Here is a 72,089-nt window from a genome sequence, read left to right on the forward strand (position 1 = left end):
TCCATCCCTCTCCCCCCAATTTACTTACTGGAGTTAAAACTTTCTTAATTATGGTTTCTGGTTTGCTCTGTGGGCCTGGGCCCACTTGTAAGGAGCCCTCTCTGTACTGAAACCCTTTTCGTCACTGCTTGTCTCATCTAAGAGGACTAGTAATGAATAGATGCAAATTGGGGCCAAGAGAGTGATTACAGAGGTTGGAGACAACATGGCATGGAGGTTGGAATTCTGAAATTATCTCAGAGGCAGGCTTATGGCCAAGATGGCAGAGTAGGTGGACGTGGTACTTGCATCCTCCCACAACCACACCAAAATTACAACTAAGCTACAGAACAACCGTCATTGAGAATTGCCTGAAATCTAGCTGAATAGAAGCCCTGTAACTAAGGACATAGAGAAGAAGCCATGTCAAGACTGAGTCCTATTGAGTAAGAATTCAATTATGAGGATTTGTTTCCTACCCAAAATGGTTAATTTGAGGATCTATGAAGTACTTATCCTTCCCTGTGGAGAAATTGTTATCAAGAGCTTCTACCTTCATGGGAATCAAATGGGGCTGGAATTACAATTTTGCTAATAACCAAATGCTTGTTTATTGATTGCTTCCTGGACCAAAAATAAGAGCTATGAAAACCAGTTTTGTGACAATTGGGAAAATTTGAAGATGGATTATGGCAGTATTTTCTAATATTCTTGGATAAAATAATGACATTGCACTTTCCTCTTTGGAGATGAATGCTGAAATATCCAGGGTGAAGCGTCAGAGCATCTATATTTTTTCAAATGGTTCAATCGGAAAAAAAAAAAAAGTCTGAAGATAAACCATATGTAATACAATGATGACAATAGGGGAATCTAGGTCAAGAATGAACAGATGTTGCTCCCCCTGCCAAACAAAAATAACTCTCTCAGAGGCCCAGGGTGGAGCAGTCTGACATTCACCAGAGTGGCAGGGCTCGGACAGGCCCAGGGCTGGGAAATGCTGGGAGATTCACAGAGGAATCAATGGAAGTAACACTGTGGCCGCCTTTGGGTCTCTAAACTGGTTCATGTAGCTTTTTGTTTAAATAGTCACATTGTATCTGCCAATGCACATTTAATGCCTGATTTTGTCAACTTTGCAGAACTTTACACTTTTCATTGTTCTTTTCTGACCACTCTTCACTTTTTAAAACTTTTCCTCCCCTAACTTCTGTGACTATCCTCCCTCCTGGTTTCGTTTTGTTTGTTTTGACTACTTGTTGTATTTGCCCCTTGTAATGTTACCCACTGCACTTCTGCTTCATGTGTGCCTGGAACAGCTATATCTACCCTCAAGCTTAAATCACATACTGTCTTAGTTTAGACAGTTTCCCAACATTTCTTTTCCAGCACTTGTCCATAATGGATCTCAGTAGTTTCTGCACCTTCCTCACAAAGCTGCTCTTCTTACTTTTGGTCCTAAATTATGGCACTATTACACAGTCCCCCAGGCCAGAAACATACATTCTTCCTCCTGCTTTATCAACAGTAGTTTACTAAATTTACTAAGTACTGCTTTTAGAACCAGTGGTTCTAAAAGTGGGGTTCTCAGGTCACCAGCAGCAGCAGCACCTGGGAACTTGTTAAAAATTAAAATTCCTGAGCCCCACTCCAAACCTAATAAAAAAACAACCCTGGGGATGGATACAGCAATCTGTGTTAACAGGCTCTCTGGTGATTTTGACGCAAAGTATGAGGACCAGTATTCTAAACTCGTAGTTGTTAATTCTAGAAATTCATTTAGGAGGAACAAAAAACACTTGTAGTTGTGTCTAAAACTGAATGTATGTCCATATATACTTCTCTGAGAGGATAGCTCTTACTCCTTTTATTTCCAAATGGGTTCAAGGAATCCATATTTAAAACTGCTCCTTGCTTTCCGTTACCACCACCACTTAACCTGCGACCCAGTCCCTTTGCCTCTGGTTCGCACCCTTTTCAACATATCCTTATGCTGTAGAGACAGTAACTCTAAAATGTGAGCCTGACTGTGGTCACTCTGCTGCTCCAAGGTTTTCAGTGGCTCCGGAAAGCTTACGATTAAACGACCTCTTAGTACGACAAACACCACCTTTTACCAAGGCTTGTTCTTTTGTATGCGTCTCTAGTCATTGCCAGCCTTTGGTCTAGCAATAGTAAATCTGAGTATTCTGGACATACCTCTCTGCCTGTGTATGTTGTGCATGCTTACTCTGGAAGGCCCTTCACCACTCCTCCCTCCTTCCTTGCCTGGCTAATTCCTATTTATTCAAGATTCAGTGCAACATCTCTCCTGGGCAGTCTTCCATTAGGACTAGGTTTAAGTGGCTCTCCTAGATGCTCCCACTCCCTGTGCTTATCCCTCTGGTAGTAGTTCTCAAACATTTTGGTCTTAGGACCCCTTTACACTTAAAAATTATTGAGGACCCTAAGAGATTTATAGGATACCTATCCATATTTACCATATTAGAAGTTAAAGCTGTGAAATTTAATATTTAATAGCTCATTTAAAAATAATTATAAATCCACTGTGTTAATAATAAATGATGTATTTATGATTAAATGGTATTTTCAAAAAAAATTGAGAAGAGTGGCATTGTTATACATTTTTCAAATCTCTTTAATGTCTTTTAATAGAAGACGGCTGGACTTTCATATCTGTTTGTGCGTTCAGTCTGGTGTGGTCTTTGATAAGATACCAACATTGATACATGGCAGTTTCTTAAGAGTGGAATTGCAATGTGGACTGAATCTGAAATCATACCAATTAACTTTGTGTATTCTGCTGTATTAAAATCCATAGGTCTTACACTTTGAAGACTTTTTTATTTTGTAATTGCATGCACTGGTTATTTTGAAAACAGTTCACTGAGTTGCAGAGATCTTCTCAATATTCACATATTTCCTTATAATGTCAAAAGCACGCTTGTTAACATCAGTGGTATTTACAGCGGAAAAGACTTTAGGTACTGGAAAACTCTCAGGCTCAAGGTGGTGGATGTAAGTTTAACAAAATTTGGATTTTTGCGTGAACACTCAAACTTACAGGAGCTTTTTCTGGAGACAACCATTTTCTTTGGGCATGCGGCAGAAGTACCACTTCTTTACACATATATTTTTAAAGGGATATATATATATATATATGTCTTTATTGATTTCAGAGAGGAAGGCAGAGGGAGAGAGAGAAACGTCAATGATGAGAGAATCCCTGATCGGCCGCCTCCTGCACGCCGCCTGCGGGGATCGATCCCCCACGCGGGCGTGCGCACCCACCCACCGGGAATCCAACTGTGATCTCTTGGATCAGGTCGACGCTCAACCTCTGAGCCACGCGGGCCGGGCTCTTTTCACATATTAAAGTGACATGTATGCTAGGGCGAAGACGCAATACAATTTCACTCCTTTGTCAGGGTCATTCTTTAGACTAGCTTATTTTTAAAATCTTGTTTTGTATGAGTGTGAGGGGGCGAAGAATACAAAGCCCTGCTATTAGTGCGTTTGGCGCCGCTGTCATTATCCCTGCCAGGGTGCCAGCGGTTAAATCCACTGCTTTTACGCCGTCAGTGCCAGGGCTAACGTGAAAAAGCCAGCGTCGTCGTCTTACAGCAGTTGTTTGACCTCGTGGACCCACTGAAGTTGCCCCTAGGACCCTCAGGGTTCCGCGGACGGCGCTTTGGGAACAGCTGCCCTAGTTTCCGGACTGCGGTTCCTGGTCCCTCGCGAGGCTGCAGGCCCCGCGCGGACCGTCTGTCACTGTTTCCCACGCGCCCCGGCCTAACGGCGTCTGGTGTGTAAAACAACAAACGGTAATGCCCGCGGAATGAGTGAAGAAATGGCGGGTTGTCAACCACCACGCAGCCTTCATCTTACCACCTGTCCTTCATTTGCACAGCTTGTAAAATTTTCCAAGTTCCCCTCCACAATTATGACGCCGGCCACTTTTTTAATAGTTGGTGCGGGGGAGACGCATGTGCATTACAATGACGCCTCACGGTTGGTTAACTACGATCTGTGATGTCAGAGCCATTCCTTCCCCGCGACGCGGGCCGGGCTTTCCGCTCCCAGCCCTGCCCGCCCGGGAGAGCCGGGCTCCTACGCGCCCAGGAGCCGGGCACCTGGCCGAGCGCGGCCGGGTGAGAAAGCCCTCAAGGACCGTAGAGCGGAGGCGAGCGGCCAGAGCAACAGCCTCAAGGACCGACGAGCCCCAGGCGGCGGCCTCGCGAGATCCGCCGGGGACCCCGGGCTCGGCTTCCGCCGGCGCGCGCACCCGGGGAGCAGGCGAGTTGGGAAATGGGCGGCTAGACCTGCCCGCCGCCGTGAACTCGACCGCGGGAGCGCGCTCGCGGCCGCGCGTGCTCCGCTCTCCCGGCTCCGTCGCTGACGCGTCGTAGACGTTGGGGAGCTGGAGGGAGCAGCAGCGGGAGCGGGATGAACAGCGGCGGCGGCTTCGGGTTGGGCTTAGGCTTCGGCCTCAGCCCTACGACGGTGATTCAGGTGACCAATCTGTCGTCGGCGGTGACCAGCGAGCAGATGCGGACGCTTTTTTCCTTCCTAGGAGAAATCGAGGAGCTGCGGCTCTATCCCCCGGAGTAAGTGCTCCAGCTCGGCTGGGGGAGGGGCGCGGGCGCCACAGAGACGCGGGGAACCCCGGCGCGGGGGAGGGCGCGGGCGGGGGCGCGCGGTGCCCGTCACGTGACCGCCCCGTCTTACCTTGGTGCCCACGTTTGATTAGGGCGCCGCGGCCTCTCGGTCCCACCCTTTTCGTAGTCGGACTTTGGGGGCTTTAACCTCTGCGCCGAGCCCTTACGAAGGTTGCCTTTTTGGTGCCTGCAGGACTTGTGCTCGCCGCCGCGACTTCCAGTTCGGGGTCTCCCCCTCCCCTTTTTTTTCCCGAACTTAAGATGGCCGCAGGTGGGCCCCGAATTGCCCTCCCGGCGGACGCCTGGTGTGCGCTGTGGAAATCGCGGGGACTGCGCCCGAGAAGCTGCCGGGTTCTCAGGGCCTAGCGTCGCCCGTTATCGCTGACGGGGAGCCTGGAATTAGGATGGAATTAGGGCTGTGTTTGTCCTCGGGGCGGTGCTCACAAATTTAGCATCTGCTTGGTCAGTCTCATCGAACCCATCCATGTTGTTAAACATCCTGTGTATTCCCCCTCTTGGCAACAGATTAAAATTTCCTCCTGGAAGGTCACAGTGACCTAAACCTTCCAGAAAAAGTACTAGTTGGTATAGGATTATCTCCGCTGTGTACGCTTAAAAGTCCAGGTATGCCTGGCATCCACAGGTCGCCGGCACTTCCTAAGGAGTGTATTTTGAGATAAAATTTCCCTTGCACAATACTCTCTACGCACAAAATTTGTAATGGGTTTGTGGGTTAAATTTAAACTTTTTTTTTTTTTTTTTTAAAGCTAGAGCTTAGAGTTTTATAATTGACCAAGATTTTTGTTATTTGCTACGATATAGATATTGATAAAAGTTGGCATTTGGATTTTTAAACTTTTAAAGATTTTTGCCCTCTACTTTTTGTTTTGAAGTAATTCATGCATACAAGAAAGTCGAAAGAACACCCATATTCCTGTCACCTGCGCTCGCCACAGTTGATTTCTTTCTGTCTCCCCCCTTCCCGTCTCTGCCTCTACTCTCCCTCCTTCCCATCCTTTTGAAAGTATGCACAGTAGTCAGACACTATGACTCTTCATCCCTCAGCACTTATGTATCTCTTAAGTACATTCTCTCCAATACCACAACACTGTTAACATGTCCAAGAAATTTAACATTGATAAAGTAATATGTTTCTATTTAAATTTCCCCAAATATTCTAATAGTGTTTCTTCTTTTTAATCTAGAATATAATCAGAGACAACCCGTTGCATTTGGTTATCTCCTTTAATCCAGAACGACCCCCTGTCACCTTTTTAAAAGTTACACATTGATATTGTATTTTGTAGTTTGTTTTGTAAAATGTCTCATAATCTGGGTTTATATAGATTACTTCAACATGAGTAGATTCAAGTAATACATTTTTATCAAGAGTACTTCATAAGTGTACATACGTACATCTTTGTTGACTAACCATGGCATATATAGCTTTGAACATCTTATTTAACTTGAAAATGCTTTCCACTATCTCTTCATTTAAGCACTGGAAACTTCTTTATTGAGAAGTGCTTGGAGGAGTGCTGTAACCTGCAAGTATTAGAATCAGGCAGTAAAATATTTTGTACATAAACCTTTGTGAACTAACCTTGCTTTTAAGGTCCTGGTAATAAGGTATCTTGTAGATAGAACTACATCACAGAATAGTCCTCATTGGCAACATAGTACCACTTACATAGTTGAAACCTGGGCTTGGGTGGCAGCATGTTGCCAGTAATTATCTGACACTTAGTAATGAACTGTTTTTTGAAATCAAGTGTTAGTTACTTGCAGTTGATCAAAGAGAATAAAGAGCTCTTAAAGTTGGTACCTTAATATGAAGTGAGTGTGTCACAAACTATAATGTTTTGCAAAATCGTAACACGTACAGCACACACATGGCCGGCTTGGCTCAGCAGTTGAGCATCGACCTAGGATCCAAGAGACTGCAGTTTGATTCCCGTTCAGGGCACGTGTCAGGGTTGCTGGCTCAGTCCCCAGTAAGGGGCATGCAGGAGGCAGCCGATCAATGACTCACTCATCATTGATGTTTCTGTCTCTTCTCCTCACCTTTCCTCTCTCTGAAATCAGTAAAGACATATTTTAAAAATATATATAGCCCATATGGGCCAGGCAAAATCCTTAATCAGTTTTTCCATAAGTGCAATCCCTTATTCCTGTTTTCAGAAAATATTGACATGCTTTGCTGATAGCATGTGTTCTGCCCTGTAATGAAGTTGTTGTAATCTGGTCAGTATGTTAAAGATTTGTTTGCAGATTTGGGCTGAAATGGATAAAAATGCAATAGTAGTAGTTGTATTGAAGTTGTAGTTGTTTTGCAGTGTCACAGAAACAGTATTTTGTGATTAATCCTTGGAAGCTGAGTAGAAATTAATTTGTTTTAAATTTGGAAATTATTTCTGGAATGTGAAAGTAGTTTGTCATTAACATTTTAGTGTTACAGTAAGAAATCTTTGCAGCAAGCTTTTTATTGAGGTATAATGTGCATACAGAAAAAGTGCACTTACCGAAGTGAACATATCTGTGTAACCAGCACCCAGATCAGAATTGTCTACACCCTAGAGATTTCACTGTGCCTCCCTTCAAAGGGTAATCCTATCCTCATTTCTAACACCATTTCTAACATCAACACTTGATTGATTGCCTGCTGTTTTCTTTTCTTCTCTGGTCTTCAAAAGTACTAGTAAGAAAGGCAAAATCTGTCATCTACTTATGTTTATTTAGTTAAATAATGTAACCAATATAGTCACTTTATGAAAAATAGAGAAAAAGAAACACCACCTGTGATCCTACCACCCTGTCAAAACCTCTTTCCATTTCCATGTGTTTTCCTTCAAGTCCTTTTGATGTGTCTATTTTATTATAATGTGGTCAAAGGATTTATACACCATGATTGTAAAGTTTTACACTCAACCTATAAACATTTTTCATATTGTTATGTTTTATTTATAGTAATATTTACAGACTAATGTGTCCTAAGTGTTTGTGTCACTGAAATTCTATCATCGGAGATATATTGGCTGCTTTTTTGGTTTTGGTGTGTGTGTGTAAGTCAGTGGGTTTATGTAGAAGCAAGATTTGAGATGTGTACTTTTGATTGTCTACAATGATTGGAGGGCCTTCTGGCATTTATTGGATAGTGTCAGTCATTCATATTAGAAAGTCTTATACAAGGAAGAGTTGTGCCATACAGAGTACCACTGGAACCCTACTGAGTAACGTGTCAGTATTTTCATACATAATGTTTTGGATTATGTCTTTGGTGATATATCCTCAAAGGGTATGTATTAATATAATAAAATATTGGATATATTATTACCACATTGCTTTTTAAAAAAAAATGTTCAGTGTCGTCACCATATTTAATGAAAAACAAAATAACCAGTTAGGGCCCAGGAAGTTTAAATTATGGTCAGAAAGTTGGTTTTGTGATTTCTGCATTAAACTCAGAAATTCTGACTTTAAAAAACAAAACAATTCAACAAACGAAGTAAGATGCTATCTGGATACTTGCTACTTTCTTTAGAGGCATACATTTAGACTAAATAGAATATGTAACCTTTCAGAAATTAAAACTGTAGGTCAAAATTACATTATAAAGTGATAATCCTATTCAATTTAAAAAATTGAATCTATTTGATAGCTTAGATATACTAGAGAGAAAGCTTAATTATTTTATTTTATTTTTTAATCATCATTTACCCCCTGTTTCACCTAGAGAGAAAGCTTCAAATATAAGATTTGGAAATATACTAACTTATAAATAAATAAATACACTTGTTTACTGAGATACTAATCATCTGTATTTGCGCTTGCCACTGTATCGTAAGCCTGTAGTGTTCAAAGTAAAAGTGTCACTACCTCTCGAAAAGCTCAGGTGTTTACCTTTGTAGGTGAAGAAAATTGCTTACAGCAGTGGTGTAGCCCTGTCCACGACCCATGCTTCTAGGATAGTGCAGTTCAGAGTAGACCAGAGGTTTTAAAGCCATTCCTGGGCTTCTCAAATCTTGGTGGCAGGTCTTAACATGTAGTTGCTTTACTAACCAAGCTCACATTTTCTAATTTGGAGTGATAAGGGTTTCAAACAGAGTATTTGGAAATGTGTTTTAGTTTTTAACAGTGATTATTTAGATTTTCATTCTTTCTCGAAAAGATCTGTCAATTTGGGAAATGCAGTTTCAGTGGTGGTTTGTCAGGTTTTAGATTTCAGTCCTAAAAGAGAGTATACGTGTTGCAGTTGCTAGGGCTTTAGTAGCTGATTGTAATCAGATTTTTAAATATATTTTTTTGGTTGCAAAAGACAGAAACAGTACTGTGCAACCTAGCTCAAGAAGAGACATTGAAAAGAGGGAGATTTCACTAAATTGGAGAATTAGGACTATAGTACAGCCAGGCCTCATGGGACCAGGGACTGAACCAAAAGGGTTTCAGCGTCCAAGGTACAAAGCCTCTTCTTAGAGGCCTTGTCAGCCTGTTGGTTTCTGTGTATCTGCTCAATTTCTTTACTGACCAATTCTCTACTCACTCATTTGGCACCTGGCCCAGGCCCTGACTCTTAAGTGACTTTCCAGGCAAAAGAAAGAGAATCTGTTGCCGGTTAATTTGTTCAAGGCGCCCAAATTACAGGTTGCCCGTTAGCCAGTGGAATGGGCCCTGGTACCGTGAGGCTAACCAGTTGTGGCTAGAAGCTTACATCTGCTGAGGGTTTCACTGAGGAAACTGACAAGTCCTTTGGGAAAGTACGTAGAAAGTTTTGGTACCACATATGGATAGGATGGGTACCTAATTGCTTGGATATCTTAAAATGGCTTTCCAGGATACTTGAGCCTTGAAGAAAAATGAGTTACTATTCAAAAAGGGAGTTATCATGAGCAAATGGGACAACGTACACAGCGATGGCCCAGATGTTCTGGATGTGTTCTGGGAACCACAGTATTTTTATGCCTGGATTTTGGGGTGCATTTAGATGATAAAGCAAGAACAGAGGGTGTCTTTGAGGAAATTTAAGCAGTGGAATGACATAAACTTAGGGTTTAGAAAGATCACTCTGGCAGCTTTTGTGGAAGACCATTAGTAAGGAGTTGAGATTGGAGCAGTGTGATGGGTGAGGAGTCATTGTGGTAATACAGATGAGAAACGAGGGGCCTGAATCAATGCGACACGTACGTGGGGGGCAGTCTTCATAGGATTTAATGAACAATTGTATGAAGAAGAGGGACAGGTGAAGGAGGGAAACAACCCCCAAATCTCAGGAGCTTGATTTTAAAAAGATGATTTCTTATACTAAACTGGTAGGGTGGGGAACTCGACTCACTGTGGCCGCTCACTCTGAGATGAAGCTGATGTATCAGGCACCCATCTTTCGAGTGTTGCTGGTCACTGTGGCACAGGAAAAGAGCTGAGCAATGACCCTTAAAGCTACCAGATAGTATATGACAGCAGTTCTGCATGGCTACACTTCAAGGAAAAAGAAATGGAATTTTACCATGTAGCCAGAAGGAGATTTGTAAATATTTGGTGAATAGTGCTAATGGTGTTCACATTAGTGACGCCCAGATTTCTCACTTGGGTAATGTGGTATCTTTAACTGAGATATGACGTATAGGACAATGGCAGGACTTCTGATGGAGAATGATGAATTTTAGGACTTAATAAGTTGAGTGTAAATCTGGTGACGATAAAGGGGTAAATTCCAGCAGGCGCTTGGAACTGGGAGTGTAGAGCTAGGAGAGGCCTAAGTTGGAGACTTGGTAATATAATAGAAAGGTGAGTTAACTCTGAATGTGAAGGCTATTACCTCAGTGACAAATACATGAAGCGATTGCCTTAGACGTCGAGTGGTGGTGGCCGTGGCAGGGTGGGGGTGGGCTGGCCTGACCTGGAGCCTGAATTTGGATGGCGTTGGGCAGGGGTGAGTCGAGTTGGGTTGGGTGAGAAAGAGGCTTTATTTATTTACTTATTGCAACTTTAATTAGCCTAGTAATGTTAATAATAATATAAATAATTTCAAGTTCTAAGTGAAAACGTTTTATCGGAGTTTTTTGTTAATAGCATAAATATATATGTTTAACCATTATCAAGTGGATTTGCTGGTATATGTGAAAGATTTTTTTATTTTAAAAGTTATGAATATTTGTGAAATTACTAATTAAATAGTACATTAAGATTGCTTTAAAATTCTTGATTAGTTGTATGGTAAAGGTTGTTTGAAATTTGGAATTAGGTGATTAGACTTTCAAGTTCCATATTTGCCATTTACTAGATCTAGGATTATGGTCAACTTCCTTGACCTGTTTTGTGAGCTAAATTGCTGTCATTGCACAGGCATATATGATGTTTTTCAAATAACCTTTTCTTTTTTGGTGTGGAAAATCTTAATATTTTTAAAGTATTGTGCATTTATGTTGTGTATTAGCTATATATTTTGTTTGGGTCTTTTTTCCCTTGTTAAAGATAATTAAAGACTTCAATTGAAAATAATTATGGACAGGCTGACGAAATGATCATCCTTGAGGATAGTGTATTTTTCAATCTAACAAGATGGATTCATATTATGGAAAAATTGCTTCAATGTGTGCTTTGTCTGGTTCTTTTTTACTATAGGCCTGTCTATACTGAACTAAACCTAGTAGGACTTGTAAGAGTCTTTGCACTTCTGCATATAATATGTAAAATTTTGTTTGTGGAATCTTTTGTCTGGAAAATCATAATGCTGCTGCTTAGCCTGAAATAGTCTAGTATATGCACAATACGTCAATTTTAATTCAGTGTTACGAAGTTTTGAAACAAATGTGCCAGGGAGGGGTTAGAAGTGGTTACAAAATTTTAAGTCTTGAGGATAAACAGATTTTGCCTATTTATACACTGGTTCAGCATCTTTGGGTTAAGCAGCTGTTTTCACATTTTGCCCAGATTAAGAATTTAAATGTAAAGTTTTAAAATTCAAATTTAAAGTTTTTACAAATAACCCTAAAGGGCTGCTTAGATTGCCACCAGTCTTTGCAGACAGATCACCATTAAAAGAGTACGTTTTGCTATTTCATGTCTTAATGATCTTTAACAACAAACTTTGTAAATCTTGATTATGTAAAGACCTAAGAAAAATTTTTAGCGAACACGACAAAAACAGCCAGATGTGTGTCTAATTGTTTTTCTTTTTATCTTGCAGCAACGCACCTCTTGCTTTTTCTTCCAAAGTATGTTATGTTAAGTTTCGTGACCGAGCGAGTGTTGGCGTGGCCCAGCATCTAACTAACACGGTTTTTATTGACAGAGCTCTGATAGTTGTTCCTTGTGCAGAAGGTTGGTATTTCATATGTTTTTTTCCTATTGTTTTATTCTCTGTACTGTCTGTTAACTACCTTTGGCTTTCATAAAAATTGACATTAGATAGTCGTCTGGTGTGCGCATGTGCGCGCACGCGTCTGTGTGTATGTGAGAATGAAATTTGGAGAAGGAAAACATTTTTACTAATAAAATATATTAAAATTGTTTTTTACTTAACATAAGTTTGAAAAATAGTTAAACATTAAAAAAATTTATAAATTGTTTTCTCCCGTGTGCTTAGGCTTTCTGTAGTTAATTTGCAATTTGTAAAGAAAGCTTTCTGGAGGGAAAAAGAGGGAGGGGTTGTTTGGGGAAATTAATTTAAATGTGTAAATAAATAAGCACTTTTCTCTGTATACAATATTAGGGATATTACGTAATAAAAAATGTACACATTTTGCCAAACTGGGGTTAAGTGATATTTATGGTTATGAGAAAAACATTCATAGTTGAAGCTTTAAAGTATTCTCTTAAGGTACTTTACCTTGTTACTGAAACCATTATTTCATATTCAGTGTAATTGTTTGCTATGCAACTGGAATTTACTTTTTTCTTCTGGCTCCTTTATGGGGGGAGGTGTAATTGGAGAAAAATCATGAAAAGCAAATTTCTTCTATCCAAGAAATAGTTGTTGAAGATGTGAACAAGGCTGAGGCCTTATAGTTACTCGTTAAATTTTATGGCTTAACCTGCTTTAAGAGCTAATTATTACTAATATTTATTTTTTAGTAACTTCTATTTACAGAGCCACTCATATAATAAGCTGTGCCGAATTTGACAGTTCTGGTGTGTAATTAACTTTTATTCAGAGCACTGACTATGGCATGTGTACGTGGATTTTAGAATTGGGTTATAATTTAAATGTCTTTAAAATGTATTTTCACTGGTGGATGGTAGTAACTTTACAACATAAAAATTTTATCTGGAACAATTTAATATACTTTCATATGTAATGTTTTAAAACCTTTTAAAAACCAGGCTAACATTAAAATAACTTAATGTATAGTAAACAGTTTGCTGTGCTTTAAAGGTTTTATGCTTATTTCAGAATGCTATTCTGAGATGCCAAAAACATTATTCAGATACAGCAAGAATCATTCTTTTGTTTTTGAAGTCCCAGAATAAACATTCTGGATTTTTTCAGATAAATTTGAAAGTATTTTTCCTATGCCTGGGGGTTAGAGTAGGGTGGGGAGAATAAAAATGGATTCAGGTTAATAATTTGCTAAATCTATCCTTATCTGCTGATCTGTAAAGGGACAATTAGCCTAAAATTGGAGAGCCAGGTGAGAAAGAGCTGGTAATAGTTTAGTTCTGTATACCAAGTTCATACCAGTTTCACACTAAGTAAGCTTCATGGGGGGGAAAAATCAGGCAGAAGGTTTATCAAATGAAAAATTATATCATAAAAATATGCCACCAGCAGCACAGGATCTTATATTCTGTTGGCTCATTACTGAATTAGAAGGAAGAATTTGATCAGTTGTTGCTTTGTGGAACCTTACTAGAGTCCCATAGAATTTTTTAATATAGTATTTGAGAAGCCCTGGCTGTGATTCGTCATAAATTTTCAAGGTTATGGGCAGGTAGAGGTTCCTTTTTTTGTTTGTTTTAATTGATAGAGATGAATAAATGCACATTATACTAGCTTTTGAATATTTTTAATACCATTTTGAGACAGAGTTATACCATTTTTTAACATGAAAATTTAAATACTTTTATTGCAGTTTAGTTATGTGTTTTAGAATATTTACCTACAAAATAACTAGTATTAGAAAAACGTTCAGACACATTTTTCATTAAACTAAATACAACAGATGAATTTATAGAACCTCAAGAATGTCATAGGGAGCTCCTACAGATCTAATTATGAACTGCAAGCAAAGTAATGATGTTTTATATATTGTACCAAAACAGATAGCGAAGTGAGTTTGAGATAAACCAAAGGAAGGAATTCCAGTGGAGTAAGTTCTGTAAGAGAGATATACTATGGTGCTATAAGCAGTGTTCTGTTTACTTCTCTGACTGCATTCTTTGCTTGATGTTAGAGAAACAGCATTATGAAAGAAATGAGAAAACCATAGGAAAAGTTTTAGGAAAAGTTTTTCAGTTTCTTTCAATTTGCTGGTTTTTTTAAAAAAAAATACAGAAAGTATTGTGAGGAGATCCTAAACTGTATAAGTAATGTTTGATGTGTAATTGTTTGATACAGCATTAGCTATTGTCAGTAAAACATGCCATTTCAAAATAAATATACTTTCATTATACTTGTCCAAATATGACCTCTTTTTGTTGTGTGCATCTCAGATTTATTTTTATAAATGTTAACACTTAGAAAAAGATAAGGTCAGACATAACAAGGGTGTCAGCCTAATCATCAGTCATAACTTTATGTCCACATTTTCTGGTAGATGGATTTTGACTATTAATTTGGTTTTGTATGTTTTCTCTATGTGATATTTGTGCATTATTAGATGACTAGACTGGCCAAGGCAGACCTGTTACACTTGCCTGACACTTGCCTGAGTTAGGCATTGTTTGCCATGCCACTAAACCTGCCGTCAAGTGAAACCTTCATTGGGGAAATGAGATCGGAGTCTGAACCGCAGAAGATGGACGCCCTGTCTCTGTTTTTTTATTGTTTTATTTTAATTTCATTTCTTTTTTTTTATTTTGTCCCTTTTTTGTTTTTGTTTTGTTAAATCTCTTTCACTTTAACTTGTGAGCTGGTTTTCCAGTTCTTAGTAAATGGTATTCCATTAAGGGTTCATAACATTGCATTGCAAAATATATGGAGAGATGATCAGCAGAGCTCAACCTTAAGATAAAATAAATTTTCACAGTAAATTAGGATACAGTGTTAGGAGTCTCAGTGGGAACACTAACTGGTGTTTATAGACTGATCAGGTACATTTTGTTGTTGAAACACTGATAAGATTATTAGAAACATTTTCTGATCTCAGTGCAACATTTTTGCAGTTTTTCTTCCAAGTCTACATCTCCTGTAAAAACCAACTGATAGCATCCTTCCCCCTAGAATTTTAGGCATAGAGAATCAGGGAAAGTAAGTAAATTTCTTATAACAGTTTGGGGGTAGAGGATACAAAGAGACTTTTATGATAGTTACTCATTTTAGAAAATAACATTTCCTTGACTTATAAAGACTAGTTTCCTATGAGGGGAATGGATATTTGAGAAACTGTTGAATACTTGTGTATGTGTTTCTCTGTTTGCTTGAATTTTTTGTTGAGAATTATTCAGAGGTTACTAGCTTCAAAATGGATTCTGAGATTTAGGACTACTACTTTAATACTGTGAGAAACATTGTTATCTCAGTTGTCATTGAGTATAATTTGGGAAAAATGCTCAATGCTTATTTGTTTTATACTTTTATATACTGATAGCATTTAAAGGGTAAGTTTGATAGAATTCTGTTTTGGAAATTAAGTAATGGAACTTCTATCTTGAAGTATCTTTAATAGTAATTAGAATAAGAAAAAATAGTGTGCTTACGCTTAGACTTGATATTATTGTTTACTACTGTGAGGCAGTAAGTCAGACAATCTACTGATGCTTTTTCTTTTTTTAAGTCAAAAGTGAAAGGCTTTATAATATTAAGTATTCAACGTTTGGCCTGTGTTGAATACCCTTTTTGTTTGAATAGTCTTTCTGCAATCTCTTATATGGATAATTTGGCTTATTTAATTGAAAATAATATTAAATTGGGACTTTTCTAGATTGGAACTCTCAATTTGTTTTTTTTTAGCTGTATACATTAGGGTAGCAAAGCACAGGGTTTGTACCTTAGGCCTTCATTTGATTTATCAAGATGTGTTCAGGTTTTGCAAACATTTAAAAAATAATTCCTATTTATAACAAAATAGGTCTAATGGCAATATAAATAGTATAGTATATTTGTGGGTATACAGATACATGTGTTAATACTCATAACTATTAAATATAAAATAAATTGTTATTTGATGTTTCCATTAAGGCCAACCTACCTTTCATTTCTTTATGCATGTTAAAAAAATCTGTGCTTATGCAGAATTTACACTGAAATAATAAAATAACTTTGTTTTTGAAATTAGTAGATTAAAGTAATATACTTTGTTCCTATAAATAAGGTTTGACCATTATTTAAGGCAAGTTTTAAAATCCATTTTGAATTCCATTCATGTTTAGAGATATGTTTAGATAACATTGTTTAGAGGTTTATCTTTGCGTATCTGGTTGTTTTAAATAGAGCTTTTACCAGTAAAACCCAGCAATTTACTCCATATGCTATTTTCAGGTTAGCATGATATGTGCACTGTGTTTTAAATTACTTTTGAAGAATTCATAATGGAAATGTATAGCTAGCTAATTATGAGTAGTTCTTCTAAAATAGCTATATATAGTCAACTTCTTTAGAAATAATTTTGGGAAGGGGTGTAAGAGAGTACCAGGAAAAATGCATGAAAGTTGAAGTTCTTATTAAAATTAATTGATTAGAATTTAATAATTAAATATGACAAATTAATGGACTTATATCAGAATAAACTTTTCAGTTTTTAGTCGTAGGAATTTTTTTCTTATGGTCTAAGATTATTTTAGTGTTACTGTTATTAGAAGATGTTTGTAAGCAACACATTTAGGCATCAGCTGCTCATCTTCAGATAAGTATACATAAATTGGTTCTAAAAGTCAATGGTTTAAAAAGTTTCCTGAGATTAGGGAACTTTTTGTTAGTTGCTCTAAAAATTTTTTAGCAGTTTCCCAAAGCATATTCTTTGGACCTTTATTTTTTTGGAGCATTTCTGACATTGTTGGTGAGGTGCCTTATTAACTGAATGGGTGTAAGCTTCATTTTAAACTGAAGCTGATTACATGCAGTAGGTTTTTGTTTCTTCCTGTCTACTTGAAATTAAATGGAATTTATTGAAAGGGTTATCAAAATTGTTTGCATCACAAGTAGGTAGTTTTGATAACAGGATAGGGGCACTCAGTAAGGAACAAATTTCAATTCGCACATATTTGTTTTTTCTTTTTCTTTTTTTTGACTAATTTGGTTATTTGCCATTTCTGGGGATTAAACTTTAAAAAATGTTCTTCTTTTCTGTATCTGATGTTCTGTGTGCTATTAGTGATGCAGCCAACACGAACGGTTGTCATGTGTAACACAACTTTCGATCACCGCGAAAACACCGTCCTGGGAAAGCGTCCATGCTTGATATCGTTTGGTTCATGAACATTAAGTTTCCAGTACAGGTGACCCATAGCTCAAAGTGTTAAATAATTGTCTACATTATTCAATTTTTAAAATAATATTCCATTAATGAGATTGTTAGTCTTTGAAATTTTGCTCACTTTTATTTTTCCTAGTAGAGCAGGATAAAAGGAAAGACTTAAGTTGTAATTTATTTCTTTATACGGATCTGATAGATAGATTCATTTATTATTATTATTTTTTAAGTACAAGGGTAATTGTAAAATCATAGTGTAAAGTTTGTGTGGTGTTTCTGCTTTCTGTAATGTTTGAAACTTGCCTCTGCAGGTAAAATCCCAGAGGAATCCAAAGCCCTCTCTTTATTGGTTCCTGCTCCAACCATGACAAGTCTGATGCCTGGTGCAGGCTTGCTTCCCATACCGACCCCAAATCCCTTGACTACAGTAAGTACTATACCGTCTTCTAAAAGGGATGAATGTTCAACTGTGTAATCAGTTGAAGAAAGAGCTTAGAAATTTTTTATTTTGAATCTTTTTTTTTTAAATAGAGAGGATCTGAAATGTCTACTTAATTTTTCCCCCTCCAGTTTTCACTGACTTCAATGATCTTTTGGAATTCTGAAGTAATTGGAGAGTCACTTATTTTTATTTTTTATATTTTTAAAAAATACCTTTATTGATTTCAGAGAGAGGAAAGGAGAGGGAGAGATAGAAACATCAACGATGAGAGAGTCATTGATCGGCTGCCTCCTGCACGCCCCTGACTAGGGATCGAGCCCGCAACCCAGGCATGTGCCCTGACCGGGAATCAAACTCCAATCGCCTAGATCCCAGGTCGACGCTCAGCCACTGAGCCATGCCCGGACGGGTGAGAGTCATTTAAATTTGAGGACTAAAATTCACTAGTAAATCAGTTATTAAAACTAAGCATTTTAGATAGCATGGTGAATTGGAGAACCTAGGTAAGGATATTTCCCAGTTCATGAGGACTACATTTATTTTAAAAATATAAACTGAGCCCAGCCAGCATGATTCAGCCGTTGAGCATCGACCTATGATCCAGTAGATCATGGTTCAGTTCCCAGTCAGGGCACATGCCCAGGTTGCGGGTTCGATCCCCAGTCAGGGGCATGTGGGAGGCAGCCGATCCATGACTCTCATCATTGTTGTTTCTCTTTCCCTTCCTCTCTCTGAAATCAAGACCGATTTAAATAAATAATCCAGTAAAAATTAGGTGCTGTGGTATTGTTAACTGTTAACACAATCAGTGTTGGTGAATGTCCAAGATACAGTTCTTTCTCATTGTTTTTGAATTCACTCACTAGCTAAAATTTATTTGAAAGCTCAAAATCAGTACTTGGGGTGCTTTTGCGGTCCTTCACTGACACACACAGTGATGATAAACTTGAGTTGTTTGATATGTACGCTCCTGGATGAAGTCAGCACCACTCTGTTTTAGATCTACTGCTGTACAAGTGGACTGTATTTGCATCGTGCTTTATTGCGTTTCACAGATGTGGTGATGGTATTTTGTTGTTTTGTGTTTAACAAATTGAAAGCAAGACCCTTCACTAGCAAAAAGATTACAACTCACTTCATGTGGTAGCCTGGAATTGAAACTAATATCTCCAGGGTATGCCTATAAATAAGTGTCTTTTTTTGTGGTCTGTTTAGTGCCATGTTTTTCACATTTTGTACCTTTTGTTAGTGATTTCACTGTTTAAGTTAGCCCCCAAGCGTAGTGCTAAAGTGCTGTCTAGTATTTCTTAGGGCTAGAAGGCTGTGATGTGCCTTAAAGAGAAAATATGTGTTAGGGTTCATTCAGGAATGAGTTGATAGTGCTTCTGGCTGTGAGTTCAGTATTAATGAATCAACAATATATATTAAGTAAGGTTTCTTTAAACAGAAACACAACATAAAACAAGGTTATGTGTTGGTTGATGAAAATATTGTGACCAGAGGCTTGTAGGAACCTAGCTTGTACTTTCCCTGTGAGCAATGATTCATTATTCAATAATTGTTTGTGGCAACTTTTAGGACGTAGTAACTACTGCAAATAATGAGAATTGACTGGTTTTAGTGTTAAGTTTAAAAGTGGGTAAAATATCCAGATAGTTAAGAAATAATGTTGAATTTCTCATTACATTCAAAATTACTATGAACTCACTCTCAATAATTCAGACATATACCTGGCTTAAAGTTAGGAACCCCTGGTTTCTTCCCAGTCTTGTTGAGTTGATCAATTCTTTTCACGATTAGAGAATGGTAATTTTTGATACTAACAAAATCTTTTTTTTCCTTTTTATTTTTAATAGCTGGGTGTTTCCCTTAGCAGTTTGGGAGCTATACCAGCAGCAGCACTAGACCCCAATATTGCAACACTTGGAGAGATACCACAGCCACCACTTATGGGAAATGTGGATCCTTCCAAAATTGATGAAATCAGGAGAACAGTCTATGTTGGCAATTTGAATTCCCAGGTAATGAAGAAACTGAATCTTTCCCCTTCTTAAAAATCATATAGATTGATAAAGTAATATTTACCTGATTTTTTAAAGAAAGAATATACTTTATTAAAATAATTACTTTGTTTTTTCAGACAACGACAGCTGATCAGCTACTTGAATTTTTTAAACAAGTTGGAGAAGTGAAGTTTGTGCGGATGGCAGGTGATGAGACTCAGCCAACTCGGTTTGCTTTTGTGGAATTTGCAGACCAAAATTCTGTACCAAGGGCCCTTGCTTTTAATGGAGTTATGTTTGGAGACAGGCCACTGAAGTAAGAAACCCTAAACAAAGAAATTTTAATGATTTTGAAAAACTTTAAAGTATTTTTTATGTAATTAAGGCTTTTTTTTTTCTTTTTAATAGTAATTGGCAATTTGTGGAAAGGAAGACTTTGTGTTAAGTATAAATGAATACCTGAGATATTTATTTTAACCTTTACGGTTGTATTTGAAGACATCTTATTTTTTATTTTATAAGGTCTAATTTAATGTTAATGTTGTTTATATACCCTACATAATGATCATAGGTCTTTTTCCATAAGCTTTAACAAGTCAGGTTGGCATTGCATTATGACGAGACTAATGGACAATTAACAGATAGGTTGAACTTTAATAATACAGTAATAAGAATTTTGGTAAATCCAAAATCCCATGAAGAAAATAATATTAAGTACTCAGAAATGATTTAAACCACATATTTTGAGTTTTAAGGTTGGCTCACATCTTTGTTTGCAAAATGAGAAATTGATGTAGCCTGTCAGATACTTTATTTCATGAGATTATTAAGGTTAACAGTTTCATCTGAATTTCATAGGCAGTTGCCTTAGTTATACAGTTTGATCAGGATTCTGCTATTAAAGGATAAGTAACTGTTCCTAGTGAATGCTTGTCTTCTCATTATGGAAGGGGTAAGTGAGACAGAAGAAATTCATTGATGTGCATCAGAGAAACCACTCTTACCTAGTAGAGAAAGAGCTTGATCAAATTCCTCCCACATTCAAAGCTGTGTCTGACTCAGCCATGGTCCAGAGGTGATTAAAAGGGTGTACAGAATGCATAGTTTCCCTTCCTCTTCTTGGGTGCAGAGGCTATCAACAAAATCTTATAATCTAAGAATAGCAGTGATTGATTTTAATATTGATGTAGACATTTTAATTTATTATAATTCTAAGCTGTTTGGGGAAAGCAGGTGTCCTGGTCTATTCAAGTTGTTAAAGAAGTCAGCTCTCGTTCAGTTTCTTTTTTTCTCTTGCTTTTGGCTTTGTTAGCAAGAGATGATGGCAGGTAGAAATGATATTCATCATGGTTTTGAGGTTGGTTTTGATTGTTCTGTATTTAGCTATATTACTCTTAATGTGCTTTCAAGACATTGATTTATAAATATATGTATCATGTAAACAACTGTTTCATGTCTTGTAAAAGATGGTGTGTATTTGTGATACGCTAATGTTTTTAATTTAGAATAAATCACTCCAACAATGCAATAGTAAAACCCCCTGAGATGACACCTCAGGCTGCAGCTAAGGAGTTAGAAGAAGTAATGAAGCGGGTACGAGAGGCTCAGTCATTTATCTCAGCAGCTATTGAACCAGGTAAGGCCACAGTGTTGTTACATAGGTCATAGCTTAAGAGCATAGAATCTTAGAGCTGCAAGGAATTTTAGAAATTATCTTGTTCAGTCCCTTCATTTTACAAACAAGAAGACTGAAACTCAAGAAGGAGTAAGTGACTTACTGATGTCAAAGGTCAAAGAAGTACTTAGCACATTCTTTTCCCGTGATACTGAATTGAGGCCCATTAGCCTGAGTTAATCAGTGTTTTATACTTTAAGAGCAAAATTAGTGCTCAAAACTGATTTGCTTAAAGCAAAGTATAAATGTTATTGTGAGGCTAAAAACAAGAATAAATATATTTAAAATATGCTTAAGCAGACTCACTTTTCATCAAAGTTTTAATTTTAAAAAATAAAAAAGAGAGTCCATGATTTAGGAAAAATACACTCTTAGCAAGTTGAAAAAGAACCGCCAACCTCTTCAAACTTCTGTGTTGCTAACTAAAACTTAAAAATCCAATCTAAAAATGTCTAGATGGTTTACATTTTAGCAAATTTTCGAAATCAGTACTCAGAATTTAAGCCTCAATTCTAGCAAAATAAATGGAGAAGGATTTAAAATCACTGTTATAGGAATTACAGACATGTTATAATCGTACATTATGGCAGCAACAAACTACTACGAACAGCTGTTTATAACCATCTGGTTTATATGTACTGCTGCAGGGTGGCTGCACTCAACGAGTTTTTGCAATGACTTTCTTGGATGTTTCTGAAGGATAATTGCACAGGAGGAGGATGTGCAGAGAGTAGGCCCCTTGCACTATGTGTGGTACATTCCACTTGTGCCTGATTATTAACTGGGATCTTTAATTGTTCTGAGCTTACACTGCAAAGTGGTTTTTTCCTCCCAGAGTCTGGAAAGAGCAATGAAAGAAAAGGCGGCCGATCTCGTTCCCATACTCGTTCAAAATCCAGGTCTAGCTCAAAATCCCATTCTAGAAGGAAACGATCACAATCAAAACACAGGTGAGAATTTTTGGTATTTTAAATTTCTTTGATTTTGTATGAAAAATAGTTAAGATTTCTGATTTTTTGTCTAAATACCAGAATTTAGAAATTTCCTAGAGTTCACCAGAAAGTATGGTTACCATTAAATATTGCTTTAATTATAATTACTACAGTTAAGAATGAAATTTTATCTCATTAATATATAATTTTTATTTCAATTAATTTTTAGTTTTAGAAGTTGGTTTTCTTTAAGATGCCCTGTTTCTGATTTTTCTAAGAGTAAACTAGCCTTTATACAGAACTGAAAGAAACTTCATATTGAGAAAAAGGAACCATGTGTATGGTGATGCTGAAGTTGCTGTGTTTCCCCCCCCCCCAACTCAAGGGCTGGGAAGTCCCACCACAGATCTTGCTTTCAAGTCATTACCTATCTCCAGTACTTTGGGACCTGAAACCAGGAGTAACTTGCAGCTTTAGTTCCTACTATTGTGTTGTGCTTAAGCTCTGTTTCTGTTTTGTTTATCTTATTTTTGAGCATAGCTCTGTTTTAATTTTCTTTTTAAATCTGTTGTTTTGTGTTTGGCTCAAGGGGGACTTCAAAATGTAAACTTGTAACACCATTTGATTGCTAATCTAAAGTGATAAGTTTTATTGTCTTTAAGATGTGGAGGGGCAGTTACTGAAATGTGAAAATGGATATAGTGGATTCTAATAGCATGCTATATGTGCCCATATACTTACGTCTAAAGAGAAGAGGTAGAGAAAAGTGTGTGTGCATGTGTGTGTGTGGTGTGGGGGTATTAGAGAAAGAGGGGAGAGTTTGAGGGGAGGGAACCAGAATGCTGCTGTATGTAGAACTTCACCAGCAAGCTCAGTTTAGTCTGTTTTTCTGTGTTGTTCAAGTAGATTGAAACAATGAGATAGGATAATAATACTCTGTTTGATTCTAGTAGACTACAGTTCTTGCTGTTTACTGGTGTATGCTTCTCTGTTGTTAGTTTGCAAAATCTCTTTTGGGATGTGGTTTTACTGTCTAGTCTTCCATACAAGGCAAGTTCAGATCCACGTGAAGGAAATTGTTTCATGTACAAGGAATGACGCAGTGCAGCAGAAGCGGAACTGGAGAAGGGAAGGGATATAGAAGCAATAGGGCTAGATTATGCATGTTACCATAGGTTAACAGGATGTGAACAGAAAAGGAGAGCAAGGAAATTCAGAATTGAACTGAAGAGTAACAACCTCTTTTCTAAGGAAAGAAAAGACCAGTGACCTGAATCTCATTTTGTGTTGATTTTAAGAGCCAGGCTCCAAATCTAATACCTTCGTGGTTTTCTAGGCCAGAATAAAGCCAAATTTAATGATTGACATCAGTATTTCCTTTATAATCTCTGGGAAGCTTTATGTTATAAAAAATTATTTGGGGCTAATTTATCCACTGTAAGGTTTTCGCTCTTATTATTTTAAGTATATTTGGATATTTTCCCCTTCCAAGGGTTAATGAGGGGAGGGTTATTCAGTCTAAAATGAAATTTGTTAATTATGGTTCTCATTCATGGGAGTGCTTTCATGTAGGTCTAACCGTGTAGCTTTATAAATCACCTTTCTTGACATCAGTTGATCCTTGGACAACATAGGTTTGAACTGCGTGGATCCACCTATATGTGGATTCTTTTTAATAAATACATAATCAGCTCTTCATATATGTGAGTTTAGGATTCATGGATTCAGCCAATCACAGATCTAAGACAGTGCATATATTTGATCTGCAGTTAGGAATCCATGAATGCGAAAGGTGGACCGTATGCATTGTTCCATGCCATTTTGTATAAGGGACTTGAGCATTTGTAGATTTTGGTATCTGTGGTGGGGGTGGGGGATATTTCTGGAACCAATTCTTTGTAGATTCTGAGGGGTGACTGAAGTTTTGGGGGAGTAACAAGATTTTTGACTGTGCAGGGGTCAGCACTCCAACCCTGCATTGTTCAGGGGGCAGTTGTATATATACACACATACACATACATACACGTATCTACATATATACACACATATACATGAATATATACACACACTTTACAAACACATTTTTGATAAGCATATACTATTTTTATACATGGTTTATAGAAAAACATACAACCTTTACTAAGTTCTTAAAGAAATAGGATGAGTTCTGTTTAATGGAAAAAAATCCTTATCCAGAAAACTTAAGGATCTTGACGTGGAAATAACTTCCCCCATCCCATTAGGGGAGGGGGGTGGCAGGCATTTCTTGGCTTTCCCTCCTCTGCTGGTGGGATTTGATACACTCAACTCTGGCTCTTGTGACCTGCTAGACTTAGCAGGAGTGTGGGTTGCAGAGCCCTTGCTCTTGAAGGCCCCCCTTCTACGTCCTCACTGTTCTCAGGTGCTTCTAAAGCCTCCCACACCCTTTCCTTATTCCTTCCCCTTCTTATGTTAGGAGGGAGAAAGGGATTTCTTGTCGCTGTGACCTTGGGTAGGACTGGGATGATGTGTTTCCACTTTTTGTTTCCAAATTTTTATGTAGTATTCTCATCAGGACAGTGTGAGGAAAGGTGGGTAATACTATAATTATTATATTTTAAAGTTAAGTAACTTTTACAGACTAGCATAGGAACTATAAGACATTTTATAATATTTTATGGGAAACAACTGACTTACCAGTGATCTTTGATGATGCAACATGATGGTAAGTTGCCCTTTATTCATAGTTTCATTTATAAATGCAGTTTTGCACGTTACTCTAAAATGAGAACTGCTAACCATAACTCAGATTTTTATCTTTGGTTGGATTAGATTTATTCTTGATTTGAAGCTTTTAGCATTCCTCCTCAGAAAACTTATAGATGACTAGAAGGTGAGATAGAGATATGAAAATATTCAATGTCCAAATTAAAATACAATAGTTATTCTTGTGCAGTAACTTTCAAATTCTGAGGTCCTACAGGGTAAAGTGGGAAGCCAAGTAACTTTTTATTTGTTAGGGCTATGGTTAAGTTTTTAAAAAGGGTTTCTTTGCTTAATTAAGGTTGGGAAACAGTTTGGTTAAAACAAGCTATTTATATTTTTAGCAAGGTTAACTAGAACAGAAATCTTAAGACTTTTTATTAAGAACCTAGAAGCAAAGTACCTTTATTATATACCCTATGTGGATGTCTGTAAATGGACTAAAAATGTTCTCAGTTTTGCATTTTTGCCTTAATATCTATTGATCCTTTTATCTCTCAGGTTATTATTGATAAAAATCTCAACAAACTAACAATTATCTTATATTAAAAATGTGGTATGAAGATAAATGTATAATTTTTAAAGACATAAAATAGATGAGTGGTTCAGTTGAAAATTAGCTGTTGGAAAACAAATTTTAACTGAAAAGTGTGTTTAAACAACAAGATTTCATTATTGAGGGTTGTCTGGAGGGTTTTCTGGTTTCATAGTACAGCACAAGCATTTAACTGTATATATTTCTTTTTTTAAAAAATGTATCTATTGATTTCAGAGAGAGAAAACATTTCAGAAGGAGAGAAAGATAGAAACATCCCCCACTGGGGATCAAACCCGCAACCCGGGCATGTGCCCTGACCAGGAATCGAACTGCGATCTCTTGGATCATAGGTCGATGCTCAGCCTCTGAGCCACGCCCAGCCAGGCTATATATATTTCTTTTATAGATATTTGTTTTAATTCGTGAAAGCATGACTATCAAGATGAGTTTTAATTATATATAAAGCATACTTGTGGAAGTTCATTTGACCTCCTTGGAACAAAGAAAGATAGATTTTAGTTTTCATTTATATTGTTGATGATGATAGAGTTAGGAATTGTAAGCATTTACTTTGTACCAGAGACTGGTAGGCAGTAAATTTTCCATATGTCATCTGATTTAATTCTTATGACAGCCCTAGTAGATGTAGGTATAATTCTTATTCCATTTACAAATGAAGAAACTCAGGCGTAGAGAAATTGACTAGCCAGAGTTCTCACAGCTAGTGTGTGGCAGAGCTGACTTCAAAGCTGGTGAGTCTCATCACATTGTTATTAAGGTTGTGCGCATTCAGTTTTGTTATATTTTAATACATAGTTCCTAGGTTACTTCATTATGAAAAAAATCACATTACATAAGCAGTTATTTCACTGGGAAAAGGAGCCTAGAGAATTTCACAATTGGAATAACTTATTTTTCCTTCAAGAATTCCCGTAATAGTTTCTTTTAATAGCCATGTTTATGTAGTTATAAAATCAAGGCTTTGCAAATCCAGTATTTGATTATATCTACCTTTAACTCATAAGCAATGTTTATTGTCAACTAGTACCGTCACTAGCACTATGCTGCTTATATATTCTTAGTATGTGTTATGACCAATAGCACACAGCCATTTATAGAAACTGTTGAACCATATAACCACCACTCAAGATTATAATTTGTCAAGATAAACTGTAATCACAAGCAGTCATCACACACAAGCCAAGAGTTAAAAAGTTTATGGTATGAAAACCTGGATCATAGGAGGAGAAGTCTTCTGTAGTAATTGAGGCATATAATAATTAGCAAAAGAGATGCGCATGAGAAAAAGAGATAATTCACAGGACTAGCATTATTTTGCCTTCTGTTCTCACAGAGGTATATTCTGTTTTGTGAGACACTCTAGAGGGAGAAAAACTTTAGCAAAAGAAAGCCACACCTGAAAATACTAAGTCTGACACAGGAAATAAATTCTTTCCCTGTTTTTATCTTTGTGTTCTGGACAGTGATGTACCTGGTAGTTTCCAGTAAATAAATTTATTATAGACAATCTAACTGAAACATTACATACTAGATAATTTTAAAATATTGATATATACTTTTGGGATAGGTTTTAAAATTCTCTTATTTGAAAGACATCTTTAAAAATTGAAATTCTAAGAAAAGGGTTTGACATTCTAACAATTTGTTTTTCTTTAGGAGTAGATCCCATAACAGATCACGTTCAAGACAAAAAGATAGACGTAGATCTAAGAGCCCACATAAAAAACGCTCTAAATCCAGAGAAAGGCGGAAGTCAAGGAGTCGTTCTCATTCACGGTGAGTTTTGGAAAAATTAAGGATACTTTTTTACGTGGCTTCATTTGTTAAAAATCTGTTGTGGTTTAGGTTTTTAATGAATGTAAACTTTTTTCTGATTGTTTTAGTAATGATTAATATTGGTTGCCATTGTTTTGAATCTGATGGCCATTATGACTCATGAGGTTTCCAGATTTTCCTACTTCATTCCACCTGGTATTTGTTTTATTTAGCAGCTTCAGTTACAACTGGATTATACAGAAATTTACATGATATTTTATAACTATTATAAATTGTTTTGTTTTGATAGTTATTAAAGAAAGAGAGGGAGGTCTTTATGGGGAGTAGAATTGTTTCAGTTGTGAATTAACTTACTTATTTTTGTTTTTAAAGGGACAAGAGAAAAGACACGCGAGAAAAGACCAAGGAAAAGGAAAGAGTGAAAGAAAAAGATAAAGAAAAGGAAAGGGAAAAAGAGAGAGACAGGGAAAAGGAGCGTGAAAAAGAAAAGGAACGGGGTAAAAACAAAGACAAGGACCGGGACAAGGACCGGGACAAAGATAAAGACAAGGAGAAGGACAGAGAGCGGGAGCGGGAGAGAGAGCATGAGAAGGAGCGGGACAGAGAGAAGGAAAAGGAGCAGGAGAAGGAGAAGGAGCGGGAGAAGGACAGGCCCAGAGAGGCGGACGAGAAACGGAAGAAGGAAAAAAAGCCCCGGACGCCGCCCAGGAGTTACAATGCGTCAAGACGGTCTCGTAGTTCCAGCAGGTTAGACGCGCTTAACCCTTTACCAAGGTGTTTACTGATGACATGCGGAAACCAGACTTTTAACGGAGGGGAAAGATTTTCTGTACAAGTGGAATCAGTACAGTAATAACATTTTCTCTGCAGAGTAAGCGCTTCTCTAACAGGGCTTGCCACAGTATCGAACCTGTGAGGAGGAAGGGTGGATGGTACTGGGCAAAATTATTCGAAAAGTTTTACTTACTTTTTGATCCATTATTTTAACCTGGTAGTGCTGGCGGCACTAGCAGATGGTGCTGCTGCTGATTTTCTTGGAGGGTAGGACGGCAGGGGCAAGTTTTTGTTGTTGTTTGTTTTTAATTGGGGTGACATTGGTTAATAAAATTACATAGGTTTCAGGTGTACAGTTCTATAATACATCATCCATGTATTGCATTGTGTGTTCACCACCTAGTCAAATCTCCTTTGCCACCATATATTTGACACCCAACCCTTTGTATTTCCAGCCCCCTTTCCCTCTGGTAACCACCATTCTCTTGTCTGTGTCCATTAGTTTTTGTTTGTTCATTTGTTGCTTTCAGTTTTATATCTCACATGAGTGAAATCATAGGTTCTTGACTTTTTCTGTCTGACTTCTTTCTCTTATGATATTCTCAAGGTCCAGCCATATTGTAAATGGCGGTATCTCATCTTTTCGTGTGGCTGAGTAGTATTCCATTGTATATTTGTGCCATATCTTCTTCGTCCAGTCACCTAGCAAAAGACAGTTCGACATCACATCACACCTGTTAGGATAGGTATTATCAATAAGACAAGTAGTAACAAGTGTTTGGGAGGGTGTGGAGAGAAAGGAACCCTCATTCACTGCTGGTGGGAAGGGATGCAAACTGGTACAGCCACTATGGAAAACAGTATGGAGGCTCCTCAAAAAATAAAGCGTAGAACTAGCAACTCCTCTTCTGGATGCCTACCCCCAAAATTTGAAAACATTAATTTCCAAAGGTATATGTGCTCCTATGTTCATTGGAGCATTAATTCACAGTGGCCAAGACATGGAAGTGTCTTTATTTTCTTTATTTTAATACAGAAGAATTGACCTGTTAGGCTTCTGTATTCTTTTGGAATGGTGTGGTGAGTTTTATTATGTGAAATGATTTCTAAAGTTGCAGTGTTAACGCTTTTGTCATCCAAATTAATTTTTACTGCACTGTTTTGTTGAGTACATGATGCTTACATTTTGGTTTTGTCAGTTTTAAGGTTTTGCGTTTTTCTTAGGACTGTTCCCTCTACCTATTAAGAGGTACACTGCCACCAGGTGGAGTAGGTTGCCATAGTAACAGTGGCAAAATGAAGACCTTCACTGATTCAAGATTATATTAACCTACATCCATTATTCCAGATGATACCATGACTATAAATAGAAGTTACTAACTTGTGTTACGCTATGTATTAAAAATACACATATTTTAGCAAGTTTTAAAGGTATTTTAAGCATAATTTTTCATAGAAAATAATTTTGGAAACAGGAATGTCTTTTTTTAAAAAAACCTGTCTTTTAATAGCTTATTCTTAATACTAGTTTTTGGGTAGATAATACAAGATATTTCAAGCATTTATTGAGTGCTTTTACTATAAATGCCAGATTTTATGCCTCTGCAATTATTCCTGGCTAACCTTATTTAATCTTCACAAGTATGAGAAGACTATTATGTGGTTGTGAAGCATGAGGAAACTGAAGGTTAGAGAAAATTTTCCATCTGCTTTGTATGTTAGTATCAGAAGTATAGTAGCTCTCTCTTTTTAGAGATTACATTTACTTGAGACTTCTCTAACTAGTACTTGGCTACCTGCTTTTTAAAAACTGACTCAGAAGCATAGAGTTGAAACAAACACTTTATGTTAAAAAGGGGCTTAAAATAAGCAGGTCATATTTTAACATTAAACCCAAACCTTAAGAATTAATGTAACCTCATTTACTGTAGGTATCAGTTGAGCCCTGTAACTGCACATCTGCGGCACAGTGATTTTATTGATTATGTGTCACACATTTCTTTCATGTTTATGTGATTGTTTAGATATCGCTTTTCACAACACCAAGTAATGTTTTGATTCCTTTTAAATTTAGTTGAATTTACTATCTCTGATGACTATGAATGAAATGTTCAATTTTTTTCATGGCCCATTTTAAAGTTGCTTGTTATTTAAGAAAGTTCAGATGCTCACATTCAGTAAATATAGTCCTAAATAACCTGTGGGGTCTAGAAAATAAATGCTGTTTAGAATGTTTTATGCTTTCAGAAGAGCTTGGTGAAGACATAAAATTTCTCAACTTTTAGCATTTTTCTACTTTTGAAGTGCTCTGATTTTTGTTTAGTAAACGGGAAACATTTCAACTCCTCAGAAAATTAGTCTACTTAATATTTTTATTTCCAACATTGTCCCCTAATGTGCTTTTTAAAAGAAAATTTTGATATATAAAAACTTAAAAAAAATATCCTCATCTGAGGATATGTTTTTGTTCCTTTGAGAGAGAGAGAGAGAGAGATCAAGACAGATCTACTGACGGTCTCCCCTACGCCACCTGACCAGGGATTGAACCTACAACCTTTTTTGTGCACATGACGGATATCCCAACCAACAGCCATCTGGCAGGGGCAATGTATAAAAAACTTTTAATACTTAAAAGTTACTATTAATAAAGATGAAACCAAGAAAGGGAAGGAGAAAACATTTGAGCACGTATTATGTGCCAAGCTCTATGCTTGCTACTTTACTAGTGGTATTCTAAATCCTCATAACACTGCAAGACTTATCTCCATTTTCCACTTGGAAAAACAGGCTCAGATTAAAAGCAACGTGACCCCAGTTGTGCAGCTGTTAAGTTGTAGAACTAAAATTTAAATCTAATTCTAACCAACTCCAGTTCCTACTAGAGCTGCCCACTTTCTCAACTAATTGATATTCTAGATTGCTGTCTATTCAGCCTTAGCTCTTATCATCAGCTGGTAGTTATTAGATGTCCACCTGTACATAGTGCTTTCTGAACAAACAGGTAAAGAGTCACACTGATCAAGGTGGAGCCCTTTTTTGTGTAAACTTAAAGTCCGGAATACACTGATGTTCTCATGCTATGTAAAAAGTACTTCAGGTTCTCGTGCTGAGCTGTTACAGAAGAGCATTGATTGAATGGAATATTGTTAACTAATTTCTTCATCAGTCAGAAGTATAATTTTGGGGTATCCTGAAATAAAGTTGGATTATGGAGGAGAGAGCTTTAGGTAGAGTAGGAGTTGACTACTTATTTGTGTTCTCAAGGTTCTTGAGCTTTTTTGGTCTTAACATCTATTATATATAACACATCTGAGCATTATTTAGGTTTTTATTTAATAAATGAAAAACATGCTATGTTTCATTAACCTAGGCTAAATTTACTGAGGTGGTAAGAACAACTTGAATTCTAGAAGATTAGATTCTTTCAGCTATGTGGCCACTAATTGTCCGAACTCCTTGTGAGATAGATTGTTGGATCCATTAATCATTTAATAACTATATCCTCATACCTCATCCCCTGAATTATGGATATCTTGAAATGCATTGTTTCTAAGTTGACGACCTTACTGATGAAGTAATTTAGAGTGTTCATATTTGCTAATATGTCAAGCAAAATAGTTTTTAATAAACAATCTATTTAGTAATTATTTTTTACTTTGTCATATTTAAATCCCTGATTTTAAGTATTTTACTTATAGCTAAGCAACTGTGCACTCAGTTTTAAATGAACAGAACAACAGTATTGAAATTATAGGAGATGAGAGGGTAAAGCATAAGATGAGTTAATGTAAATACTTTTTGAAAGATACTCTAAATACTTAGGTCTGGAACATTCATGTTTTGCAAGCCAGCTTATTCGTCAGCTCTTGAAAAAGGCATGGTACCTTGTTACAAAATAATCCACAGTGGGGCAGCAAGGAGCTAGATATATGACAAAGGATCTGATAGCAAAACATGTTTTAGAAGCTAAGGAAGAACATATTTAACCAGGTGAATCAGAGGTCCTCTACCCTTTCTAATATGAAATCTTAGGAGATTTTTTTATTAGTCTGTAAAATACATGGTTCATAATTTGACCGGCACTAAAATTAGATAATAGAACGTGCTCATAGAGGACATGAGTTTAAACTGGCTTCCAAAGAGTACTATTCACCTGAGAGCATTAAGGACTCTTCTGCTTTTGTGTATTTGAATTGCCTTTTATTTAAATTGCTGCTGTTTATAAATGGCCTGTCTTTGACTTTCAGGGAAAGGCGGAGGAGGAGGAGCAGGAGTTCTTCCAGATCCCCAAGAACATCAAAAACCATAAAAAGGAAATCTTCTAGGTCTCCATCCCCTAGGAGGTAGGTTGAAAGCATGTGCTAAAACTAAGAAGGAAGCAAGGGGGGTGGGCATTATTTCCTCAGCCTTTTTTTTTTTTTTAAGTAAGTAATACCACCAAGTTGAAATTTTTTATTTTGCTAATGTACACGTAGAATATGAGAGTCCACTTTTTATGGTTTGTAAACACAACTGATGATTTCCATAAGATGCTGTTGACCTTCACAGAGCAGTGCCTGGTCCTCTGTGGAAGCCCAGCCTGCCTGCCTTTCTACCCACTGAATTAATTTGCCTTTTCAGAAGACTTGTCGGATGTTCTCTTTATTGGCCTCTCCAACTTGCTGCTTCATTTGAAAGACTTCATTTTCTGATTGCACAATAGTCCTTTCAGCCTCAATCCTTACTGACCAGGGATACCCAATTTGACTCCATTTCTCTTAATTTAGATCCAGCTGCGAGTTGCATATTCTTTCGCTGCCAGTTTAAATCTTTTTTTTTTTAAATTTTTTTTTATTTTATTATAAATATATCTTTATTGATTTCAGAGAGGAAAGGAGAGGGAGAGAGAGATAGAAACATCAATGATGACAGAGTCATTGATTGAGCCCACAACCCGGGCATGTGCCCTGACCGGGAATCGAACCCTGATCGCCTGGATCCTAGGTTGACGCTTAACCACTGAGCCACGCCCAGCTGGGCTAAATCTTGAATTATGTTTCCTTAACTTCTAGGACTCTTTCTGTGCGTGTTCAGTCATATGAACTAGATTTTCATTATATACTTTCCGTGATTTCATCCATGCTGTGACATTATTTCCAGATTCTCAATTCGAATGGCCTGATGTTCTAACTGGGCCATAGAATTGGTTACACATTCTTACCATGCAGTAATGTCCCAATGTTTCTGACCCGAGGAAGGGGCTGGAAGTTCGTATCATTTCTTATTGAGCAATTCAGTTGGTTGTCGAGCAGCCAGTCTCTCAAATTCATTTCTCATTATGTCGGTTTCAAAAGCAGAATAATCTGGGGCTGTCAGGTAGCTCAGGTAGGTTTCCGTAGGTAGGTATCTGTGAGTTTCCTCCTCCATCAGTGTCGCGGCCGCTTCCTGCACACCAAGCACTTCATAACCTTGGTCAAAATACTGCAGCGCGCTCACTGCAGCCTCTCTAGCCACCAAACCCATGCCATCATTCTTAAGTTCTCCTGAGTTTCCTGAGTCTGACCTCAGCCTATTTTTAAAACTATATTTTTGAATGAGTAATATGTAATACATTTGCATGGTTCAGAAATCAAAACAGTGTAAAAAATTATACATTGATGGATCTTAATTTCCATCCATGTGCCCATCTACTCTTTCCCCATAAGTAGTGACTATTTGTGTTTTGTATTTGCACATACATACAAGATAAGGATATGTGGTTTTTATTTTCATCTTTCTTATAAAAGAGGTAGTATAAAATATACACTGTTGCGTACTTGCTTTTTTTCACTTTAACTACCAGGTCTTTCCATATTTGTCAGAGTGCTTCTTCATTTATTTTTACAACTGCATGGACTTCTTTTGTATGATAGTAGTACCTTAGTTTATTTAACCAGCCTGCAGTAGAATGGGTTTTCTTTTTTTTAAAAAAAAATATTTTTATTGATTTCAGAGAGAGGAAGAGAGAGAGAGAGAGAAACATCAGTGATGAGAGAGAGTCATTGATCAGCTGCCTCCGCATGCCCCCTTCTGGGGTCCGAACCCGGGCATGTGCCCTGACCGGGAATCGAACCATGATCTGGATCGTGTAGGTCGATGCAGGCTAGAATGGGTTTTCTTAGTTTTTCTGTTATAAATTATACAATATTGTAATGAATTACTTTGGACTTACCTCATTTTGTAGTGTTCAAGTATGTAGGAAAATTTTCCAAAAATGGTAATGTTGGGTCAGAGGATTGTGTTTGTAATTTTGAGAGATATTTCCACATTGCCCTTGGTTAAGAATCGGCAGCACCTTGTATTTTAATCAGCTGTGTATGAGAGTGCCCGTTTCCCTACAGCTATGACAGGTTATGTAGTAAAAATTGGGGAGTTTTGTCCACCTGATAGATGAGGAATGGTACCAACATAAAATAATTTTAGTTACATTTCTCTTAAGAATAAAGCCATTTGTATTTCCTTTCCTGTGAATTGTCTGTATACTTTGCCTATTTTCCTATGGAGTCTCTTTTTTTAATATTTTCAGGAGCTCTTTTTGTCTTGGGGAGATTATTATTTAGTGATTTGATTTCAAGTATTATTCCTAGTTTGTAAACTTACCTTTCTAAGTTATTGTTTATAGGTTGACCACCCTTACTAATGAGGTAATTTAGAGTATGCATATTTGCTGATATGTTAATAAGCAGGATGGTTTTTAATAGTCTATTTAGTAACTGTTTTTTACTGTCATATTTAAGTCCCAGGTTTTAAGTATACAAACGTTTTTTATTTTTATATAACTTAATTTCTCAATTTTTTTTCCTGTTTGACTTCCTAGATTTTGTCATAAATTTAGAAAGGTCTTTTCTTATTCCAAGGTTATGATAGAATTCCCCCATTGTTTCTTCTTCTATTTTTATGGTTTTATTTACATTTATATCTTTGATCCATTAGGAGTTTATCCATATGTATGTACCATATGGCATATGGGTCCAATTTTATTTTTCCAAATGCTTTGCTGTTGTAATACCATTCATCAAAAACTCAATTTTTCTAATACTAGTTTGATAGATTGCTTTTGTCATGTACTAAATTTTTCTATTTGAGTCTGTTTCTGGGACTTCTATGCTATTGATTTTCAACCTTTTTCACGTCATGGCACACATAAACTAATTACTAAAATTCTGTGACACACCAAAAAACATATTTTTTACTGATGAGACAAATATATGTATAATCTCTGGATGGCTATTGTGTTGGTTGTCATTTAAAAAAAAATTTTTATAATTATATCTTTATTGATTTCAGAGAGGGAGGAAGAGGGAAAGGGACAGAGAGAGAGAGAGAGGGAGAAACATCAATGATGAGAGAGTCATCATTGATCAGCTACCTCCTGCACACCCCTGACTGGGGATCGAGCCCACAACCCAGGCATGTACCCTGACTGGGATCGAACCGCGATCTCCTGGATTCTAGGTTGATGCTCAACCACTGAGCCACACCCGGCTGGGCTGTTGTCATTTTTTAATTTGACAGTCTAAGGGAAAAGAGGTCGGTGCCCCTGACAAAATAGGTATTGCATGTTTTAAAAATTCTTGCAGTGCATGGGTTGAAAATCGCTCTTCCATGCTGTTGGGTCAATTTTATTGATGATTCGTGTACCATGGTTTTTAGTTATTTGGATTGTATAGTATTTCTTATTGTCTAGCAAGGCCTGTCCTCCCTCACACTCCCCGTTGCTCTGTTTTTGAGCTTTCCTGACCATGCTTGCACGTCTGTTTTCCCATTTGAACATAAAAGTCAGTTGTCTAGGTTCTAGATGTAAAACCTATTGATGATTTGTATTACAGATTTATTAATTAGAGAAAATTATAAGTAGCTTTATAAATAAGGCTTTATGGTGGTGGTGAATCTACTCAGGAATGTGGTGTATCTTTTTGCTTATTCAGGCCATCTTTAGTGTTTTTTAGTGTTGCATACAGATTTTATGCATTTTCTAAATTCTTATAGTTTACTTTTTTGTTTTTTAAATAAGGCCTTTTCTTTCATTACCTTATCTAATTGTATGTTGGATTTATACATAGGAAGGTATTAGTTTTTGTTTATTATTTCATCCCACTGTGTTACTGATAAGTCATAGTTTTTCAGTTGATTTTTTAAGTTTAGAAAAGAGAAATTTATATAAAGCTTTGCCAGAGTGTAAGGAGCATGTTTCCCAGCAGAGGTATTTTGTTAATTTGCTTGTAGGTTATTGTTTTTAGGTGAGAATAATGGAAAGCATAGAATATTACAGAGGTTGGCCATATTTTTATTGAAAAAAAACCAACAACTTTGCTTATGAAAGGCAAGACTTTTCTCAGTTTTGAACTCAGATTAGACAAAAAGATTTATTCATAAAGTGTCACTTCCTTGATTCCTTTTACCTTGCTCCCCCTCCACCCTCTGTAAGTGATAGTTTATTTTATCTTTCTTTTTTTCAAAGTTTAGCAGATACATATATTTGAATTTCTCCTTTTTTCACAAAAGACAGTATATAACATATACACCGTGTGTGTGTGTGTGTGTGTGTGTGTGTAGTTGTCAGTGATGGTACCCTCTCTTTACCCAAGTTACTTTTTAAAATGAGAAATAATTCACTTACCATAAAATTCACCCTTTTAAATGTGCAGTTAAGTGGTTTTTAGTATGTTCACAGTGTTCTGTAACTATCACCACTACTTAATTCTGGAACATTCTTTGTCATTTCAAAGAAAGCCCATACCCATTAGCAGTTACTCCCCATAAGTCCTGACAGCCACTAATCTATTTACTGTCTCTGGATTTGCCTGTTCTGGACATTTTACATATGGACTCATGTGTGGTCTTTTCTGTCTGGCTTCTTTGATTAAATTTTTTTAAGGTTCATGTGTGTTGTAGCATAAACCTGTATTTTATTCTTTTTTATGGATGAATGATATTCCATTGTGTGGATTAAAAAGCCATGTTTTATTTATCCATTCATTAGTTGATGGACATTTAGTATAGTTTCCATTTTTTGGATATTATGAATAATGCTGCTTTGAATATTTATGTACAAGTTTTATTGTGGACATATGTTTTCATTTCTCTTGGGTTTACTAGGAGTGGTAATTGCTGAGTTATATAGTAACTTTATCTTTCTGAGAAACTGCCAAACTTTTTTCCGAAGTAGCTGTGCCATTTTACATTCTATCAGCAATGTACAGTGGTTCCAGTTTCTCCACATACTCATTGACAGTTTTTTTTTTTTTTAAAATATATCTTTATTGATTTCAGAGAGAGGAAAGGAGAGGGGGAGAGAGATAGAAACATCAATGATGTTTGATCGGCTGCCTCCTGCACGCCCCTGACTGGGGATTGAACCTGCAACCCGGGCATGTGCCCTGACTGGGAATCGAACCCCTATCGCCTGGATCCTAGGCCAACTCTCAACTGCTGAGCCATGCCCAGCTGGGCGACAGTTGTTCTTATTCGCCTCTGATTATAACCATTTTAGTGAGTATGTGTATAGTGGTGTCTTTTGATTTGCATTTCTCTTATGATTAGTGATGTTGAGTATCTTTTCATGTGCTTATTGACCATTTGTATATCTTTTTTAATTCAAGTTTTTGTCTATTTCAAATTGAGGGGCTTTTTTTTGTTAAGTTGTAAGAGTTCTTTATATTCTGAATATTGATTTTTTACCAGGTGTATAATTTAAAAATATTTTCTCCCATACTGTGGTTATCTTTTTACTTTCTTGATAGTATCCTTTGATGCACAAAAGTTTTTGATTTTGCGGTCAGATTGATTGATTTTTTTCCTTTTTGTTGCCTGTGTTTTTTGTGTCATAGCCAAGAAAGCATTGCTAAATCCAATGCCATGAAGATTTCTCCCTATGTTTTCTTTTAAGAGATTTATAGTTTTAGCTTGTATGTTTAGATCTCTGATCCATTTTGAGTTAATTTTTATATATGGTATAAAGTAAGAGTTCAGTTTCAGCTTGTATATGACTATCCAGTTTCCCTAGAATAATTTGTTGAAAAAGTTCTCCTTTCCCCATGGAATGGCATTTTTACCATATATGTGAGTTTATTTCTAGGCTTTCTGTTTTAATCTTTTGGTCCATTACCACACCGTCATGATTACTATAGCTTTATAGTAAGTTTTTAAATCAAGAATCCTGTGTCTTCCACCTTTGTTGTTCTTAAGATTGTTTTGGCTATCTGATGTCCCTCAAGATTCCATATGAATTTTAGGATGGGTTTCTCTATTTCTACTAACGATACCAAATGGAATTTTCATAGGGATTGCACTGAATCTGCAGGTGGCTTTGAATTACTCTTTTTATTGTAACAATATTTAAGTCTTCTGCTCCATGAACATGGGATGTCTTTATTTGTCTTTATTGCTCACAGCAAATTTTTTGCCTTCTTGGTTAAATTTATTCCTAAGAATTTTATTCTGTTTGATGCGTTTGTTCCCTTTAAGAGTTATGTACAAAGATACGTGTACACACACAAATATGTTGCAAATGTAGTTTTTAGTTTGTCATTTTTTGTTGAATATGCTAATAGTTTTGTTTTTTTTTTGCTTTGCAAAAATTTATGTAGGCAAATCTTTACTTTTACTGGACCTGAAATTTTAGTTATGGTTACAAAATCTTTTCCTTCACCCACCATGTTAAAGAAATTCACGCATGTTTCCTTCCAATACTGTATTGTTTTATTTGAAAAGTTTAGGTCTCCAATCCATTTGGATTTATTTATTTATGTGGAATGAGATATGGATCTAATTTTATTACTTACCAAATAATAATCCAGTTGTCCCCAAACTCTTTATTTATAAAAGACCATCTTTTCCCCCGTGATTTGAGATGTCACCTTTGTTATACTATATTTTCATATGAACTTGATTTTGTTTCCTAAGTGTCTTTGTTTGTCCCACTGGTCTTCGTGTTTATTATTAAACTGTTCATAATTAAGAGAAGAAGGTTTAGAATTCCATATTAGGCTTAACTATTGTGAGTAGAAGCTGTTCATTATGCTTCTGATGTGAATTGTATTCTTTTTTCCCCTCTAATTTTAAGGGTACGTTATTTTTATAAATGGAACTTCTTCATTCCATCTTCTGCTTAACTTTTGCTCTTGAATTGGTGGGATTTCCTTGTAATGGTGAATGATGAGGACACTAAGTTATTTGAAGTTCCACTTTTGCTAGAAGTCCTGCTTGGGTCTTTCCTCTTTTCATTCCTTTCTGGTTATTCACTTTTTGCTTTGAAAAGGTGGGTTAAAAAATATATGTATTTTTTTTTAAATTAAAAAAATATATATATACACACATATTTGGTTTTATTTTATCCAAATTACAGTAACTAAATAACTTTTGAATGTTTCAGAACTAATAAATTGACAATACCAAATTGTGTTTTATGTGATCACAGATACACTGTGCGAAAATGACTTGTATATCTTTAAAATGTTAATTGGGCCCTGGCTTGTGTGGCTCAGTTGGTTGGGTGTCATCCTGTGCACCAAAAGTTTGCTGGTTCAGTTCTAGGTTGGGGGCATGCAGGAGGCAGCCTGTCAGTGCTGCGCTCTCACATTGATGTTTCTCTCTTCTTCCTTCCTCTTTCTCTAAAAATCAATAAAAACTATTCTTTAAAAAAATTAATTAAAAAATAAGATGTTAATTGGGATGTGGGTAAAGTAAGTGGCATTATAGGTCCCATTTATGTTACTTGATCAAACTAGGTTACTGATATGCTTATTTACAATGCTTCAGTGTTTGATAAGAACACTTTGTCAACAGTATAGCAGGTCTTTTCTTTCTTAGAAGTTAACTGACATATTATCAATATTCTTACAGCAGAAATAAGAAGGATAAAAAGAGAGAAAAAGAAAGGGACCATATCAGTGAAAGAAGAGAGAGAGAACGTTCAGCCTCTACGAGGAAGAGTTCTAATGACAGAGATGGGAAGGAGAGGTTGGAGAAGAGCAATGCTTCACTTAAAGTAAGCGGTGCCATTCGGGGTCTAGGCTTTGAATGATTAGTCATCGAGACTGTCCTTGATTGCATAGAAGCAGCTGTAGGCTAAAAGGTCCTCGAGGGCAGCAGTGTCTTGTATGTTTTTGGTATTCTTTCATATTTGTTAAATTGACAGTTTTTAAAACTAAATTTTGAAGGGATAGATAAAAGCTAATTAAAATGTAAACAATCACATTTTTCTAAAACAGAAGTTTGGGGGTGGGGTTGATGTGGGGTAGAGGGGAGGGGATCAATTGGGGGGAAAAGGGACATCTGTAAAACTTTCAACAATAAATATAAATTAAAAAATAAAGATGGACACATTATTTTAGAGACTCATAGGATGGCATATAATAATTTTAAAATATTTACATGTAACATATGTATTTGATTTTATACTCAAGATTTCTACTTGTTGCCATTTGTTTTTTAGTATATTTGTTTCAGCATATTTGACAGATATTCTCTCATTATTGGTTTTGTAATATATACTGAAATTAGGTTTGTTGAATTAGAATAATTAATGGAAAACCAAATTTCACCAAGTAAGGGTATTTGGATGAATACTTTAAGAGCTTATGAATTATGCTACGCTGGTATAATTTGTATCTGAACATCAATTATGAATTCTGGAGCTTTTACCTTACAGTTTCATTTACTCTCATACAGATAGAAGTTTATCATTGTTAATAACACTGATAACATGCATTTCTTGAGCACGCACTTTGTGCGAGGCACTATTCCACATGTTCTCATTTAATTTTCCCTGAAGCTGAGGGCAGAGTTTGGACTGTTTTTGAACAGTCTTTGTTAAGAGGAGTAGTGACTTCCTTGTCTACATTCCCTTACTTTTGCTTCCTCGGTATCCAGAGTGTAAATGTATCCTGGCCTCTTTGGGAACTATTTTATATTCTTTCTGCAGATCTGTCAGTATACAACACTTAACTGAACATTTCCTTAGAGTTTCTGTTGATCTCTTTTATTCTAATTTAGTTTCCACACATTGTCTATCGTTTGAGAAGTACAAATGACATTGATAGATGTTTGCATATCCTATTAATATGAGACGGTAACGGGAGAAAATACCCAGTTTTACTAATTCACAAAACATAAAGTTACATATTTTAGCTGTAAGCAGATGTAGTAGCAGGCAGCTCTTGAGAAAAATATCAAATGTATACCTTAATATTCATTGTAGGAGAAGGAGCACAATAAAGAGCCAGAGCCCAGCGTGGGCAAAGAAGCCGATGACAGGGATGCGCCAAGGACTGAGGAAAACAAAGTACAGCAGCAGAATGGGAATTGTCAGCCAAATGAAGAAAACCTCTCTACCAAAACAGAAGCTGTATAGGACCGACAAATGCACCTCTCAACACACGCTGGAATAAAATCCAAAGCTTTTAATTCTCTTAACAAGATGTTAAACAGTGAAGAAATCCAGTTGAGTATAAAGAGATGAGCTAACAGCTTGTCTAGTTGTTAGATGGCTTTGTGGCCATCTTGTTACTGAGTAAGAAAATTAAGCATGGATATCATGAAGATAACTGATGTTACCCAAACTCATCTTCTAAAATCTGTGCATTTCCATGGTGGCTGACACACTTGTCATGTGGTTTGTTAGTGTTTGCCAAGAACCATTACAAAGAAATGGGACATCAAAAATCCAGATTTGTACTATCTGCAAAGACTGGAGATAAGCATTGGAGGCTTTTAAAAAGTGCTAGTTACTGAATTTTGTATTTCACTTTTTTTTTTTTTTTAATTTCAGTATATACAGATTGATGATGTGCTTGAAATCGGTGCAAATATATATCCACTCTTGTAAGTGCAGAATATGTAAGAAGTTTTAACACTTACTCCACAGGATTTATAGTCATTGTGTTAAATTCTCACTATTGTGTTTCTTTTTCTCACTGTTTAGGACAGCAGTTTTTCTTTAAAATAGTTTTACAGATTAAAAATTGCTTAAATAAGTGGATTAAAAAACAACTGACAATGCATGCTACTACTGTTCTCTTTCAAAAGGAAGAACAACTGTTGAATACTAATAATAATGTATTAGTATTCAGTGTTTAGAATCATTGGGTTTCCCCACAAAGTAAGCACTTCTTTTTTAACTTTCTTGACATTTCCAAACTTATTATGAATAATATTGCAGTGTGTGTTGTCAGCAGTAGGTGTTAAAGGTGTCATTATAAAAAGAAAACTTGGGTTTTCAAAATGGGCTATGGGAGCACAAGCTGAAGCTTTAGTGCCTTCTACAATGTGGTATACTGTTTTCTAGAATTTTATATGTACTAGTCATACTCAGTTCATACGGAATTTAGATGGATATCCCACTTACTCCCATAGAGAAGTGTGCAAGCTGATATGTCAGAAGAGCTTCTTACTTAGTTCACCTGATATGAGAGGGAAGTCCTGTTTTCAAGAATGACTTTAGAGCTTAAAGCAACAGTGCAGTTTTGGGACCATCAGTTTTATACTGTGATAATTGAAAATGAAGCATGTTCTTAATTTACTTATAGCAAATCCTTTAGTTGTCTACATGGGATGGCCTTAATTATTACCTCTCAGTCGTCTTCTCATAAATGATGTGCAGAAATTGAACTTAAAAGGTGAATACATGAGGTGGTTTTATGTTTAAGGATATGCTTACTTGGTTTAAAATATAGGTCATCCATCATTCTTAGGTTCACTTTTTGCAGAAAGTATGCAAGTAGTGAAATGACAACATTGCTAATACTTCCCCCCAAACCACAACTCATAGTTTCAGAACTCCTTTCATTATTGTTATATTTCCAAAAAAAGTTATGCCTTTTAATTAGTATGTTATTGAAAAATCAAGTTTAATTATTTTAATACAATCGAATACAATCAAATTACTCGGTTGCCTTACCTCATGGGAAGAGTTACTTACAGACTTAAAAGGCTGGGTAGCGCATCAGTTACATGGTTTCAACTTGAGTTTTCTTCTAAGGTTAATACAATTGAAATAAGTATTGGGTGGAGAATGGGAAAAATTGCCCTTATTGCAAATAATGAAACCTGGTTTGATTATGAAGCTGCTTAATTACTCTTCATGTGTCCAGAATTACTGTGGTATTTTTTTCCTTTTTGTCACTGTGTACATTAAATTTTTTGAAAATGCTTTACTATGTAAAGTATAGATGGTCATTTTAATCATTCAACCACATGGTTGGCTGGTAAACAGCTTATTCTGATAGAAGAATGCTTGGTGACTATGGAAAGATCGTGAAGGAGTATGTATGTCTTGCATCAACAGCGGTCTTATTTATGATATGTAAGTAGAATAGAGCAAATGTTGGACTATCTGTTATTTTTAGTACCATTTCCTAATAAAGCTAAGTATTTTAGAGGAAAGTATTTGTTTATGCATTTCAAAACAGCATTTTAGTTTTATCCTGTTATTTTTTTAGTTTCCATAGAAATTGTTTTGACATGGAGAGTGCATGTTTGCGTGGGTCTATAAAACAATCATTTAAAGTTTGAGTGTTTTACTCTGGACTCTATTAAATGTTTTATACGTTGTAATTAGCATATTTAATTTGGGTCCTGCTAATTATTTTTCATGCTAATATTTATTCTGCTTTAAAATAAGGAAAGACTGGTTTGTAAAACTTAGGCAGAAGTAGGAATACAAGAGATCTGGAGAAAGTGAAAGCAAAGCTTTCTAGGGTCTACAGATACTGAGGTGTGTGTGTGAGTGTGAGAGAGAGGGAGAGAGATTTTCTCGTTCGTTTATGTTTCCATTTGTTATTTTCTTTCAAGGTATTTTGTTTTTTTCTTTAAGATTATTCTTGTTCAATCCTAGGTAGATACTGTCAGAAAAACTTGAGGTAAGGCCAAGATGACAGCCGTTTTATACTTGAAACTTCCTGTAATTTACCTTTTTTTGTTTGGTCATACAGAGAGTACACTCTGTTCCTAAAATTGTAGTTGCTCTTCATCATTCTAGACAGATTCTGTTGGTCCCTATGATCTCGCTTTCCAGCGTTGCCCACTGAAATGGTAACCTAAGATGGCCCTTCATAAGGTAGCCAGTTTCATGTGAGAAAACTATAAATCCTTAACTTCTGCAGCCGTTTCCTTAGTTATTATTTTCCATCTAATCTAACTTATAATTGCGAGCACTAGTCAGCTTGTGATGTTCTGTTTAGAATTCTTTTCTTTCAGGAGGATCAATGTGTTGATCTTCAAAAGTGTCAGGCTTAAATTTTGGCATGCTCAATTAAAAATAAAAACTCACACATAGAACCAGTATTTTTGTCCAGAAAATAATATCTTGTGATATTAGTGATTTTCAGGACCCCCATTCATTCCTCTATATGTTGCTATCTTTATTTAAAACAAAAAAAAACCCTAAAAAATAAAAATAATAAAGCTTGACCCAAATCTTACAACTGAAGATAATACTCAAATATAAAGTTATAATATGTATAGTAATTGGCTTTTAATAGTTTATCTATTAGAAATAATATGATTTGATTTAAATCTTTCGTAGAATTAGCAATTAAAATGAATCCTTTTGGAGGGATGCATTGAGTAACTTAACATTTCAGTTAGTCATTTCTTATATTTTTACTAAAAGAAAGTATCTGAATTTAACTGGGAGGGTCATGAAATAGCCATTTCAACAAAGTAATTATGTTCCTTAAATGTTTAAATTTTTAAATTTTTGCTGCTTATATACTTAGTATTTTCTTATGTTTATTTACTAATGTAATATTCACTTGAATTGTTTATTTTCAGATTTCAGAAGTTAGTGCCCTTAAAAGGACTAAATTACATTTCTGGAAGCAAGAGTCCAGTATAAATGTAATAAAATCATCTTTTAAAATAAAATTGACTTCCCTACTTAATCTTGGGTTTGTGGGTGAATTTGTTTTTCTTAGTACATTTTTATTAATGATTCCACCTAAAGACTGATACATTATTTAAAAAATAAAATCTACAGCTATTAATGACTTTTGTTCCATATTCTATTTGGTTGGATTTAGTAACCAGTAATTTGATTTTTTTTTCCGTTTCATTTTTAGTTACTTTTATAGTTTCTAGCAGTTAACTTATAATTATTAGTTTATATCTAATAGAACATTCCTTAATATATTATTTTAAAAGGCAGGTTTCTAGTCTGTTGCCTGATTTTTAAATTAACTTGTATCTAGCTAAAATTTTAATTTTGAAAATTACCAGTTTTGAGGAAACTTCACATATTTTACAGTGAATATTTATTTTCCCAGGATTGGAATGAATAGTTCCCTCCATTCTTGATTATCATTTATTTGCTTAGATAGGTAATTTTTAAACTTACGTTCAAATTCATGAAAATCATACTGAAAGAATTAGAGTTGAGATTTGGTTCTACCAATTTAAGCTTACGGGTAGGCAAAAAACTGTTGGGGAATAACCTACAGAATTCCCTGACTTTCACAGGAGATTACTTTTCGGTGTACTGTGTAATTGTATAGGTAGTTCAGTTTAATGATTGAGTATCACTCTCCTTAATCTTAATTAGGTTAATACAATAGTGTTCTTTATATAATGCTATGGTTATCAAGGGAAGAGTTCCAAGCGTAAACATGAAGATGCTGCATAGGTGGTGTGTGTTTATGTGAGTAGGACTACTAAATGGTACTAGTAAAGATTTATCAAATGCTGCTGCTATTGTGTTGCTATATTTTTAATAAAATGGAAATCTTAAAACCTTGCCAGTCTTGAGTGGTAATTTCACTTATTTCTGAGACATTTATTTGTATATTTACACCTTGTTTTTATAACAGAGGTAGTAATAGGCTGCCCCAGGGTTTCAAAATTAGTACCAAAATAGAAGTGTTTGAACATTGCCCAGTCTTCATGTTCTGTGGCCATGGCTTTAGTCAAAGGCTTTGCATCTTAAACATTTTGTAGTAATATAGTGATAGCTGACTTGGAATCTTCCTTTTGTTTTCAGAATCGGCTTCTTACTATGTTATTTCTACAATGAAAATGGTCACTGCTTAATAGCAGGCAGAATGCCTTTTTCCGTTTATCAGAAGTCTAAGCTCCCCATTTGGTGAATGAGTGGTGTGTCCAGGTGGTCATTTAAGTGAGACTGCATGTTAGCCAAAAATGCCTCTCTTTAGGAAATAAATGGGCTTTCAGACATGTAAATTAGGATTCTGTATGACTTGATGGCTTAGTTGGTCCAGAGATGAGGCTGTACGGCTGACTTCTGTAGGTAGGCCAGCTATGGTTCAAGGCCATGAGCCATTTTGGTTTCAAATGTGTTTACATGCATGGAGCTGGGGTGGGGGTGAGAGAGGAGAGACCTTTAAAGTGTACCCCTTGCCAGTACTGAGTCTGTGTGATTGCCGCCACAGGACAGTAGAGGAAAGTCAGGTTGGAATAGTAGCTATCAGCAGACTTTCAAACAAAATGGCTATGTTGTGTTATTTTCGTTATGATCACTAAATAGTAATTAGTTGAGGTATATAGTACATTTAGTTTTTTATAATTCTTAGGAAAAGCATCCTAAGATTCCCTTAAAAGAGTAGTTTGTTGTGGGTGTTTTTTTAAAGTATGCTACTATGTTTAATGTAATAGTCACAGTGATCATCAGAGGTGGTAAATGGGATCAGTTACATAGACGTGGCCTCTAGTACTGTATTTCCCTCTCTCCTGAGCTGCAGTCATAAATTTCCAACTTCCTTCTCACTAGAGTGGCCCTGACACAAAGCTCTCACTGAATATTATGATACTGGATATCTTACTAGCACTATGCGTTTATTCATTTCCAATTTCAAGTCTGTGCTCTGCTATTTACTAGTTTCACCGGAATTGCCACCTCTCTGTTTCTTTGTTGCCGCTAATTTGTCTTTGTGCCTGCCCTCAGCCCCATTTGCTAGGCCCTCCTTCTTCTGCCTTTCCTCTGCCATATTTTAGATGCATCCTTGTATCATGATTCTATTACATGAAACTGCACCTGCAGAAATTACAGCATTGGAATTAAGTCCCATTTCCTTTTAGTTTATCTTTGAAGCCTAGTAATTTGTCTTCCAATCCCAGGCCTTTTTCTGGATTCATTTCAACGTACGTTACGAGATACTTACATTCCTTGAAATTGGCCTGTAGCTTTGTAATGTCTTTCTGGTTTTGGTATACGGGTCATGGCCTGTAGCTTTGTAGTGTCTTTCTAGTTTTGGTATACGGGTCCATAAATGCTAGGCAGAATTCCCCAATAAAGCCAAGCTGAGCCTGGAATTTTCTTTTTACACTACAAATTCTGTACTGAAAGTGGATTTAGGGTTATTTATTCTCCAGTGAGCTTTGGTGGTGTGTGTCTTCAGAGGAATTTGCCCATTTTATCTTAGTTCTCCAATTTATTTGCATAAAGCTCATGATACTTCCTTTTAATATAAAGACCTACAGTGATATTTTCTCTCCTAATATTGTTAACTTATATCTTTTATCCTGATCAGTCTAGTTGGATATTTATCAATTTTACTGATTTTCTCAATCAGATTTTGCTTTCATCAGATTTTTTTCTGTTTTCTGCTTTTGCTTTCACTGACTTCTGCTCTTTATTATTTCTTTTGCTTGGTTTGGGTATAGTTTGCTCATTTTTTATTTTTCTAGCTTAAAATTGAGCTGGAGTCATTGACTTGAGACCACTTTTTCTGAAATAGGCATTTTAGTGCTATAAGTTTTTCTCTAAGCACTGCTTTAGCCACATTCTAGCAAATTTTAATATGTTGTGTCTTCATTCAGTTCAAAACACTTCATAATTTTCCATTTGGCATTGTCCACTGGTTATTTTTATTAAAGAATAGTTGACTTACAATTATGTATTAGTTCCAGGTGTACAACATAGTGAATCAATATATACCCTATGATGTGAGATTCATAGGTTATTTTAAATGTGTGTATTTATTGTCCAAATATTTAGGAATTTCCAAAGATCTTTGTTACTGATTTCTTACTTCATTCCATTGCAGTTAGGAACTGGTTTGCATGATTTGGTTCCTTTTAAGTTTTCTAAGACTTACTTTATGGCCCACAAATAATAAAGTGTTTTGTGTGCACTTGAAAAGAATGTAACTTCTGTCATTGGATGAAGTAATTTACAATGACACTTAGGTCATGTTGATTGATGCTGGTGGTCAGCTTATAAAATACAACTTGTGAAGTTTATCTTTTTTTTGGTACTTAGTATTTTTGTATCCCATAGCAATTCCGTGTGTGTGTATGTGTATGTAATTTATTGATTTGAGAGAAACATTGATTTGTCGTTCCACTTATTTATGCAATTGTTGGTTGATTTGTGTATGTGCCCTGACTGAGGATCGAACCCGCAACTTTGGCTAATGGGGACGACAGTCTAACTGAAGCACCCGGCCAGGGCCCTGTAGCTATTCTTGAGTCCTGCTCCGAGATGCACTTAGTCACTTGGGAACTGCAGGGGAGGAGCAGGTCAGCGATTGTCTGGGATTGGCTTTGTTGCTGCTGAGGCAATGCTCTCCTGAGTGCTTCGAACCCTTGCCCCACCACCATGGCGGCGCAGCTTCCAGTCCTGTGCAGGCTTTTGGGATTGTTTTATTGGTCCTTTCTGATGTTTCTTCCTGTGCTGAGGAGTTTCTTCACATGCATGTGCTGATCATTACTCAGCTGTGGAACCGTGTCCCCCCAGCAGATCTATAGAGCTCTTTCTCTGGGCAGCTTTTCCTCCATACTCTGCCCTGTGATCTGTGGATAGCTTGTCCTCAGTGGACCCCCAACTGCATCTCCTCAACACAGGCCACTGGGTTCTGCCTTGGTTCCCCTTCTGCTTCAGCCAGTAAACCTTTTCCAGGCAGGAAGCTGGGGCAATGACAGGGCTCAGCTCATTTGTTGATCAGGGATCACTGACCTGCACTGCCTGATGTCCAACGTCTAAAAACCATTGTTATGTCTTTTTTAATTCGGTGTTTTGTTTCAAGTAATATGGTAAAATATAGATCCTGTAATTCCATCTTGGCCAAAAGTGGACATCTGCTGTAATACTGTTTAACATTTTTTGGCTACATTTTTGTTGATAATATATATTACTCTCTAAACAAAATTTAACCAGAATCTTGGAAAGGACTGGTGCAAGTGATGGGTCCTACATTGTAAACTATTGTCTTTACAGTAAATCCATCTTTGGCTCTTACTTAAGAGGAAGGACAAGATATTGCCAGATAGAGACTTCAATCCAGTGTGATCAGATGCTTCCCAGCTGCCAATAACAACCAATGAAGGAGGTAGTACTTACAAGGACTGATTTCATGGCAGATCATAAGAGATTGCTTAAAGATTCAGGGCAGCCACTCAGCCAGCAGCTTGGACCCAGTGGGTCTACTTGTGGCTCCAGGGTCAGGCAGCCTGGAGTCCAGGTGGCTCAGGAGGGGACTGAAGCGGGACCATCCCACCCAGGAGGTTGCCCGCCTGCAAGGAGAGGTCTGTCTTTAGGGTACCACGTGAGGTGGATCTTGCCTGCCTTTATCTTTGCCCTAATTTCAAGCTCCTACTAATTGCATGGTGTGTGGTCAAGCTAATTACAGAAGCCTGAGCAGAAGTTGGACTGAGATGCACCCTAATCAGGGTAATGTGATTATAGAACAAATCACAAAATTAACAATTTAAGCTGAACAATTTAAACTTCAACTAGCAACATAGATTGTTTCATGTTTAGAGTATGGTGATATAAGGCCAACTAGAATTTTAAAATTATGTAGCCAGTTTGTTTGGCTTGAGAACTCCCTAGGTTCGTGAGCATGAAGGCTCTGCACTCATTTTTAAGAACAGTGATGATAAACAGTAATAAATTAATAGCAATAATACAGAATATATTCTTTAACTGCTTTCTTCCAACCAAGAAAGGAGTCTGGCACCTCCCAGAGGACCTATGAAATCCAGTGAGGTGGGAGCAGGGCTCTCACAGACCCTTTGGAGCTTGTGTGTCAGTTGGGAAAAGGTGATGCAACCTCAAGGTGCATGGCCTGGCAAGTGGAGCTCAGCTTGGAGTTGAGGCTCCCTTGTCTTCTCGTCTGGGCATCATGGCGCAGTGAGCCGGCTTCATAGCCGTCCATGGGGCACCAGCGGCAAGGAGCTGCTTCAGCAAGGCCCCTCCACCCAGCCCCAGCCCCAGCCCCAGCCTCCGGCTGCGGAGGGACTGAGCGATCAGTGAGACGTTGACTGGCTTATAAAAGGATTAAAGCCCAACTCAACTCCCGAGCCAGTATAAATATGACGCAGAGGAATAAGAAGAAAATGTATACAGACAACAGTCGTTTAGAGTTTGAAAGGGTTTTGGAAATGAGCTAGTTTCCCCCTTGCTGCTCCTTAACAGATACGGGGCCCCAAAGCTCAAAGGGGAAGCGAGCGGCCTCGCGCCTGCCGTCGGGACGGGGCCCGAATGCCTGGTGGGAGCCGCGTTCTTCCCATGGCCCAGGACTCAACCATTAGCAGTTTCCTTACAATATTTGACTACCATTTTTGTACATGAAAATTTGGGTCGACTTTATATTACAACTTATCTCAAAAGTACAGATAAAAAGGTAATTTCTCTGATTGAATGATTATGGGACTTCCAAGCATCATCATTTATAGTATTTGGAAAAATACACTTTTCACTTCCATGGAATTGTGGCTGCTGGAAGTAGTAATTCCATTACTCTTGATGAACCAGGTTAATGCAATTTGTATTTAGAGATGTCCTAAAAGGCCAGTGTAACTTCGTTATCAGTGCATGACTTTTAATATTGTTTTAGGTATTAAAATGAACAGTGAGAACATCTAACATCACTCTAATACGATTTTCTGTTCTTCCAGGTCAGGTGGCAAAAGCTTTATGAGCAATTTAATTGCTTGATGAATCAAATATTTCTTATTTTTTGCTCCAGGGGTTTGGGTAACATTGGTTCAGATGAAATACTAGAGTTCTTGTTAGAATACTTTGCCTTAGAAATCAACTCCAGGTCCTCCAAACTCTATATAGTGCCTACCTTCACCCCCTTGATAATTACTATTCATAAAATCCACAAAGCTCAGAGCTAGATTTTATTTTAGAAATCATTTAATATCTCATTTTACTCAAGTGTCAGACAACAGGGTTGCCGTAACAAAGTACACAAACTGGGAGCTTAAACAACAGAAATTCACTCTCTCGCCACTCTGGAGGCTGGAAGTATTAAGTCCAGGTGTTTGGAGGCATGTTCTTTCTCAGCCTCTAGGGGAGAATCTGTTCCCTGCCTTTCTTTTAGCTCCTGGTGCTGCTGGCCATCCTTGGCTTATAGAGACATCACTCCAGTCTCTGTTCCATCGTCTCATGGCATTCTCCCTGTATGTGTCCCCGTGCCTCTTCCTATAAGGACATCAGTCCTATTGGATTAAGGGCTCTTCTTAGTCCAGTATGACTTTATCTTTTTTTTTTTTTTTTAATAGGCCTTTATTTAAAGATCTGATCTGCCAACTTAGCATTTTCCATCAACATGGGAGCAGAAACCTTCCTGGGCCTCACAGGCTTTTGCTTAGGTGCTGCCTTTGTGGAGTCTTAGCAGCAGTCATTGCTGTCTTTTTAGACTCTTGCTTAGCCTTTTAGCTTCCTTGGCAGCCCTGATAGCTTGTTCTCATTGAGCCTTCGCAGGGTCAGGTTTCTAATTCCTATCAGCAAGAGATGCACTGCTCATGGCCTTCTGGAAGTTGATCCCACAGTGGGTTATTTTCTTTTGAATTTCTTCCAGCTGTCCCTTTTTGTGCTCTCTTCTGCAGAGGACAGTCCAGTTTATCTGCGAAGACTCCTCTTGGAAAGGAATGCCCACACATTTTGCATTAAGAAATTGGAAAACCTTCCCATCAGTCCTGGCACAGCGCCTCCCATGTCTGAGGTAGGTCTTGTACCCACTGCAGTGGCGCAGCTCGACCATCGTGGCTGCAGCTGCCAGCAGGGAGGAAGGATGTGAGGAGCGCCAGGGTGACTTCCCCTTAGCTAATTATATCTGCAGAAGCTCTGTGTCTAAATAAGGCTACACTCACAGGTACCAGGTCTAGGGCCTGAACATATCTTTTTGGGGGACACAAGTCTTCCTTCTACAGCATGCAACCCTCTACTTCCCTGAATGTAAAAACACAACTGGGTCGCAAAGCACTTACCTTTCTGTAGGCTCTTGGAGTTAGGCTCTTAGAGTTAGGTAGAAGTGGCATACAGGGAATCGTCACTTACACAAACCATTCTTGTCCTTGCAAAGCGTATACTTTCATGGAAAAGCTGATGATAAACTAGTCAACCAATAGGTGGTTCACTAGGAAAAATGATTACGTGTAGGACATGGTTTATGCAGTGTGGTTAGGGGAGGCCGCTGAGGATAAGACATTTAAACTGGGTTTTGTAGGATGACACCGAGCCAGATATGGGAAAGATGAGAAGAATGTTCCAGGTGGAGGGAACAGCACAGACAAAGCCTCCAGCGTGGGAAAGAGCTCAGTACTTTCCAGGGACTGAAGGAGCGAAGAGGGGAGGTGACAGAAGATGAGATGAAAGATGTAGGCAGGAGCTATACCTGGTGGGCACTGAGTGGAGGCGAAACATTTTTGACAGCAACCCTGCAGCTAAGAAATATGGGTACGTGGATGCACATATACGCAGCTGGGTGGTACAGAGAAGATAGTGAGGAGTAGGTAGGTGTTCGGTCTCATTTTGGAGGGAGCATCTCAGGGTGCTCATGTACCGTGCGTGGGAGGGTGAAGGAATTCAGGACGGTGCTCAGCTTTTCGGTTTCAATGACTAGGTCAAAGGCAGGGCCAACCGTGAAATGGTGAAGCCCGAGCCCAGGGAAAGAAAGATCTTGTTGGAAGGGGAGGGGCTGGAAAGAAATAGTTCGGTGTTTTACACACTCAGTTTCAGACACCTGTAAGTCATCCAGGGGCATATGGCACTTCGCGGACATCTCAAGCTCAGAGACAAGACCTGCCGGGCGATGGAAACTTGGAAGTTGATGACTATATGCAGATAGAATTTAAAGCCATGGAAATAGGTGGGATTTGAAGAAAGGGAGAATGTTGGGGTAAGCCTCAAGAAGCTGAAAACAAACCATGCAGTCACTAGGCATGTGTGTTGCCCTTCTTGTGTGCACAGCATAGTGCAGAGCACAGACGTGCAAGGTGAAGTGAGCCAAGACTGGGAGTCCAGCCCAGTGTGAGAATCCGCGCCCTGATGTGTCCTAGTCATATGACTTGAGCAAGTCATTTAACCTCTCTGAGATTCTGTTTCCACATCTGCAAAATGGGAACAATGCCACCTGCCTCCCAGGGCCTCAGTAAATGTCGGTTTCCTTTCCCTTTCCTCCTGCGCACGTATTTCAGGGCTGAGGCAATGGGAAGGGAAGACAGGATAAAAGAATATGTTTTGAAACAAGGCAAACTTATTTAGTGCTTGCTTAAAGCCATCCAAACAGAAATCACATTACACAGGAATTTAATTTAATTTGATGTCTGCCTAACTCCTCTGTTGCGGGAGTGTATGTTCCTTTATCCCTCGGCTGGTGCGAACTGGGGGAGTCCAATCTGTTGCCTTCCGAGTCAGTCTCGTTTTCTGTTCGCGGTATGCTTTCTGGGATTCTATTTAATGATATTTACTTTTCATTTTAAAAGGCTCCTAAATGCAAGTCAATTCCTTCACCTGGGATGCAACAGAGGAAACAGCCATCCAAAGCAATTTTGACTATCCTGGACTTTAGCTTTAATCACTTCAGGTACCTGATAGAGCCACGTGATTTTTGCATATTTACTTAAAAGCCGCTGGCAATACAGTAGATCACAGTTATTGTTCCTGCTTGTCAGGTCTCCACTGAATTCACACTGGAGAGTGAAGCTCACACATGAACTGCATCCTGGCTCAGTTTTAACAGGACTCCGGCCCCTGAATCAGAGTGGGGGCTGTGGGTGGGGTGGGAGGAGGTGGGAATCTGATTTTAACGAACTTCCCTGCTGACTCTTGTGCAGATTAGAACTTGAGAACATTTCAGTGTGCTGAAAAGATAGTTGTCACCCATATTAGAGCACTCAAACAATAATTTATTCAATCACCGACTATCACTAAGTGAAGCTGACAGGTAGAGCAGATTCCCGTGAAGTACGTCTCAGGAGAGGAACTGCCTCCGCGCTTTCACCTCTAAAAGTCTTTCGACAATGAGTGTCTAAAATTTTTTGAACCATGAGAAATTTGGCACAAATTAAATCTCAAGGAATAGTAAAATATAGAAATAACATAGTAATAAATCACACTTTAACCTAAAAAGCAGCTTACTTTTTAGCCTTTTTCATAAAAGTTTTTTTAAAAATGTGAATTATCCATTAAAGTTTTGTTCTGTAAAAGTCGGTTGCTGTGCCTGGAGCCTGACCCCCCTCAGAGTTTGCCTCAGGAATGCCTATTCTCAGGTCCCAGGAACTGGCAGAACTGGGTTTCAACACCACTGAAAATGAGCTGCCTTGTAAGGGGTCACAGGCCCTGCAGCCATCCTCCCGCCCCTCCCCCCTTGTGCCAGCCTTTCCTCCTCCTTGCTACAGAACCGCCAGGTAAGAAGGGAGGGGCAGGCCAGAGTTCATGTGGGCAAATCCCTCTGCTCTCCCACTTGCCGGCAATAATGGAATAAAAGGCTCATATATGATTTAACCTTCTTTGCTTAATTGGCTGCAGTAGCAACAGGCAGCCTGGACCCATTTTGTCCTGTTTCAAGTGTGTGTGTGGGTGTGTGTGCATGTGTGAGTGTATGTTTGAGAGTGTGTGTGTGGGTGGGTGTGTGTGTGCGTGTGTGTGTGTGTGTGTGTGTGCATTGCGCTAGGCTTCCTAGAAGACAGGCAATCCTGCCTCCATTTGAGAGTCGCACATGGTCCCTGTGGGCTCCCTCCCACTACCTGGGTGTTGTCCTCCACAGCCAGTGTGGATTGCACAGCCCAGGGCTGCCATTCACAGGCAGTCACCATGGATAGGACGATTTTCAGGCAGATGTCAGGAAGAGTTTTGAGGAAGGAGTGTCATGTGCCCCATCACGCAAAGGCTCAGTAGGGTCAGCAGTGGAGCTGCCCCACGGGCCTCTGACACCTGAGTCTCAGAAGAGAGTTTCCTTCCAGGATAGCCTTGGTCTCAGCATAAGTGGGACTCCTAAACCTCTGTGTTGGGTTTGGCATGGCACGTGGGGCGGGGGCAGAACTGGGCTCAAACCTGACCTGCGTGTACCCCGGGCCTTCCTGCGACTTCTTTGACTTTTTCACCTTCCTCAAGGTCTCCTGAAGTCAGGCCTACCTTGGCTAGTCTACCTTGAAATTCTGGTGAATAAAACTTTTAAAAATAAATGTGTGTTTTAAATTGTGTTTTAATTAATTCATTTTGAATAGGTATTACATTCATATGGTTTCTCTCCTCAGTGACAATGTCATTAATTTCTTGTGTATCCTTTCAGAGATATTTTGTCAGCAAGCAAATTAATTCATATTCATTTTCTCCCCTTTTTATATAATTAGTAGCTTACCATACACAGGGCTCTGAACTTAGCATTTTTCACATTACAGTGAAGATGTTCTTCACCTCATTTCTGTCATGGACAACAGGTGAAGGAGAAGCCCTCATCGGGGAAAGCGTCCATGCCGCAGGCGGACACCAGGAGTCACCGGTGAGCCAGCTGTGCCTGGCCAGGGTGGGAGGTGCAGGGACTCAGGTCCCAGGGGGCCCGGCTGGCTTCTCAGGAGCTCCCGAGGGGGAGGTGGGACTGGGCTGGGATGTGGGAGAGCTGGGGAGAGCACAGCCGTCCCTTGCCCTGCCCCCATTGCCGGGTGGTAGGGGCCAGCTGGAATGAGACCTGTCTCCCCAGGAGCAGGCCCGCCCTTTCTCCTCATGGGGTTCAGACTGCGGCTCACGGGTAAGCTCCGGCTTCGGCCACTTACGTATTCAGGATTTCAAATCCTTCATTTGCAGATTTGGAAAAATAAAGGTGGGTGGAGAGGAAGGATTTCGGGATCAAGTGGCTGGTGTAAACATGGGCAGCAGGAGGTGCTTCTGGAATTTTCCACTTTTCTCTTGAGGTTCGTGAACGCAAAGGATCTCAAAAAATAACCATTTTGCAGGCCCAGGATGGTTGGGCAGCTATTTCCACCCAAGATTTCTTCAGATGTCAAACCACTGAGGTCAGAACCACAGGATGATCACTTCAGTAGGAGAATCCTTTGCTGCTTCCATGTTGAGGGGCTCTGCAGCCCAGTCTGTGTGAGTGTGCGGGTGTGCACGCATATGTGTGCGTGCGCATGTGTGCGTGTGTGTATGTGGGTGTGTGCGCACGTGTGTGTGTGCATGTGCATGTGTGCTTTGCTGAAGGGCTTTTCTGAGGTAGAGCGGAGTTCATGAGCCGAGACGGAGCTGCGCTGTCCAAATTGGTTTCAGCTGACAGCCTTTGTTAGTGGAGGCCGCCCTCCTGCTATATGTCTTGTTATTTTTTCATTTTCTTTCTGAATCCATTTCTTGAGCTTGGGGCCTCAAAAATAAGCTTTTAAAATGACTGAGTTCGCTCTCAGGCTCCATGGAGCTCGCCTTCCCCGCTTCCTGCTCTGAGCAGGGCCCTGGGTCCTTGTTTTCCAGACCGAGCCCCATGGACCGTGGCTGGGAGCCAAGTCTGTAAAAACTCTCAGCTGGGGGAGGAGGGCCGAGGTGGGGAGGGCAAGAGGGGAGGTGAAGGGGGGGTCAGAGCCCCGGGGAAATGCTCAGGATGCGCAACCTTCTCAAGCGCTCTTGAGCAACCTTAAGACTGCACTTGAGTTTATAATTGCTGAGCAAGTGCCTTTCGGTGACAGACGCCTCTTCTGCTCCCGGCCCGTGGCAGGGGCACCCACAGGGACCTGCGGCCCCTACTCAGGTGTGGCCTCGCGAGGCGGCTCGTGTTCTTAAGACCTGCCCCAAGATCTGCCTCTAGACAAGAGCCAGAGTTGGGGTGAAGCACAGCCCGAGTGCACAGGGAAACAACAGACACTGGAAGGACTGCAAGACCTAGGTGACGGTGACGGCGGGCCGGGGCGTGTGGGGCTGGATCACTAGGCTTGGAAATGGGGCTGGGAGGATGTAAGGACGGAAGCGGGAGACCGAGGGACAGGGGAGCCCTCCTGGCTCGGACACCTGGGCTGGTCCTGCCAGGAGCTCGCTTCCCCCTGAGGCAGGAGTGAGGGGGGGGCCTGCAGCTCTGCGCAAAGCAGAGCCACCCGAGCAGAGTGCTGAGGGGGGCAGGCTCCCGGGGAGCCAGGAATGCTAGACTGTTCTCTCTGCTCAGGAGAAGTGGAAGACACTTCCTTAAGGATAAGGCAGGGCTGGGCATTTCGAGAGGCTCAGAGGTGGCTTTCGTGGACAGTATGGCACACTGCCACCGTGCTGGCCTCCCTGGTATCCATGGGATGGTCAGACCCCATAACGGCAGACACGAAGTGGACGGAACCAACCTAACGGGTGGGGGAAAGTCAGCACTGGGTTATAAGGATAGAGACTGTGGAACTTAAGACTTGGCCTTAAGAAGGCTGTCCTCCCACGGCCGCCCATCCAGACCAGAAAACCGTAGCCAGTAGCCCGACTTGTACTCCCACGACCACCAGGTCCTGCTCCGTGCGTGAGCTTCCCTCACCCGTGTGAGAAACCCTCTCCACCTGCATGGCTACGCCTGGGCGCAGGCCCTCACCCGAGCCTGCTCGGCCCCCTCCAGGAGCCTCCTAGCTCCCTCCCTCCCTCTAACCTTGCACGCGGGTCTTTCTCAGCTCGAGGCTGCTCCTGCCACTTCTCTGCATCAGCTCTCGGTGGCTCCCCACTGCCCTGAGAGCCAAGCCTCACCCCCACCCAGGGTGTGCATGCCAGAGGGTGGCTGAGCTGCCCCGCCCGCCTCTCCTCTGTCTCTGACCTGCCAGGCGGCTGCTGGCCAGGACGTCCATGGGCCCTGTTCTCAGTGTCAAAGTTCTCTTCCCCTTGGCCTCATTGGTCTGGTCAACACTGGCTCCTCGTTGAAGTCTCAGCACCGGCAGCGTCTTCTCAGTGACACTTTCCCGAGGCCCCAGAGAGAACTACTTCCCTCTTGTGCTCTCACTGTACCCAGTCCATCCCCCTGTCATAGCAAATCGATAGTGTCCCAAGTTACCAGCTCAAGGTATAAAAAGTCACAGTTCCATTTTCCTGGTTCATAGCGGGCGCCTGTTCAGTGTGTCCTGACAAGGTGGAAGGGGCAAAGGCCCCCCCTGGAGCCTCTTTTACAAGAACACTAACCCCATTCAGGAGGGTTCGCCTTTGGGCCTTAACCACCTCCCAAAGGCCCCACCTCCTAATACCATCGTCACTGGGGGTAGGATTTTAACATATGGAGTTTGGGGGCTACCTTCAGACCGTAGCAAATATTATAATCAAATGATTAGATATTGTTCCTTTCCCTGTGCCCTGCAGCTCGGCCCTAAACATTCCAAGGTAAAAAGCACTTTGGTGTTGAGAGAGCTGAGTTCTTGCAGGAGGGGGTACTCTGCACTCTGACGGGGCTGCCCACACAGCCCCAAGACAAGGCAGGCATCGCACCATTTATCATAGAAATTGATTTTTCTCCAACATGTATTACTAAGATATATCCATCTTACTTTGAACTTGGAATGTGCCGCAGCACAAAAATCACAATAAGCATTCAGCAGCAAGGTCAGCCGAAGGTATTGATGCTCAGAAATGCGAGTTGCTTCATTCCGACCTCAGTGAGAATCAGGCCTGGCTCTGCGTTTGCACAAAACTGCCGGCAGCCATCCCCGCCTTGTCTTGCATGTTATTCTGGAGGGGGCTTAAGAGCCATAGCTGAGACCTACCAGTTCACAAGGGCTTTATTGGCCTGTCCTTCTTTCGGGTTTATAGGTCTAACTAAATTTCAAAATAAGCAAACCTGCCCAATTTTGTGAGCTAGAGAATTAGAGGGTTGAAGTGAAAGCACATTATGAAGGTCAAGGTCATTTCAGCTCTAATTCTATGAGCCCAGAAGAGGCTTGAGGATAGATAAAATGTAGCGGGACCTAGTAGGTGTAATCACAGTCAATAAAACAAGCGTAAAAATCACAGTGAGCCTCTTTCCTCTTTTGTTAAGTGGGGGATAATATTTAACCACAGGGTTTTGGGTAAAAATTAGAAATAATGGTGGCAAAGTACTTAATGCCATATCTGGTAGACAGAAGATACTTAATAGATGACTGCTGGTATTTTTATTAATGTTGCCGGTTACTGCTTATTATAAGAACCCACAGAGAGTTATAAACGGGTGCCAAGGAAGGAAGTGAGAAAGACTTCATGAAGGCTTCTTGCATTTAGAAGAAAGTTAAGGTTGAGTAAACCTAGGTTTCTGTAGGTAAAAGTGAAGACACACCTTGTGGTCACAGGACTCGCTCTGGCCAGGGAACATTCTCCCTGCTCCCAATTCATACCCAGAGCATGAATCTCTCCCATAAATTCAGTTCTTTTTATGACGTCACCAGCACATACATAGGTCCATTTACTCTCCTCTGTGTATGTAATAGTCATCTTATAACATCTACATAGAACAAAAGCCCCATCAGACAGTGTTATAATTTTTGTTTCCAGCTGCCGTGCATATTTTAAAGCACTCAAGAGGAGAGTACTAGTCCATCATAGTTAACAGATAATTACCATTTTTGTTTCTTTTCCTTTGTTCCTGAAGATCCAAGTGTCCTTCTGGTATCACTTCCCTACTGTCTGAAGAACTCCCTTTAGCAAGTCCTGTAGAGCAGCTCAGCCAGGAGTGAATTCTCACAGTGTCTCCACCGGAGCATCTCTTCCACCAGGAGGGAGGTTATCCTGGATATAGAATTCTGATCGTTCCTCCCTCTCAGACTTAAAAAACATTGCTCTCTTCTTTTCGGCCTGTAGAGCTTCTGAGGAGAAATCTGCGGCCTTCAAATTGCTGCTCCCACAGGTAGTGCCTTACTGTTCTCTTCCAGCCTCGCTGTTCTTTGTCTTTTGTTTTCTGCCGTTTCTGATGTGTCTGGGTGTGGATTTATTGGGGTTTATCCTGTTAGAGCTGCTGAGTTTCTTGAATCAGTAAGTTTGTGTATTTCACCCAACTCAGGAATTTCTCAGCCATGATTTCCTCCAATACTTTTTTTATACCAGGCCCCTTTCGTCTCCTCCTGGAGCTCTGACGACACGAATGTTGGGCCTTTTGGTTTTGTCCCACGGGTATCTGAAGTGACCCACAGAGTCACACTTCTTGATCTTTTGTCCAATCTGTTGCTCAAAATGTGTAATTTCTATTGCCATATCTTGATGTTCACTGACGCTTTTCTCCGCCCCTTCCTCTGCTATGAAGCCCCTTCCATTAGTTCTGTTTGCTAGACATTTCCCATATGACTCTTCTATCTCCTGTTCCTTTACTGACACTTTCTACCTTCCTGTTCATTTCAAGAATTCACCCTTACTCGGCGGAGGAATTTTATAATAGCTGCTTTAAAGTCTTAATCAGATAACCTCAACATCTGCGTCATCTGTGTCAACATCTGCTCTTTGTCTCTTCCTTTGGGATCTCCCTGCTGCTTATGTTCCAAGTGATTTTGGGTTATATATTAGACATTTTGACAATTATGTTTTGAGGCTTTGAGTGTTGTTTAAAATATGTGGAGTATGTCGATATTTTCTTTGAGAAGGCAGCTGACCCGTTTCCGTTCAGGCTTCAAGTTCTTGACCAGCCTTTTGCGGGTTTCAGTGTCAGTTCCTTTTCCGAGCCTTGGCGATGCTATCAGATCTGTTTCCCAGCCATGTGCCACCAGCCTGACCCCTGGGTGGTGGCTTACCTCTTAGTTCAGCTCTCACGTCATGCTGGTTAGGGCTACGTCTGTGTGTGTGCAGCTTGGCGGTGAGCTCAGGGTTTCAACAACAACTTGGAGGGCTTGATTTTCCAAGCTCCTTTCTTTCTGATTTCTTCAGTACTTTCCGATTCCCTGGGGAATCTTCTCCTTGGTACTTCTAGAAAGCTCTGGCTTTATTGGCCCTGCTCTGCCCTGCACTCCCACAGCTCTACCTGCCTACGAAACCGAGTGCTGGGAGGACACAGAGGGAAAAATCAACGGGGTTGGCCACATTCTGTTGAGAATATAGCACCTCTGATTGGAGCTGGCTCCCCTCTCATTTTATATAATATACATGAGACAGAGAGAAAGGGAGAGAGAGAGGGGGAGAGAGGGGGAAAGGGAGGAGGAGAGAGGGGGAGAGAGGCAGGGAAGAGAAAAAGCAGAGGACCAGATGGGAAGCTACTTCAAAACCCAGAGGAGAGCAGGGTCTGGGATCAGTACGTAGCCGTGGCTGCAGGGAAAGAGGGAAGAATTTAGATGTATTTGGATTATAGAGCTCACAGGACTTCCAGATAGACTGCATTGGAGGTGGTGAGAGCGTCTCCACAGTGCGGAGAGAGAACCCTTTCCACAATGTAAATCTAAAATGTAAGTGATGTAATGCCCTGCAGGAGCTCCTCCTCGCGCACCACTAATAAACATCAAACAAAATAAAATCCTAACAAACACATCACCTAGGCCATGGCTCTTCTCATCTCTCACCCTGTTGCATTTTACACACCAGACATAATCAACCGCTGACTCCTCACTTCTATCCTCACACTCCCTGCAACTCAGCGCATGCCTTTATTTTCTTGGGAGTCTTTCCTAATTTTTGGTATATTCGTTTTCTGCACCTGCTGGATAAACAGCCACAAACCTGGTGGCTTATAACAACAGGCATTAATTCTGTCATAGTTCTGGAGGCCAGAGCCTGAATCAAGGGCTGCATTCCCCCGGGAGGTTCCGGGGGCAAATCTGTTCCTTGACTTTTGCAGCCTCTGGTGGCCTGGGGCATTCCTTGGCTTGAGGTTGCATCGCTCTGTTCTCTGCCTCTGTCTTCATATCGCCTCCTCCTCTGTGCCTGTGTCAAATCTCCCTCTGCCTCTTTCTTATAAGGACCCTCGTGATTGGGTTTAGGGCCCCCAGCATAATCCCCCCATGTCCCGATCCTTCACCTAGCCCCTAACCTAACCCTAATGCTCACTCACAAAGACCCGTTTTTAAGCCTGTGCTCGCACACAGGTCTCCCTCTGCACTGAGCTGCTCAAGGCCAGGGACTGTCTCTTGTTACGTTCACGGCTTTCCCCCCCCCCCAGCACCGTGTGCAGCTCACAGCTGACCGTCCGGGCTCGCTCGGAGGTGAGTGAGTGAAGATTCATGAAGCAGAGTTTGTCGTCTATGTGCCGCTGAGATTTAATCGTCTCATGAAAACTGAAATCGGGTTGGGTTTCTCAGGCATCTGCATAGTGGCTTGTCTGTTTCTTTCCTGTTTTCTTTTCACGCCCAGCTGTTGTGTTAGACGATCTCCATTACACAAACCTGTCCATCCGGCCTCGGCCCACTCATAGCCCTTGGAAAAACAGAGCTAGAGTTGGATACAAGAAGAAAACGTGTTTTCCTTTAACTGGTACATGCAATCTAGAGCTTAGTGTCTTTGAGGCTCTCTGGGGGTGCTAAGGAGGCTGGTGGTGCTGCCCATTTGGGACATGGGACTTCTCTGGATTATAACTGAGGGTAGCGGGACCTCCTAATAGCGGCCCTTCCTTTGTTATGTGGTAGTCAGGGTATCGTGCCTGGAGGCGGGTGGGCTGCCAGGGGTTACTTGGGAGTTACTGTGACTGGCCTATAAAGAGTTTTGCGCCGCCCCCTGTCAATTTGAGTTAGGATTCAGCTGGGGCATTGGCGGGCTCACACAGTGTGGGACACAGTGAGGTCAGATAGATCTCCCAAGATTCTTCTTGCCAAATGGTTCCTGATGTTCTTTACTTTATCCCAGGACTTAGTCCCGCACGCGGCCACAAGGGGAGTAGGTTCTCGTGGCTGGAAAGCAAGTCTGCGCTCTCGCTGCAGGTTCAATCAGCCCAGACAAGGCACACACAGTATTTGATGTTCGCCTTGAAAATTAGTTTCCTATCATTTTATGTTCTTTTGATTATTGAGAGCGGTGTCTGCAGACAACAGTGCTCCACTTTGCCATATTGAATAATAAAGTTCATTATTAACCAGCTTGATAGAGACCAGACACTCAAAACATTACACTGGTTAAAATCATGAATTTTAAGACCTTTAGAGGGCAAACTGTGGCACATTTTAAAAATTCTTGAGCAAAGTCTGGGTAAATGGGATGATAAGTTTCCCCAGCTGTTATGGAAATGCAGTGATTTGTATTAATGATCTGCCTGAACTCAGAATCCTGAGTGAGCTGAGTTTTTACTTACACCCTTCCTTGTATACTGGCAGCTTGTCCCTAATATCCATTAGGCTGCCTTAAGCCTAGGGAACACAGATCTCATTTTTATCCACGGGAAAATCCTCGATGTGTTGACGACGAGGGATCAGATGGAGAACACTGGAATTGAAAAGGAGAGGGAAAACGGGAGAGAGCTCCACAGAAGACCTCTTCCAGCTGGGGACATCTGGGTCCCTTCACTCTTGCTGTCGCTTCATGACTGAAACGGGCATTATTGTGGGCTCGGCTGCGTGCTGGTGATTTAAGGGCCAGGGGAGCATGAAAGCTGAGGGGCTGCTGGCGCTCAGAGGAGGGCAGCAGGGCAGCGAGGATCTGGCAACAAAGGAGTGTCTACGGCCAAGGGCCCTGAAACTGGTTTTGCTAGAAAGGAAGGCCAGCCGTTTGCAGTATATTCACTGGGCCCTGTGCCTGCCTGCGAGTGCCTTCGGCCTTCCCCCGCCCCCCACCGAGGGGGCTGGGGCTCTGGGTCTGACGGTCCTGCAGGCTCTCACCTAGCTCACGGCCTGCACCAGCCAGCCCCCCTTCAGCGGGGCTCCGAGAGGAGTTAAAATGAGGAACCTGCCTGAGAGGCGCTTGCACTTTAATAGGGGCCACTTTAAAACAAATCTAATTTTTACTATTATTTTGTAAATATTGTTACGGGACTATAACGTACATACAGAAACGTGCCCAAGTTTCCAGTGTGCAGCTTGAAGTTTTATAAGGCAAAGTCACAACCCAGATCAAGACTAGCAGCACCTTGTGCCACGTCTGGATCACCCTGCTGTCAAAGATAACTGCTTTTCTGATCTCTAAAATCACAGGTTAGCTTTACCTGTGTTCAGTGGTTTTGTAAGGTATATGCTTTTTTTGGATCTGGTTTTATTTGCTCAATATTATGTCTTAGAGTTATCAGTGTCATTGCTATTAGCAGTGTTTGTTCTTTTTCATTGCTGTATAGTATTCCATTTTTTTGAGACACAATTTATTCATTCTATTGTTGATGAACATTTGGGTTGATCTTGGCTATGATGAATATACATCTGTACATATTCTGAAACATGTTCTTTCATCTACATATGTGCATTTCTTTTGGGTATATTCCTAGGAGTGGAATTGCTGGGTCATATGGTATGCATATGTTTAATTGAATAGATATGGACAAGTTCCAAAGTGGTTCTTCTGATTTACATTCCTGCCAGCAATATGAGTCCTAGTAACTCCATACTTCACCAAGATGTGGCATCGTCTGGTTTCAAATGTTTGTTTTAATTTAGCCATTCTGATGGGTACGCAATGGTGTCTCATTATGGCTTTAATTTGCATTTCCAGATGAGTGAGCATCTTTTCATAGACTTACTGGCTTTTTGGGTATGGTCTTCTGTGTAGTGCCTGTTCAACTGAGAATAGATTTCTATGGATGGTCTATTTATCCACGTATCACATATATATTTACACTTATGTGTATTATAAATTGATACATGTAATTTTTAAAGGCATAATTGGGATAATGTAGCACATGTTCATAATTGATTAAAAACTGGCCTCAATTCTCCACCTCTTCCTGTGGTCAGAACCTTTGCAATATAAATTTTACAAATCCTCCCCAGGCAGAGTCAATTTCCCCAAAATGTACGCTGGCCGGGTGACTTGTTCTGGCTGATAGAAAGCAGTGGAAGCGATGGTGTGTCAGTCTGAGCCCAGGCTCAAGAAGCTGGCTTGTCTCCCCTCCCTCCTGACCCTGCCTCTGCCATAACCATAGCCCAGGTTGGCCCGATGAATGCGGGGAGATGAGGAACCTCAGCGGCAGCCCGCTTAGGAGGTGGTTCTTATTAGGGAAAAGACAACCAATTCACATTTGGCGGGTAAGCATAGTATTATATTTTTGTATTCCTTGGGTTAGTGGTAAATTGAACATTAAAAAGATATGTAGCCCTGGCCAATGGGGCTCAGCTGGTTGAGCAACGTCCCATGCACCAAGGGGTCACCAGTTTGATTCCTGGTCAGGGTATGTGCCTGGGTTGTGGGCTCATTCCCCAGTGGGGGGCACACAGGAGGCAGCTGATCGATATTTCTCTCTCTCATCGATGTTTCACTCTCTCCCTCTCCCTTCCTCTCTCTAAAAAAAAATCAATAAAAACATTTAAAAATATATATGTATGTGTGTGTATATATATATACACATGTGTATATATATATACACACACACATACTTAAGGGCCATTGCTTGTTCATAGTCTTTGCATATTTTTCTCTTGAGTATATTCATCTATTTGCAGGGCTTTTTATACAGAAAGGATATTAACTCTTTGTACTATATGCAGAAAAACTGTTTTTCAGTTTATTGTTTCCCTTCAGTTTATTGTTCAATTGCCCTGACAAGGAATTGAACCTCAGTCTCCTGGATCCTAGGTCGATGCTCAACCGCTGAGCCATGCCAACTGGGCCGGTCAAGGACTCTCTTATCCCCATCAGGAATTCCCTTTGGGAGTGGAAATTGGATGATTAAATATATAGCATAATTGAGGTTTGGATAGGAAGGAGGAGAGGGGGAAAGAATGGCCATCAGTAGTAGTCCCTCCAGGCCCTTCTAGGCAGACCTCCAATTAGATGCCAGTTCTCAGTTTGTAGTTTTAAATAATTTGTAGCTATTTCCCATGTAGTTTCAAAACTTACGGTCTTTGGATTCAGCTCAACCTTGATTTGGATCAAGGTCCTTTTTATCATTTGTGGCATCTGCTATAGGTTATTCAACCTTTTTAAGTCTCAGTTTTCCCCATCTGTAAAATGGGAATAATATCTGTCTTGTTTGATACATAATAGGTCCTCAGTAAATGGTATTTATCATTATGACCACCCATTAACCAGCTCATAAGCCCAATGTCCTTAGTTTTATTTTATCCCAACAAGATATTTGAGTCAATTTATGATTATCATGCTGTATATTATTTGCTTTGATGCCAGCTTTAAACACTGACCTGTGTGGGTTTTTTTTTTCAGTAACACTCCTATTTGCCCTCCCACCGTCCCTCTATTTCTCCTGTTTGCTTATAAGTTCAGGTGTTTTCTGCACTTTACACATGAATGCATTGCTTGTCCCTCCTCCCCACGTGAATTGTGTCTGACTTCAAGTTCTGAGGCCTAGCATTTTCAAAAAGATGTTTCCATCCATGGTGAAGTTGCCAACTCTCCAGTACCTGTTAAGTCATCCTTTGGTTTAACGACAAAAACCAACTGCCCTTTCCCTTCAAATTTAGTGTAAAAAGAGTTCTTTAGTCTACATTGCCTCATGCTTATCAAGGGGAGCTGAGCTCCTTTCAGGCATCGCCTGTTTGTGCCTGTGCTTGTGCTTGTGCTTGTGTGTGTGTGTGTGTGTGTGTGTGTGTGTGTGTGTGTGTGTGTGTGTGCTTCCCCAGCATGACCCAAGGCAGTCTGTCATTCTGGCAATGAGGAATGAGTCTCACAGACAGGAGGACTGAGAAGCAGACAGCCTGCTTGTGCTGCGGTCTGGGCTGCTGACCTGGGGCCTCTGCACAGTCTGGGCAGCGCAGGACCTGGGTCATGACCAGTGAAGCGGCTCTGCAGCTGGAGCCATGATGAGCTGGGCCCGAGCTGAGGCATAATTTGCTTTCCCTCCCAGTGATGGGAGTGAGCGGCTCCCCATTTATCAAAACAACATCTGAGCCACCTGGACATCCTTACCGTGCCCTAAAGACGCCATACCGCAGGTATATGTTGTGATGTTATGCATGGATTCCTGTACATAAAGGCGGGGTGGCCCCTGCAGTATTTTCAGAAGCATTTGAATATTTCTCCCACCATTATTTATTTTTTTCTCAAAGGAGGTGCGGCACTAGGCCATAAGGTTGGGAGGTGGTGTAGACGAATGATTGAGCCTACGGGCTCACATCACCCTACCCGGGTTACTAGCTGTCTGACCTTGCACAAATTAATTAACCCCTCTAACTTCAGTTTTCCCATCTATATGAAAAAAAGAAAAATTTGGTCTTTGCCCCAGGTTCCTGGCCCAGAGTTCCTAACACCCTTGTCATTTCCTGAGTGATATGGGTAGTGGGGTTTCTCTTATTCTAATGAGGTGACTCTTGATGGGCTTTGGGATGGGGGGCTGGTCACAAGACCAAGGCTTCACTAGAGGATTGGAAATTTCTGGGAGTTGCTCTAGCAAATTTCTGAACCTGAAAGGGGATGGTTGTGGGAACTCCTAACTTTGTAGCCAAGTCAGACAAAAGTGTGGGTACCCTGGGTGCCTAATACTTGCACTTGGCACCTACAGTGAGGGCTCTGGCAGGACTGAGCCTTAAACTTGTTGGTTTGATGCTAACTCCAGGAAGTTAATGTCAGGGTTGAATTGAATTGTAGGACACAGTGGTCTTGGAGGACTGGAGAACTGGTTGTTGGTGTGGGAAAAACCCACACGTTTGGTGTCAGAAGTGTGAGTGAACACAGCTCCTACCACCAGAGAGCATTGCTGTGAAAGCAAGTGAGGTAATCCCAAGAATTGTCCAGCATGGTGCCCGGTCCACAGTAAACCTCAGCAAGTGGTAGTGTTGAGAATGGGTAGAATTTTTTTAAAACCACAATTAGAACAATTTATGGAAGCATTACACCTGCTCCTTCACTTAGGAATTATTGTTTTATTTCATTTTCCGCAATTTTAAAGTTAATTTTTGTTCAAATATTTAGCACACTATTCAGTCCTTGGCTATGTGTTGGAGACTAGTCAACACCACTAGTGTCTCTGTGGGATGGCATTGACACTTCCCAAGAGTTACTAAGAAACATATCTTTGTAGGTTAGTAGAGAACACAGTCTATCTAATCGGCTAAAAGCCTTTTTGTTCGTTTGTTCATAAGTTCCATTTTCCTCTCCTGGTTCCTCTTCTGGGGAAAGAGCTGAGTGGGATCCTGTTTGCTGGGTAACCTCCACAGCAAGAAGGGCTCAGAGGCAGCTCTGGGTGGCGGGGGAGGGCAGATAGCAGTTACTGTCCCCTGAGTCTTACTGGACTGTGGGAACAAAGTGTGTATGTGAGGGGTTCTTGGCTAATCAGATGGTGTTGAAGATCCATGTGAGGGGCTCTTGGCTGATCAGATGGTGTTGAAGATCTGACGCAGTCAGCTTGACCCCCATAAGGCAATGCAGCTGAGATGGGCATGGGGGCTGCGTAACTGACCTCATCATCTGGGCTCTGGGATGAAAGTGAGTGGCGAGTTCATGCCTGCTTTGTCTCTGAAATGCCCAGAGGGCCTTCCATGCGGCGGGGTTGTATTCTACTTGAGCCGTAGCTTTGCAGACTGCACATTTCTGGAGCACCTGACAGAGGTGGAGGACCCGTGGGTGGTGTCTCCAGCCTGGTGCTGTTGGGGGCTCTGTCCAGAATGGGGCCCAGCCTTCTGCCTGTCTGCACGGTCAGCAAGGTGTAAATTGGCAGTGCCACTGAGAAGGCAGCTCAACACGGCTACAGAAATGTGCCTAATCTGAGAGTTTCCTGATACATGTCACTTGGAGGCTGCGGCCGAGTTCTCTGTCGTGGATGGGATCTCCTTCCTCTTACCCCTGTTCCCAAGGCCACAGAAAAGACACTGTCCTGCCCCAGCAGTGTAGGGCCAGGACCTGGAGGGGAGCCCACGGGGGGCTCTGTGCTCAGGGGAAACATCTCAGTGCTGGGCTTCTGGCGTCTGGAGTAGGACCCTCCAGCTGCCCTGAGCATGTACCCCAGTCTCTTCTTAGCACATGCTTCTGCGGTCGTAGGTTTGGGGAAGCCCACGATTCTGTTTTCTAACAAGTTTCCAGGTGGGGCTGATGCTGCTGGTTCTGGGACCACAGGCTGAGCAGTGAGGGGCTAGAGCGAAGGTCTCAGAGTGTGGCCAACCATAAGCAGCAGCAGCACCCGGGGGGGCGGCTTTCTTGAAATGCAAATTCTTGGGATGTGTTGAAACAGGACTGAAGAGGTGGCCCAGCAGCCTGTGTTCTAACAAGCCCTCCAGGTGGTTCTGATGTTTGAGGCCACGGGTGTAGGGCACAGGCCCACCTTTTACTTCTAATGTCACCGATGCATGTTTTCTCAGAAATAACAGAGGGGAACTTCTAGAATATTGAAGTGTCTGTGTAATGGCCAAGTGCGAATAGAAAGTTTCTGGAGCAGATCACAGCTAAGCACTCCTGACATTAGCTGCCCTCCCGCGGCGGTTTCCATTTGGCTAACAGCTGTGAAGAAAGAGCAGGCAAAAAACAATATTTTTTTCATTACAAAAGTCCATGTTCACGTCTTAAAACTCACACAACACTGAGCATTGTTCAGTGAGGAAGTGAAGGTTCCTCTGCTCCGACTGCCCTCCCCCACTTCCTGCGGGAAGTAGCCACTGCTCCCCCCACTTCCTGTGGGAAGTAGCCACTGCTCCCCTCACTTCCGGTGGGAAGTATCTACTGCTTCCCCCACTACTTGCAGGAAGTAGGCTCTGCTCCCCCCACTTCCTGCGGAAAGTAGCTGCTCCTCTCCCCACTTCCTGCGGGAAGTAGCCGCTCCTCTCCCCACTTCCTGCGGGAAGTAGCCGCTCCCCCCCACTTCCTGCGGGAAGTAGCCACTGCTCCCCTCACTTCCTGTGGGAAGTATCTACTGCTTCCCCCACTACTTGCAGGAAGTAGGCTCTGCTCCCCCCACTTCCTGCGGGAAGGAGCCGCTCCTCTCCCCACTTCCTGCGGGAAGGAGCCGCTCCTCTCCCCACTTCCTGCGGGAAGGAGCCGCTCCTCTCCCCACTTCCTGCGGGAAGGAGCCGCTCCTCTCCCCACTTCCTGCGGGAAGGAGCCGCTGCTCCCCCCACTTCCTGCGGGAAGGAGCCGCTCCCCCCCACTTCCTGCGGGAAGTCTCCCCGCTCTCACCTTGACAGGGAGCATCAGACGCGCTTCCTGCACAGCCGGAGGTTCAGGGAACACGGGAGAGCCCTTCTTTAACTACAGAAACGACCGTGCCCTGCACACGGTTCCCCAGTTTGTCGGTCACGCCTCACCGTCTCCCACAGCACGCGGCAGTTTTGGGAACCTCGGGGCCACCGGGGCCCGCTGTGCGGCCGCCCCACGGGGCGTGGGGGCCCTGCAGGGCGCTGCCCGCGGTGCGCCCCGACGGCAGCAGGCCCGCCGCCCGCTCGCCGGGCCCGCCGGCTGCCCCGCGGCGCCGCTCAGCGCGCAGGCGTCTGGCCGCGCTCCCGCCACCGCGTCCGCTCTGCACGCGCTGCCGGCGGCCAGCCCGTCGCTGCGCTGCCTGCCCGACGGGCGGGCCTGCGCCGCCCCTGGGGCGCACTCTGCGCGCGGGAAGCCTGGAGGTCCGACCGCGCCGGCTGGCAGCAGGCCCTCCGGCGAGCTGAGCGCAAACAGGTGGGATGCGTTTTGCTGGGAGGGCTGGAGGCGGCGGCTCTGGGCCGGGCTTCCAGAAGTGGCTCCGGCAGCCCTGCGGTGAGCTCGCCAGGGCGCCGCTGGCGCTGCGGGAGGTCAGCCGCCTCTGTCCGAGCGCAGGGCCGCGGGCCTCCGCCGGCCTCCAGCCCGCGCCGCGTGCGCCCTGTGTTCCGCCGGCGGGAAGCCACCTCCCGGGGATCTGCAGACCTCCTGTGGGGTCTGTGTGGTGGGAGCCAGGTAACGGGGAGCCTGAGGTCTAGGGGGGTCGGGAAAAATGTTTTCCAGCCTGTAGCGTGTGCAGCAGGGCTCCCTGGGGTGGGGTGGGTGTGGGGAATGGAAATGTGTGACCCAGTCTGATCCGCACACAGCACAACCGAGGACAAGATAGAAGGAAGATAAAACTGTTGGTTTAATATGCTCCCAATACTGTGATTCTCATCACCCACAGCCACCATGTCCTTAGGATTTAAATTCTTCCAGAACTCTGTTCTCTCTCTTTTTTAAAAGTCTGTGTTACTTCTTGGGTTCAGCAGTTTCCCAGGCATATGTAAAGTGATGTGTCCTTTATTTGTCCTCTACAAATGCCCAGTACCAGCATCTCCCGGCCAGCTCGAGGTGCTAAGGCGACCTCAGAATGAAAAAGGAGAGATGCCCAGACCTTAGGGCTGTACAGTCTAGTGGGGACTCATAGGAGCCACTGAATAAGAACAATCACTGTTAAGCAACTACTATGGACAATTTCGTGGCTGCTGTACACACGTCATCTCATGTTTGCCTCACAACAGCCTGCCAGATAAGGGTTATTTATCCTTTTGACAGGTGAGCAGCCTGAATTTCGAAGAGGTTGGGTCATTTGCCCTCTTCACAGCTAATACATGGCAAGGCTGGGATTCGAACACAGAACTGATTCCAATCAAAAGTAAGGCTTTTTTCACTTTATCTTACTGCTTCCTGCAATTGCCAGAGATATGAAACATAAGCACACATTCAGCCTAATTGCATTTTTGCAGATTTAAACCAGGGATTAGCAAATTATGGCCCACAGGTCAAATCGAGTCTGTCATCTCCTTTATTTTTGTAAACACCGTTTTACCGGAGCGCAGCCATGGCTACTTGTTTATGTGTTGTTTAAGGTGTGTTTGTGCCTCAGCAGCAGAGCTGAGCAGTTGAGATAGACACCAAATAGCCTGAAAAGCAGGAAATAT

The 72,089-nt window shown here is 40.3% G+C and overlaps 1 protein-coding gene and 1 pseudogene across 5 annotated transcripts; one reads left to right on the forward strand and one right to left on the reverse strand.

The window, feature by feature from the left end:
• Positions 1 to 4,268: 4,268 nt before the first annotated feature.
• On the forward strand, positions 4,269 to 43,508 carry SREK1 (splicing regulatory glutamic acid and lysine rich protein 1). Of its 5 annotated transcripts, none has more exons than XM_016202667.2 (12): positions 4,269 to 4,586; positions 11,821 to 11,954; positions 17,515 to 17,630; positions 19,502 to 19,666; positions 19,786 to 19,964; positions 21,154 to 21,284; positions 22,159 to 22,273; positions 27,213 to 27,332; positions 27,705 to 28,079; positions 32,354 to 32,449; positions 39,972 to 40,113; positions 41,326 to 43,508. In XM_016202667.2, exons 1-12 carry the CDS (start codon positions 4,426 to 4,428, stop codon positions 41,476 to 41,478), a joined length of 1,887 nt encoding a protein of 628 aa, XP_016058153.2. In that variant the 5' UTR covers positions 4,269 to 4,425; the 3' UTR covers positions 41,479 to 43,508. The 5 variants fall into 5 exon arrangements, with proteins under 5 accessions (XP_016058153.2, XP_016058152.2, XP_087671522.1 ...); XM_016202666.2 differs by having other exon boundaries at positions 4,270 to 4,586; positions 39,969 to 40,113; XM_087815396.1 differs by lacking the exon at positions 4,269 to 4,586 and adding an exon at positions 17,105 to 17,228 and having other exon boundaries at positions 10,602 to 11,954; positions 39,969 to 40,113.
• On the reverse strand, positions 33,154 to 33,608 carry LOC148093460 (pre-mRNA-splicing factor SPF27 pseudogene; annotated as a pseudogene).
• Positions 43,509 to 72,089: the final 28,581 nt, after the last annotated feature.

Source organism: Miniopterus natalensis, chromosome 3, assembly GCF_054644295.1.
Source record: "Miniopterus natalensis isolate mMinNat1 chromosome 3, mMinNat1.hap1, whole genome shotgun sequence".
Lineage (NCBI taxonomy): Eukaryota > Metazoa > Chordata > Mammalia > Chiroptera > Miniopteridae > Miniopterus > Miniopterus natalensis.

What these genes read in the sequence shown, in the direction of transcription:
- SREK1 (XM_016202666.2), top strand. Translation starts at nt 4,426, where the DNA reads ATGAACAGCGGCGGCGGCTTCGGGTTGGGCTTAGGCTTCGGCCTCAGC. An exon ending in AGTTGTTCCTTGTGCAGAAG is followed by an intron (nt 11,955 to 17,514) that starts GTTGGTATTTCA and finishes TTGCCTCTGCAG; the next exon opens with GTAAAATCCCAGAGGAATCC. An exon ending in AGGTCTCCATCCCCTAGGAG is followed by an intron (nt 32,450 to 39,968) that starts GTAGGTTGAAAG and finishes ATATTCTTACAG; the next exon opens with CAGAAATAAGAAGGATAAAA.